The sequence below is a fragment of the Apium graveolens genome, chromosome 6, assembly GCF_009905375.1.
Source record: "Apium graveolens cultivar Ventura chromosome 6, ASM990537v1, whole genome shotgun sequence".
Lineage (NCBI taxonomy): Eukaryota > Viridiplantae > Streptophyta > Magnoliopsida > Apiales > Apiaceae > Apium > Apium graveolens.
Window position 1 is genome coordinate 125,756,917 of NC_133652.1, and position 72,089 is coordinate 125,829,005.

Genomic DNA, 72,089 nt, shown 5'->3' on the forward strand with positions numbered 1-72,089 from the left:
TTGCCAATTTCTGAACTCAACTTACCTATCTTCAACAAGCCAAAGAAAACAAAGACTAGAGCAATCAAGAAAGTGAAGACTGTGACTTTTAGATCCAAGACCCTAACCAAGTCTCAATCTATAGTCAACAAGGGAGATCTTTTATACATCTGTGATATCAAGGAGTTCTCTGAAATAAACCTGTAACACCCCCAAATCCGGGGTCGGGGATTCGGGTCGTCACGAGTTCCATTTCCCTTAATAACACCCAATCTTAATAAACAATCAACTACTCTGTACTGTGACCCCATAATAAACACACACACCACAAGTTATAGTCTCAGAGATGAATATCCAAAAATAACACGAGTCATTTTATTCCAAAATTCTATGCCATTACACCTTAAAAGGGTTTCTGAATAGATTTACATTTCTTTGCCATTATTACATTTAATAAAGATACATAAGTCTGGTACATCAAAAGTTCAAATCCTAGCCTATTGGCAGTTCCTACCTCAGCTACAGCGACATCAACGCCTATAGGAAACTGCGGAACGTTTCCTATCCGCTCGCGAATTTGGAGCTTGGTCCTGTTCATCTTTTCTATCTGTTGTTGTATGATGAAAGAAGAAAGCAAGGGTGAGCGACAAGCCCACCAAAATAATATGTATAATGATTAACAATATATGAGCATTCTCATAGTACTCATGAAAGTCTTGGTCAAGAAGAAATGAACCAAGCTGATATCTTAACGCGACCAAGTCGCAAAATATTCAGTATATGTACATATATACTTTTCATAATCTTTGAAATCCTCTGACATGTATAATATACACAGAGTTCCAGTTTATAACTGTATAAAAATATCGTTGCAAGGTGATCTCATATATCCAACCTTGTCTCAACATTTTTCTGAAAATCTTTGTCATGCATAAGATAATCATTAACTAGATATAAGTTTAAAAGATGAAGTTACAAGATACTCCAATATACTTATATCTTTTCCGAATACTACTTGAACTACCACCGTTCAAGTTATAATTAGTTTCAAAAGTTCATCACACTGATGAGACTACAAGATAAGACTTGAATAGATTCAATCTTTGAAATATCATTATAAATAATGAAGTTACGAGATACTTCATTAAGTCCTGATATATATATACACACCTATATATATATATACATTTCATACACTCCTTGAAAACCTCTGTTATAAAAATTATAAACAGAGTTGCAATATCCAATGAATTTGGAAAGGAGAAAACCTTGGCATAAACCTGATATCTTGCTGATCAGGCAAAGATACCAATAAGTAACCTTTTCTACTAGTAGATGGATGAATCCCCCACCGGTCATCTCCCTGGCCACATAAGGACCTTGTGCTGGACCGCCACCCGGCCTCTTACGCGTTGATGGACTGCCACCCAGCCACTTACACTTTGATAGACCGTACCCCGGCCTGTCGCTTATGCCGACTCAATTAGATGGACTTACTTCCCGAACGTTGGGCAAGTAATCAAATTGTTTTCTCAAAACAACAACCACGTTGCGAATGTAAAATACACCACAGAGCCGGATCCCCCAGGTTTTGAGCGAGTATTTAAATCCCCTTCGAAAGGAAGATCTTAAATTTGAAAATGAGTTTTGGGATCCGCCCTAACTTTTAAAAATCATTTTGAAGACTCGAAAACATTTTTAAGAAAGTTTGGAGTAATGCTGATTTAATAAAATAAGCGGAGTCATAAGTCCTCGAATGAATATTCCAAATAATATTCATTAAATAAAATAAGCGGAGTCATAAGTCCTCGAATGAATATTCCAAATAATATTCATTAATAAAGTTATCGAATAAAACTTATTCGATTAATAGTTTTGAAAACTATATATATATATATATATATATATATTATACTCGGGAACATCGACTCCTGGTTTAGAAAAATGTTCACCTTTGGGTCCCCTATGCTAAGGGTAAACGCCACTACTGCTTATCTCTAACATAGGTATTATGCAACTAATAAGCATTTGAACCAACAGATATATAAGTCAAGAATACGAAACATGCATGCATATACACCATATCATATTCTACAATATATCGCAAGAATTTGCTAATAACAAATATGCATTTATCACAAGATCATGCATATACACATATACATCACAACAACAGTTATACGGGTAGAAAACTTGCTTGAGTGCTCCCGGATAGACTTAAGCTTAGAGTGGGTCCGATAACCTATGAACAACAACATAAGTCAGAATTAAACCCCGGTCGCTTAAGAAACTAGACTTTAACCATTTAGAGTCCTAACGTTCGCTTTCGCGCTTAACGATTTACTTAAGTCGCTCGAGTACCCTCGGCTCCACCATTTTTAATAAATTAACCATTAAGGGTTTTAAGGCAATTCTTTCGCGAGTACCTTACCAACTGCCTAATCCACTTTAAATAATTGTTTATTACCCCAATTAGTCATTTAAGGTCCTTAACCAAGGTTTCAAAGTAAGGCGAGGGGTAATGGTTCGGTCGCAAAACGCCGTTACTTAAAACGGTCGTTTCTCCTAAACCGTACATCGGATTCAAACGAACCACATATCAAAACGAAGCTCGTAACATGAAATATCTAATAATGGCAATGGTCAAAACCTAACAGGGAGTTCTCGGGTCCTGATGTTAAGAGCAAAAATAGTCTAAAGTAAATCGGACATTACGACAGCTATGTTTACGCGATTTCCCAAATTTTTACCATTCCAAATCATATCAATCCAACTACCAATCAATAACAACTCAAGATACACATCAATGCTACTGATTTAAGTCATAATAAGCTCAAGGATCTCAATCCAATCATATATTATAACATCTCCAAATTCAACTAAAATACTTAACAATTAAGCTCGAATCATGCTTATCATTCAAATTACTACTCATCCATCCAAACCATCTCCAAACTTCAACATTCAAACTTATTACTAAAGGGTGTGAAGATTTATATCTTTCTTGGAGGGTGGAAAGTTACTAGGAAGCCTTATGGAGCCTCCTACAAGCTTGATCTTTCCAAAGAAATCAAGAATACAAAGTTAGGCTTTAAAGTTTCTAAAAGTCCGATTGAAAGAACTATAAAAATGAGGGTCTTACCATGATTATTTGGACGAGAATTGTGAAGAAGAGGTGTAGGCCATCTCAATACCTTTCCAACGAGCTATAGAACACAACATTTGAGTGAGTATTGAAGGAGATATGGCAGTTTGAAGTTGCTGTGTTTATTTTGGCCGAGAGCTTGATGAAGAAAAGGGAAGAGCTTTTGTGTTTTTTGTGATTTGTTTTGATTTGCCTTGGTTGGTTGACTTTTGTTTTGTTTTAATCATTTTTAACCATGAAAAATTGTGTGGTTATAAATCAACCACACTTCTTTCCCTTATGTCATGCTTTGGTCATCATGTGATGTCACCCTCCACACTTGTCCTCTTCTTGTTGGTCTGATGACATCATCATCCTTAACCTCCTTGATTAACTCTTAATTGCCTGCCTAATGACCGCTGATCTGTTATACGGTTCGCTTAACTTTCGTTTTTGTTTATCGTTTGAGGGATCATACCCGGGATCTTATTACTTAGGTTTCTTTAACCTTTCTCAATACATTATATTCCTTTCATGATCCTCTCTTTTAATCCTTGAATTTAAATCCTTTTTATTCTGTTACCTTATACTCAATTCTTTCTGTATCTGGTAGATTTTCGGGAAAAATCAAAGTGTTCGAATTTGGATTCTGACGATCTTTACATACACTTATTTATCATATAGAGTACTAATAATATCCCAGAAGATCAATAAAAGAGCCCCTACATAGTGTGACATTAAAAAGTTTTCTTATTCAGCATAATCAGCAAAACACTATTCATAAGGGTTTCAAAAATTCCAAAAATTGGGGTTATTACAAAACCTCTACTTGGATGAATTGGAAGAAGTAAGTTGGATTGATGCTCATAGACATCTTCCTGAAAGGCTAGTGTTCAAGTACAAGGGAGGGAGAGAAATCACATGGCCACTTCACAGGATTCTTCAAGAAAGCCAATCTGTTTTGATAAAATTCTTCTCATCCTTCAAGAAGAACTTTGGGTTCAATGTAACTGCAAGGAAACTGGTTCTAAAGAAGATAGAAGAACTGAGGAGTAATAAAGCCAAGAATGCACTTCCAAGAACTCTTACAATCCCCTTCAAAGGAAAAAGAGTGTATTTGAGGCCTTATTGGATGATGGATTTCATGGATGATAAGGGAGTAAGAAGATTCTTCAGACTGGATGATCAATTAAGTATCTCTAGCAATGAGACTCTATTGGAAATGCAAGAAATGATGGATCTATCTAAAGCTGATGAACTTGAATTCCACAGACAACTCCAGAATCAAATAAAAGAAAACAACAGGAAGCTTGGGAAGAAATCCCGACAATCAAGTAAATAGAATCATCTGCTCAGACTAAAGGAGCACCTTGAAAATGATTGTGAGAACTCTTTGTACACTTTGCTTTGTTCAATTTTTAATAAATTTTGTAGCACTTATCAGTATTATCTACTACTTTTTAACTTGTATTTTTAGTGTTTTTTTTTATCATCAAGTTTCTTTTAATTTATGGCTACAATTCTAGTAGACATAAATTGAGGGAGATTGTTAGGAATATGTTGTGAACTTGATGATAAGTTAAACAAAACACCTTAGTAGATTTAACTTAGTGAATTTTGTAGCTCTCGACGAATGATCTAATATAGTCCCGATGGATGAACTTAATAGTCTCGACGGATGACAATTTGACATCCATCGAGAGTGTAGCTTATGTAACAATAAAAACTGTAGCACATTTCTCCAAACAACATGTTTTAGTCAAGTAGATTGTGTAGGGTTCTGTAAGTCATATTGACTACTAGATTGATATGCAGAATAGGTTGACAATTTGTAAATATGAGATGTCTTTTAATTATGTATAAGTGAAATAGAGTCAAGTTGCAAATAGACTCCCGACGGATGATCTGCAAGAATCCCGATGGATGATCAACATAGATCCCGACGGATGACAAACATACTCCCGACGGATGATCAAATTCAAATAGCCGTTGACAGTGACAACACAGTCACATGCGTTGGGTGTTTGCAAAAGGAATGTGGCAGCCTGTTAAGCAGGATTTCGAGAACAAAGAAGCAATACCATTTCCATGCAATTGTGAAGATATTAAAAGATGCTGTAATAGAGTAGTGAAACAGCATGGAGTTAGACTAGATATGTTTTTTTATTATCTTGTCTTATTGTCATGTAAACTTGGTGATATATAAACCAAAGGCAACAAGTAGAATAATTAACTAAGCAAATACAATTTTTTAGAGAAACATATCAAGTTGTATTCTGTAAGTATTTCTCTGTAGTTTAGTTGTTCAAACTTGTAAACAGCTGTGAGCTATTCAAAGCTTCACAGAGTTCTCAATTTGATATATATATATATATATATATATATATATATATATATATATCTAGTGGATACATTCAAATCTACCAGAAAGTTTTAAAGCCTTGTATTTTATTACTTAGTATTTTGATTTTAACTATCTTTCCATTCCACACTTTAGCAAATCAAACATTGTTATATGTATTAAGTTAGAACATTTTTAAAATCTTGAAAAGTAGCCAGAATTATATTCAACCCCCTTCTGTAATTCTTGTTGTATTGTTAGGGAATAACAAGACTCAATCTTCCCATATTCATTTTCATGTAACTTATAAAATATAATCATATCATACTTGACAAGTTGTGGATAATATATTTTTAAATTCTTTTCGCATATCAAAACTTATACCACTTGCACTCTCTCAAGAGTTTCATCAGACATTTCAGAGTTATACTTTTCCGATCGTGCCATTTGTGATTTATTTGAATCCTTACACTTATGATTCATTGGTTTCCCTAGCCTATTCAAATTATCCAGCTTATCAAAAACTGAAATATGAGTTGGAGTATTCGACGATTGATTTACCTTATTTGAGGACAACTCCCTTGACTGAGAATCCATTTTACCAGCTTTATCAACCTTCCTAACCATCTCTGAAAGTAAATGATGCATCGCTTCCACTGCTCTATCTATTGCCTTAGACACCATCTATGAAATTGATTCCTCCATCGTCATCATCTTCTCTTCAACTAGATCTAGTAGTTGTTCAGTCGTCGGCGGTCCCATCGGAGCGAAGTGTTCTGATACCGGTTATAATACACTACCGGTGATTCTATAAAACCAAATGTAAGAACACAACAGACAAGTACCTAATCGAACACAACAGGGATGTAGCAGAAGTGTAATATTCACTAAATACTGAAATAAGATCATCTAAAACTCAATATGGTCTGCAATAACAACTCCTGGACATTTGAGATGCCAGTTCTCCCCCAAAACATATAAAATACGACTCACTATCTCGATACCTAATTAGAATTCTCTTTTCCCTTTTAGGTTTTCATATCTGCCTGCCCCTTGCTTTACTAATTTAATTACTTCTTTACCCTCTTGTCATGTATTGACTTCTTTGTCCAATTGTGTTTTTATCATGGAATACAAATTTAACTTCTTTACGTTGTCATTGTTCATTACAGCAGATAATCAAACTCGATCTCTAAATCCTTCTTCTTGCTTTGCTTAACTCAGCTCAAAGCTTCGGAATACCCATAGCTTCTGCTAACTCTGGAGAAATTCTACCTTGAACACACCTGGATTTCGTCAGTATGTTACGGATCACAATCACGTGGCTATAATAGTTAGAGTCTTCAAAAATGGCTAAATCTGTGTTAATATTAATCTTGTTAATCGTTGGTAATTTCCAATGCTCATAACCATCGTCCGGAGTCATAGGACACAAGAATCGATTGAAAGATTTATCCATTCTTAATTGTATAAAACTTTCGATCACGTTTGAAAATTCTGATTAATGCATCAATTTTAATTGAAAAAATTTGATTAGCACGATTATCAGTACACCCCTACTGTCATACAACATGAATTTGTAATTAATACCTATTATATGTCTGTTTTTGTAATTTTATTATTTATAAATTATTTTACTTTTTTTTGTAGGAAAATAAATAAAATCAGAATTTGAGAACGAAAAATGTGAAAAGGCGAGGAGGTGGAGAATACTTGAAGCTAAATAAATTTGAATACTTATTGGAGAAGAACAAGGAAAAAAATGAAATATATCTTAAGCAGGATTTGATATTCCAAGACCCAAGCCCTCATATTTTCTCTATATATGGGTCTCCCCTCTTGTATTTTATACACCCAACACCCAACACCTAGAACATCAATCTAGAGTTAGAATTTTGTTAGTTATTTATTTTTGCCCATCTTTTTATCATGTGTAGCTAAATTTTCTCCTTAGGATGAATATGAAGTTAATTTAATTACTTTGATATCTTCTCGTTTCTATTATTTGATTCTCATAATTTTTCTTTGTGCTTAATTGCTCAATTGACAAAGTGATTTTAATAAAATATTTTTACCGAATTTATTTTTTATAGCCTGTGCTTTCTCCATGAAGTTTTGATGGATATTGTTAGATAACAAGTTTCATAGTATATGCTTGTCTCGTTGATTGATATACGTTATTTTTTTGAAGAAAAGAGAATTGATTTTAGAGCGAGTTGATATTAATTGTGATTGATTAACGGATTCAGATTCCTAAGTTTTTCATATTATTTGTTATTTTCTAATTAGGTTAAACAAGTTTCATCTCAAATATATTTGTCTAGTTCACCTGATTTAAACTATTAGGATTTTAAGAATTCGTAGTCTCTGTGGATCGACTTGTAATTGCTACAACTAAACACTGCACGCTTGCAGTTATTATTATTTTTACACATAAATATGCATGTTCGTATCAAGGGCTAATACAAAATATCAACTCTGATACACATGACGAACATGTGTATCGCCTGTTTTTTTAAAACATACATGTACTTCACGATTTAACGCATTAAGTGGATAAGTTGGGTCAAACATCCTGAAAATATGGTATTTTGATGATTACGGGAGTAATAAATAAAGTCGAAAATACCATACCAAAATTAAAAATTTATTGGTAATCATTAGTACTAATACTTATAAGAGTAAATTGCAGCCGGGTAGATATACTATTAATTTTTTTGCAGGGTTATGGCCAATATTTTAAAATCAGCAACAAAATGGCTGGACTTATAAATTTTAAATACTTAAATGACTTCCATTAATTCTTGCCTAAATAGAGTTAAGTAGTTAGAGTTATTTATGTCTTTCTAGTTTTCAGACAGTTATTAGGATTAAACCTTCAGTTTAGACCAGGCTATATATACATACATATGTATATATATAATTCATATGCAACATTGTTTCTTTTTTCAGATCTAAACAAAATTATGAAGCTGGAGCTTGAGAGATGTTTTTGTGGCTTGAGTGGTGTGGAGAGGAATGCCTGGACCGTGAAGAATCCTGGTAGGAAATTTATGGGTTGTGCTCACGCAAGTAATGGATGCAACTACTTTCAATGTGTCGATGAAGATTATCAACATCGAAGCAGAATTATAACTGGTGTGATGCGAAGAAGGATTAAGATATATGAAGAACAACTCTTGCTTGATTTACTACGAATGAAGGATATTAAAGAGGATATGAGAAACCTAAAGGAAGAGGCAAAGAAATAGAAATATTGTTTTATAACCCTATTGATTTGCTTTATTGTGTTCATTGTAACTGGTGATGGACATGGTTCAACTGATTAACTTTTAGCATGTTTACTAAATTTTTACATGTAATGTCCTTATAATCCTTTATTTGTATCGATGATCACACTTAGATGTTTAAGCAATGAATAAGTACATGAAATTTGCTTTCGAAAACATCCAATATCTTGTTTTCCATGGGCAAGGAGGTTCACATATATATTTTACTTACTTCCCATAATTTCTAACATTTGTGATGGGCCTCCTCTCTAGTATGGAATGCTTTCTCACAACTTCCTTAAAAACTCCTGAAGTACTAAAGCACAAACAAAAGTCAAAAACTGGATTGGCTATATCAACATCTTCATTGAAAATAAGATATTGGATGTTTTCTTCATCATCAGTAGAATTAACACACATTCGTTTCTCATCACTGTTACAATATACAGTAGAGGCATCAATATCACGATCATCATCTAGATTCTTATCTATGTCTTCCCCACTGTCATCTAAAAGTTTATATATCACACCCTCATCCACATTGTAAAAACCCGAATTTTTGATATCGGTAAAAGACCTTTATGAATGGTAATCTTGCGGTTTAATAAAAACTTTTGCAACAACACCATATACAAGTATTTGATTAAATTTCCGAGTTGATATTATGGATGTACGTACCAAATGAGTGTATGTAAAAGTCGTTAGTTTTCGAAGAAAACCAATATTTTAAGACGACCATATTTTACGAGCGATTGAGGAATACGAGAATTGCACTATGGCCAAGGATTTAAAATCCTATAAATAAAACCCAAGTTCAAGTATGAGAAAGATAAGGATTACGATTAAAGGATTTGCACCGTGAACCACTTACGAGGATTTATTAAGATTACGAGGGAACCGTCAAGTGATTACATAAGTGAATGAATAAACAGCCAAAGGTCATGCAAATTCCATGCAAATACCATGAAAATTAATTAGAAATAAATTATCCAAGCTAGATAATTAAATTAATAATTAAGTAAAAGACAATATTCCTTAAACTAAGGAATCATGTTTTTATGATTAAAATGCCTAGTCAAGTGTGGTGTGCAAGCTAAGACCTAGGATTTGAATTGGAAACATCTTATTGAACACACCTTATACATACACAATAAATATCACAAATATTACCTAACACTTCTAAATAAATCCAAGTCAAGCTCTCATCTTCTCCCACTTTCCATGAAGCTTTCCATTCAACTTCATCTTCTTCATGAAGTATAAAATTCAAAACCCTAGCTCCCAAGATTCAAAAATTTCAAAATATAGCTCTTTATAAAGATCTTATATTGGTCAAGACTAGAAAAAAGTTTCATGACATTCATTAAGGTTAGCATGCTCAAATCCTTGCTAAAAGTTGAGGTGAATAATAACTCCGAAAATTACTAATGTGTTTTCTTGATTTTCATGGAAGATTAAACCTCCTAAAGATAGAACAAGCTCTCCCCAAGGATCTTAGCTACTTACTATATATTAAAAAGCTTCAATAAATTTATAAACATTATCCACCCTTTGTATTTCTTTAAGTTTTAAGCATAGTTACAAGACATGTTCATGTGTGACATGATTCTTAAAGAATGGAGTTTGGATTGTTAAATCTTGATGGTTAATTGTTATGGGTTGGTGTTGCTCATGTTTTCATAGAGTATATAAACTGATATTGAAATAAATATGGTGGAATTGATGATTGAGTTTTTGTTAAATGGATTTAACGTAGTTAAACCGGAAATCGTTACGCATATAGCCGTAATGATGTTCGTGTGCCTTTAGGACTGTTTTGAAGCATAATTACGAACTGTAAAACATATATTTTTGAATACCAATGGAAATGAATGTAAATATCTTTATTTCTAACTCGTAACCATATAAATATCGTATCAAGAAGATTTACGAATTAGGAGAAAAGTTTATTTTAGTGAACGTAGTCAAGAAAATCAAACTGTTACCTAGTGCTGACTTTGAGGGTATAATTGAGGCCTTTAAAATTGTTTAAAATTATGAAACTTGGACATTAGCTGAAGTATATAGTGAGGAATCCGTTTTTAAAATTTGATCTAAAGATGTTAATTTTTTGATTTTATTAAAATGTCAGAGCGAAGGTCGCGCAAGGAGAGAATATCAAAAAAGACCGCAGCTAGCCACTGCCTATAAACTGCTACTTCAGGATTTTTAACCTTCTGCCCAGATAAACCTTTTTTGAGTTATTTGTTCAAAATGTTGTCTATATCGTGCACGCAAAAATGGTGCATCAATTGAGTTAACGGTTTGAGAGAAATCAATATTTTAGTAAAAGCATATGAATCGTAAAATTTCGTAATTGACCGGACTTTTAATTTCACTTATTTAAATTCATATTTTAAAAGTGAAACATTTATGATAAATATTACAAACACTCAAGAAGCTCCTCGAGGTGGTTAATAGTAAAATTTGATAAAGTCAACGCTAGAAGACTACTTTGACCGTCCATTGCGACCAAGGGTCGAAAATTGAAAAATATTTCATTATTAGTAAAATAAGTCATTTATGGGATTAGGAATACTGATTAAGATTATGATATTTGTTTATTAGCAAACTCAGAACGAGTGGAAGTCAGAAACATATCTTGGACTCCAGACAAGTTTTCAAACCCTACTTTGTTAAAACTGTTGTGTTGTGTTTGTTTTCAAATAATTGCGATATATAAATGATGTTGTATTACGATGTTTTACGAATTGTGATATATAATACCATACGATATGTTAATTATTTTGGTGTATGAATATTATCGGATTTCAATCGATAACGCTAGAGAGTAGCGTTGTATATATGAGGTGTATATATTTTAGACCGAGGATCGATCAATATAATTTGATGAAAACTCGAAATTATTCCAGAGGTGTTTTATTTAAGAATATTAACGCTAGCGAGTAGCGTGGTATATATATTTTAAACCCAGAGTCGGTCTGTATAATATATTTAAAATCCCGGAAGTATTCCAGAGATGTTTGGGATATATAAAATCCGTATCTATTTTATTATTAAAGTAAATATTTCAGGGGACTCGATATCCTCTTGCGAATTATTAAATATCTCAAATTTATTTAAAATGATTTCCAAAGATCATATTCCCTTAACTATATTTAATTACTCGAACAATGAATATTATTTCAGATATTTATTTAAATAGGAGATGTATTCTACGACGATTATTTTATTTTAAATTTAATTATTTAATATTATTATAGATTAATTTAATTCCTTAAATATAAATTAGTTGAGGAATATTATTCCAAATATTCTTTTAAAATAGAATTATTCGAGGTTTATTTATTTAATAATTATTATTTATTTAGTAAATATTTATTAAATGATTTAATATGATTTAAAAATCATAAATCCTACTTTCGAATATTTTGTGATTTTTAGAAAATCTTTTATTATCATCCAATCTTCAAAAAATTTACTTCGGTCTATTTTAACTAATTTGACGATGATGTCAAAAGAAACTCCCCCTTGATTATTAATATGTTGACAACAGTCAACTCACATTATCTTAGTGCTTTCTCCGAAAATTCTTGGAAGTACATATATATATATATGAGATGAGCTGTGCCTATCAACAAGTAAAACGCTTGGAGGAATTTCGATATAGTTTGAGTTCTAGATATATGATAGGATTCTTAAAGGACTAGGGGTAGACTTGAGTACTTCGTGTGCTGGAGCGACTACTGGTGTGCCACATGAAAACATGTGAAGTATGTGGAAAGCCTGGATTTATGGGCACATATAATATGCCCGAATGCGGCAAGGGTGGCAACTGGATGTATGGGAGTCGTCCTTCTACTAGTAGAGAACAATGATAATATTCTGCTATACGACTGATCATCGTATAGTAGGGCTCCGGTGAATGTCCTCTTTTTCCAATTGGAAATGAGATGCAATACCGTAACCCAAGCTTAGGTGCTGGGTTTACCATTAAGGTATTTGCAGACTAAGTAAGTCAATCAGAAATATTATTTCGAAAAGAGGTGTGTAACACTCAGAAAACTACTTATGATTAAATGCATATCCTATATGAATTAATATAAATCCTTTAACGGTTTTTTCATACTGTTGATTATTATGGCTGAGCATTATTGCTCACTCTTGCTTTCTTTTAAATGTTACACCATAACATATTACCAGTTTGCCGGTGTGGGACTTAGTCACTTGCAATCGTGGGAAGAATCCCTTACAGCATTATCTCAGGTGGATCATAGTATTCAGATAGGTATAAGATGTTAGTAGTAATTATAATGAACTCATGTAGAGGTTACGAATAATTTATTGAGATCCTGTACAGTACATTTGAGTTGTAATAAAAGAATATTAGATTTTGTACATTATTTCTAAGGCTATAACTTGTCTGTGCGTGTGAGAGAGTGGGGTCTGTTTGTTTATTAAATCAATACAGGTTATACATGATTGAAGGATGGCGTGACGACCCAGATTCCTGACCATGGATTTGGGGGCGTTACACACATGTCTCTCAAAAAGTAGATCATCATCACTCTGATCTTTATTAGACTCAGCAGAATTGAAAGATTCCATACTAGAATCATCATCTTCAAAAACCTCACCTTCACCTTCATCATCATCCTCATGATCAGTAAAATTTTTATACAACCCCTCTTCAGCTCTTATTTATACTTTCATTTCCATCTCAACTTGTGTACTATCAGACCATTCAAAGTGAAAAATAAGCACACTCCCCTTACTAGTGTTTGTGTTTGAGTCTGACTGTTAAATCCACGAGTGAATTCCATATGGATTTCATCATGTTGCTCTTCAGTGTGGTTTGGACAGTCATGAGTCTCCATATTCTCAACTTTAATATCTCTCAAATGAAGGTCTTCAGTGTGGTTTGCATTGGCATATGTCTCCATTTTCTCAGTTTTAATTTCATTCAAATGAGGATCCTCGTTATTGTTTGCATTGGCATCCAATTGTTTAGCAATGACTATCTCTAATCCAGTGGCATTCAAGTTAGGATCTTTACTGTTCTTTGTTTATATCTCCACATACTCAAATTCAATGTTTTTAAAGTGGTCGGATCTCTCCCTTGACTTGTTTGACTTAATGGACGGATGACATGAACATATATCTTAACATATTTACTAGCAGGCAGTAGAGTACACATAGTTAATACTTCTTGATCATCAACCAACTCAAACAGACCCATTTCCATATATGTCTTAGGAAGCCTAAACCAAAGCACAGGCCGACCACCTTCTCACCGCTTTTTCTTAACATTGCTGCGATTTCTGTCAAACTCATACAATCTACATTGCAATTAGCAATATAGCCGGCAACTCCTCCAACATTTTTTCTTAGGTTTTCTTCTAATTGACCCATGAAACAACTTAATACTAAAAAAATCTAGATCTGCACATTATAGGTTAAGTGATTACAAATCCCTAAATTTGTAACCAAAACCCTAATTTCATCAATTACATTAATTCATTCCCTAATTTAGAATGTGTTTGATATTGTGACAGCCCGCAACTTCCGGACTATTAATTCTAAATCAAAACTAATACAAAATCCAATTATTAATCCAAAATTCTATTACATAGGTGACTACTAAAAAAGCGCAGCTAACAGAAGTCCAAAAATCAATCTACTTCAATACTAAGTCCTCGAACTTCAATGCTATCCAACTTGAACTCTTAGACGAGACCTGAAATTATAAGTAATGAGCTATACAGCCCAACAAGAAACCAATCGATCCAACTAGTTGGCCAAACATATACACATATAATAAAATACAATAATTTATACCATACGATATGTTATTCCCTAACAATACAACAATAATTACAGAAGGGGGGTTGAATGTAATTCTGGCCTCTTTTTGAGATTTATAAAAATGTTCTAACTCAGTATATATATAAGTGTTTGATTTGCAAAGTGCGGAATAAAGAATTAAGTAAATCAAACACAAAGTAATAAAAACACAAGTTTTTAAAACTATCTGGTGGATTTGAATGTATCCACCATATATATATATCAATTTGAGAACTATGTGAAGCTCAAATTGGCTCACAGCTGCTTTACACGTTGAACAAACAAACTACAGAGAAATTCTTGAAAAGTACAGCTTTTTCTATTTCTCTTCTAAATGTGTTTGCTTAGTTGTTTGTTCTATTAGGTACACTTGGTTTATATATCACCAATTTTACATGGTAATAAGATAGGATAATAAAACAAAACCTATCAAGTCTAACTCCATGTTGCTTCATTACTCTATTCCAGCATCTTTGAAAATCTTCATATCTTGCATAGAAATGGTAATGCTTCTTTGTTCTCAATTTCCTGCTAAACAGGCTGCCATATTCTTTTTACAAACACCCAATGCATATGACTGTGTTGTCACTGTCAACAGATATTTGAATTGATCATCCGTCGGGTACATGCTTATTATCCGTCAGGTAGCTTGTTTATCATCCGTCAGGTAGCTTTGTTGATCATCCGTCAGGTAGCTATTTGACACTTGACTCCATTTCATTTATGTAGAATTATAAGACATCTCATATTTACAATTAATCAACCTATTATGCATATCTACTAGTAGTCAACATGACTTATATGCTCCTACAGAATCTACACAAAGTTGATTACAGAATTATGCTACAATACTTATTATTATATAAGCTACTCACTCGATGGATGTCAAATCATCATCCATCAGGACTATATTGAATCATCCATCGGGACTATATTTGATCATCCATCGAGTGCTACAAAATTCACTAAGTTAAATCTACTAAGGTGTTGTGTATAATTTATCATCAAGTTCATAACATATTCCTAACAATCTCCCCCAATTTATGTCTACCGGAATTGTAGCCATAAATTAAGAGAAACTTGATGATAACAAAACACTCTAAGAATATAAATTGAAAATAGTAGATAAAACTGATAAGTGTTGCAATTTTTACTGAAAATTGAACAATGCAAAGTATACAATGAATTTGCTCACAATCATTATCAAGATGCTCCTCTAGTATGAGAAGATAAGTCTATTTTCTTGATTGTCTGGATTTCTTCCCAAGCCTCATGTTGTTCTCTTCTATCTGATTTTGGAGTTATTTGTGGAACTCAAGTTCATCATCTTCTGAGAGATTTAGCATTTCCTGCATTTCCAATAGAGTCTCATTGCTAGAGATACTCAACTGGTCCTCCAATATGAAGAATCTTCTTACTCCCTTTTCATCCCTAAATTCCGTCAGCCAATAGGGCCTCAAATACACTCTCTTTCCTGTGAAGGGAATTGAAATAGTTTTTGGTAGTGCATCTTTGGCTCTATTACTCCTCAGCTCCTCAATTTTCTTTAGAACTAATCTTCTTGCAGTCACATTGAATCCAAAGTTCTTTTTGAAGAATGAGTAGATCTTTATTAGAACAACTTTGTTATGTATATGTTGTGTACTTGATGATTTCATGAACAAAACACCTTGGTAGATTTTACTTAGTGAAATTGTAGCACTCGACGGATAAGGATTATAGTCTCGACGAATGACTCAATTTAGTCCCGACGGATGATGACTTATTATCCATCGAGTGAGTAGCTTATGTAACAATAAGTCTGTAGCACATTTCCGCATACACATTGTTTAGAATCTGTAGTAGTATTTGAGTCACGTTTGACTTTAACTAGATATACAGAATAGGTTGATTAAGTGTACATAGATGATGTCTTGTAATTCTGCATAAATGAAATGGAGTCAAGTGCCTGATTGCTACCCGACGGATAAACAACAATGAATTCGACGGATGATCAACAACCCGACGGATGATCAATAACTTGATGGATGATCATGAACCCAACGGATAAAGAATTCAAATATCTGTTGACAGTGACAACACAGTCACATGCGTCGAGTGGATGCAAATGGAATGTGGTAGCCTATTCAACTGGGTTTTCGAGAACAAAGAAGCATTGCCACTTCCATGCTATTATGAAGATATTCAAAGATGCTGGAATAGAGTAATGAAGTAGCATTGTAATAGACTAGATAGTTTTTGTTTTATTATCCTATCTCATTACTTTGTAATCTTGGTGATATATAAACCAAGAAGTAGCAACCAATGAATAATATGAGATACAAGCAGAGAAACATTTGTAAGTAGAATTCTTAGCATTTCTCTGCATTCTTAGTTGTTCAATATTTGTAAGCAGCTGTGAGCTTTTTGCACACAGAGTTCTCTCGATATATATTATACATCTCTGGTGGAATCATTCAAATCCACCAGAAAGTTTTTAAAGACTCTTGTTTTTAATTACTTGTGTTTTGATTCATTTAAGTAACTATTCCGCATTCTGCTAATCAATTCACACTTATACATATATTCGAGTTAGAACATTTTTATTCAAGAAAAAGTTTCAAGAATTCCATTCAACCCCCCTTCTGTAATTCTTGTTACATTATTAAGGGACTAACAATTGGTATCAGAGCAAGCTCTTAACAAACAAAGAGTTTAAAGATCAAAACAATACAGCAAGATGAACAAGAAGGATGTTGGAGTCAAGATTCCTTTTCTGGATAAAGATAATTACCATCATTGGAAGGTAAAGATGCATCTTCATTTGTTTTCTCAAGATGAGGCCTATGTGGACTGCATAGAAAGAGGCCCTCATGTTCCAATGAGAGCTGCAACTGGAAATGAGCCATCTGTCCCCAAGCCAAGGCATGAATGGTCTGATCCTGACATTGAACAAGTCAGGAAGGATAAAAAGGCCATGAATATCCTATTTAATAGAGTTGATGGTGATATGTTTGACAACATTATCAACTGCAAAACTGCCAAGGATGTTTGGGATACAATACAGATTATCTGTGATGGCACTGAGCAAGTCAGAGAAAACAAGATGCAATTACTGATTCAACAATATGAGCATTTTCATAGTGAAGAAAGTGAGTCTCTCACTGATAGGGATAAATAAATCCTGATTACATAATTAAATATTACAGTTTGGGCTGCAAGGCCCAATAAGAAGATGTATGACATTCAGACCAGAAGGGTTAACATATTGATCAGGCCTGATGGACCAGATCAGGCCTGATGGAACAAAGAAGGCCCAAAAACCCTGATTATTTATTAATTTCGTAATTAATAAATAAGGGAGAAAAACAGCTATTAAGATAAGTCCTAGTGAGGATATAAATCCTTGTAGATTGGCCTCCAAGGAACCTCATGGGATAAGGAATCAGCTTCCTACTCCCTAGGACTCCTAAGTCTATCCTAATTCAGAGACTTGACCACCAAGTCTCCTATACCAAGTCCAATTCAAGGACTCCCACATCTATATAAGGGGTCTCACCCCACAAATCAGAACGACATTTTTTGACTTGATCCTTGGCAATCAGCAAGGTACGTAGGCATCTTGTTAAGGCAGATTGAGTCACGAAACACAAGAGCAGTCAAAACGAGTCTTGAAGCTCACGTTCCTTAGTACTAAATACAACAATTATATATATTAGTTTTTAATCCATAACATTTGGCGCCGTCTGTGGGAAAGGCACAACAACAACCATGGCGAGAATACGGAGAACAATTAGAGCTCTGGAGGAAGGAACACCATCAGGGACAACCCAGGTGATTTCGTCAACCGTGGAGATTCCTCCCCACTCAACTTATGCATCTACTCAAGGGGAAGCCCAGATAGGGGCAACTCAACCTCAGCCACAAGGGACAACTCCCCCGACTATTCAAGGTACGAATCCTCAAGTTCAACAAGTACATGTACCTGTGACTTCTCGACCCGTCGGGTATGAATATTCAACTGTTGTTACTACTAACCCCCCTTATGGGACGCCCCTTTACCCCGAGGTTGGAGGAAATGGACATGCTGGGCGAAGTGAAGCACGAGGGCAATCGCCCCCTATATACGAGGTTTGGCTCCTGTCCTCGAGGATCGGGAATTTTCTGGTCCTTATACTGAGAGAGACTCCGAATCTTCGGATGATGAAGTGGCCCCAAGAAGGAGGCGTCCTGGTAAAGAGCCGATGGCCGATGGAAGGAAACGCCCTCAAAGCACCCAAGGGGCGAATCCCCAAGAAGTGCAGGAAAGGATCAGGGATCATGAGGCCGAGATCCAAAGGCTGAGGCATGACTTGGAGGCTCACCAGGCCACCAGACCCCAGATACCTCCTAGGGGGAGAAATCCTCCTCCTATCATAGACGTGGATGGTCCGGTACGGAGAAGGGCTATTGTCCCAAGAACTGATCCAAGTAATCTCCTTCCCCTTGGAGATCCTGATGATCCAACTCCGCCCTTCTCTGAAGAGATAATGAATGCCCATATCTCAAGGAAATTCAAGATGCCCACTATCAAAGCCTATGATGGCACGGGAGACCTCGCTAATCATGTTAGGACATTCTCTAATGCACTGCTGTTGCAACCCGTTAATGATGCTATAAAGTGTCGGGCCTTCCCTCAAACCCTGTCGGGTATGGCTCAAAGATGGTACAGTGCCCCTAAACTCTATTGGGTCGTTTAGAGAATTAAGCCAGGCTTTTATTAAACAATTCATCAGTGGAAGAGTTCATGAGAAACGTTCTGCATCTCTTATGAGCATTGTCCAGGGGGCAAAGGAATCCTTGAGAGATTACCTGAATCGTTTCACAAAGGAGGCTTTAAAAGTCCCAGACCTTGATGATAAGGTAGCCATGATAGTGCTGCAACAAGGAACTAGGGATGAGTTTTTTAAGATGTCCTTGGCCAAACGCCCCCTGAAAGCATGTTGCAGCTTCAGGAGAGGGCAGGGAAGTATATCAAAGTTGAAGAAAGCATGAGGAAGACCGTAGTAAGTAATGAGCCCACTGGAGGCAAGAAGCGAAAAATTGATCTGGAATATATCGCTAAGGACAAGTATCCTAGAACCGAGCAAAACCCTGATTCAACCCCCAAGAAGGGAGGACCTGGGCAAAAGTTCACCGAATACGCTAAGCTGAATGCTCCTAGAAGCCAGATCTTGATGGAAATCGAGAAAGATCAAGATATTCGTTGGCCTAAGCCCCTGAAGGTTGATCCTACCAAGCTAGAAAAAAGCAAATATTGCAGATTTCACAAAGATGTTGGTCACGACACCGATGAGTGTAGGCACCTGAAAGATGAAATTGAGTTCCTCATTTGAAAAGGAAGATTGAACAAATACACTGGAGAAGGAGGGGACAGGAATAATAATGGAAGGAAGAACTTTGAGGATCATAGGAGGGACCAAGACGATCAGGGGCGAAACCTCCGGCCTAGAGGCCCAGTTATAAATGCAATTTTTGGAGGGCCGCGACCTCGAGGGCCTGTGATAAACACGATCTTTGGAGGTCCAACTGCAGCTGGATTGTCCAAAAATTCCAAAAAGGCATATACTAGAGAGGTTATGCATATTGTTGGAGAAGCCCCGAAGAGGGCCAGGACAGAAGTAACATTGGCTTTTGATGATTCTGACCTAGAGGGTGTGAAGTTTCCTCATGACGACCCGCTGGTCATAACACCAGTAATATGAAATAGCCCGGTTAAGAGGGTCCTTGTGGATAATGGTGCTTCTGTGGATATCTTGCTCCACGACGCCTTTCTAAGGATGGGGTATAACGACTCCCAGTTGACACAAACCGACATGCCGATATATGGATTTGCTGGAGTAGAATGTCCTGTGGAAGGGATAATCAAATTGCCAACCACCATAGGTACGGAACCAAGGCAAGCAACGCAGATGTTGGATTTCGTGGTGGTAAAGGCTAGTTCAACTTATAATGCTATCATGGGGAGAACAGGGATACATGCCTTCAAGGCAGTCCCCTCTTCCTACCATTCAGTTATGAAGTTTCCCACCCGGAATGGGATTGGAGAGGAGAGAGGAGATCAAAATATGGCTAGAAGCTGTTACGTGGCCTCTTTGAGGGCATATGGAGTCGGGGGGCAGGTTCTTCCTATTGAAGATATGGATGTTCGAGAAAATGATGAGAAGAGAGGAAAGCCAGCAGAAGACTTGGTTTCGATTCCTTTAGACCCCAAGAATCCTGAGAGGATGACTTTCATTGGAGCCACATTAGAGGAGCCCCTTGGAGGGAAGTTGGTGAAATTTTTGCAAGAGAATAGTGATGTGTTCGCATGGTCAGCAGCTAATATGCCAGGCATAGACCCGGAGCTGATTACTCACAAGTTAAACGTGGATCCAAGTAGGAAGACAGTGAAACAAAAGAAAAGAAACTTTTCCCCAGAAAGACAAGAAGCTATAAATCAGGAAGTAGAGAAGCTCTTAGAGGCTGGTTTCATTGAGAAGATTCAATTTCCGGAATGGTTAGCAAACCCTGTAATGGTGAAGAAGGCTAATAAAAAGTGGATGATGTGTATAGACTTTACTGATATGAATGATGCATGCCCTAAAGACTATTTTCCGTTGCCAAGGATTGATACTTTGATTGATGCCACTGCTGGGCATGAGATGCTGAGTTTCATGGATGGATTTAGCGGATACAATCAGATCAAGATGCATAAAGATGACATTCCAAAGGTATCATTCGTCACTGACTTTGGTGTTTATTGTTATCTTGTTTTGGCATTTGGTCTTAAGAATGCAGGAGCCACCTATCAAAGGCTGGTAAATAAAATTTTTAAGGATCTTATTGGTAAGACTATGGAAGTCTATGTTGATGACATGTTAGTCAAGAGTCTAGGAAAGACTGATCATATAACCCATTTGAGGGAAGCTTTTGAGGTCCTGAGGTACCACAGGATGATGTTAAATCCTACAAAATGTGCTTTCGGAGTAGGATCTGGAAAATTTTTGGGATTGATGGTCTCCAAGAGAGGGATAGAGGCTAACCCCGACAAAATAAAGGCAATCCTAGACATGGAACCACCAAAAACCGTCAAGGATGTTCAGAAGCTCACAGGAAGGGTTGCTGCGCTAGGACGATTCATCTCCAAGTCAGGAGACAAGTGTTTATCATTCTTCAAGTCACTAAAGAACATCAAGGACTTTGTATGGAATGAGGAAAACCAGAAGGCATTCGAAGAGTTAAAGAATTTTATGGCCCAGGCCCCGTTGTTGGCCAAGCCAGTTCTGAGTGAAGTTTTATTCTTGTACTTGGCTGTTTCAGAAAGTGCCTTGAGCGCGGTGTTGGTTAAGGAGGAACTGAAAGTCCAGAAACCCGTATACTATATCAGCAAAATTCTGCATGGTGCTGAGCTGAATTATTTAACTATTGAGAAATTCGCTTTAGCCTTGGTAATGGCTTCGAGAAAGCTGCGTCCTTATTTTCAGGCTCATCAGATTGAGGTGCTAACAAATCAGCCCCTGAGAAATATCATTCACAGTCCCAAGGCAAGTGGGAGATTGATTAAGTGGGCAATAGAGCTGGGAGAGTTCGATCTCAAGTATAAGCCACGTACCCAGGCACTAGCTGACTTCGTGGTGGAATGTACCATACCCAACCAAGAAGTCGGGGGGCAGGAAGATACCATACCTCAGGACAAGGGAGTCGATAATGGGGACAAAAAGAAGGATGATAAGGAGAACAAATATTGGGTTCTCTATTTGGAAGATACCATACCTCAAGACAAGGGAATCGATAATGGGGACAAAAAGAAGGATGATAAGGAGAAAGAATATTGGGTTCTCTATTTTGATGGAGCATCAAAAACAAACTCCAGTGGAGCAGGATTGGTTTTACAAAGCCCTGATGGGTTCTTGATTGAGTATGCCATGAAGCTAGACTTCCCAACCACAAATAATGAGGCAGAATATGAAGCTCTGATAGCTGGTCTCGGCCTAGCTGGAACACTTAGAGTCAAAAACTGAAGGGTTCGTGGAGACTCGAAGCTGATCATATCCCAGGTAAAGGGAGAATTTGAGGCAAGGGATGATACAATGGCTAAGTATGTCCGCCTAGTAAGAGCTGTGATGACCCAATTTAATGAATGCCATGTTGAGCACATTCCAAGGGAGGCAAATGCTAAGGCAGATGCATTATCAAAGTTTGCTTCATCCGAGATAGAAGAAAGTTCAGGAAGTGTGTACTTCCAAGTTTTGAAGACACGAAGCAAAGATGTTAAGCTTGTGGCTCCTATAGGCCTGGGGACGTCATGGATTGATACCATTAAGGCTCACATTCAAACCGGTTGGTTGCCAAGTGATGCAACTGAAGCATGGAAGTTAACTGTTCGGGCACTAAGGTACTCTTTGATAGATGAGATTCTGTACAAAAGATCTTTCGTGGTTCCTAATTTAAGGTGTCTCAGGCCCGATGAGGCCCGCTTGGCTCTTGAAGAAGTGCATCAAGGTATTTGTGGACAACACTTGGGGGGCAGGGCTTTGGCTCATAAGATAACTCGTTTAGGCTTTTACTGGCCAGAAATGATGGCTGATGCCAAAGAATATGTGAAGAAGTGTGACCGCTGTCAGAAGCATGCACCTGTTGTTAGACAACCCCCCGAGATGCTGACATCTATCAACTCGCCCATTCCCTTTGCTATGTGGGGAATGGATATTTTAGGGCCTTTCCCCGTGGCCACGGCACAAAGGAAGTTTCTGATTGTAGCGATTGATTATTTCACAAAGTGGATTGAAGCCAAACCCTTGGCCAAGATCACAACTAAGCATAAAAGGTGATAAATAAAATAGATCGGATAAATATTATAAGAAGTTCGATAAATAAAGTCTCGAAAATAAGACAAGCCACGCAGGGCTGAAAAAGCTCTAAGGAGCTGAGGTACCCTCGACATCCATATCATCATCCTCTCCGCTCTCACTGGATGTCTCTGTCATCTCGGAGGAGGAGGAAGAGCTATCGTCCTCAGCAGGTCTGGAAGAAGACTCGGGAGGAGGAAGGAATGGATCCTGAGGAACATGATCCGAGACAACTACTCGGGTACGAAACCTCTGTAGCAAAGCCTCGTCATCAGGGCAGACATAGTCCGCCGGGTTAATATCAGGACAAGCCTCGTTCACGGTCCCAAGGGCCGTGTCCCAACCAGTCCTAAAAAACCCGGGAAAGACTGAATCATCCCTAATCCTCATGGATTGGGAAAACTCCTCCGAGCCCAGATAGTTGTCTATAGCTTTATCCTTCTCCGCCCGAAGTACCACCAGCTCGGCGTTAGACTCTCCGAGTTCTTCCTCCTTGCGCTTGAGCTTCTTCTCCAGGGTAGCATACTTCTTCTGTTGCCTCCTAAGGGCATTATCGGCCTTATCAGAAGCCCGCTTCCATGACTCGGCTTGCCTCACAGCGCCTTGAAAATAGGCGTTAGACTGAAACACAGCAATCAGCAAAGTATAAAGCAAGAAAATGCTACAAGAATGAAAGATAAGTTCAAAAAAGAAGAGGCATACCGAAGCCAGAGACTGAGCTCCAGGCAGATTGAGTCACGAAACACAAGAGCAGTCAAAATGAGCCTTGAAGCTCACGTTCCTTAGTACTAAATACAACAATTATATATATTAGTTTTTAATCCATAACATTTGGCGCCGACTGTGGGGATTCCGCCGAGGGGATACCGTGGTTGGTTCCATGAAGCATGCTTGGGATTGGTCCTACCATAGCGTGACTCTCAAGGACTTTACTGACATGGTGGCCACCCCTGACCTTGAGAGGATTAAGCTCATGGGAGCTCAGTCTCTGGCTTCGGTATGCCTCTTCTTTTTTGAACTTATCTTTCATTCTTGTTGCATTTTCTTGCCTTATACTTTGCTGATTGCTTTGTTTCAGTCTAACGCCTATTTTCAAGGCACTGTGAGGCAAGCCGAGTCATGAAAGCGGGCTTCTGATAAGGCCGATAATGCCCTTAGGAGGCAACAAAAGATGTATGCTACCCTGGAGAAGAAGCTCAAGCGCAAGGAGGAAGAACTCGGAGAGTCTAACGCCGAGCTTGTGGTACTTCGGGTGGAGAAGGATAAAGCTATAGACAACTATCTGGACTCGGAGGAGTTTGCCCAATCCATGAGGATTAGGGATGATTCAGTCTTTCCCGGGTTTTTTAGGACTGGTTGGGACACGGCCCTTGGGACCGTGAACGAGGCTTGTCCTGATATTAACCCGGCGGACTATGTCTGCCCTGATGACGAGGATTTGCTACAGAGGTTTCATACCCGAGTAGTTGTCTCGGATCATGTTCCTCAGGATCCACTCCTTCCTCCTCCCGAGTCTTCTTCCAGACCTGCTGAGGATGATAGCTCTTCCTCCTCCTCCGAGATGACAGAGACATACAGCGAGAGCGGAGAGGACGATGATATGGATGCCGAGGGTACCTCAGCTCCTTAAAGCTTTTTCAGCCCTGCGTGGCTTGTCTTATTTTTGAGACTTTATTTATCGAACTTCTTGTAATATTTATCCGATCTATTTTATTTATCACCTTTTATGCTTGCATCCATGCATTTGGTTTTTACTTGTTAGGCCATAAACATACTTTGAAGAACTAATGAATTTCCATACATTGTCTGGGATTCGTCCCTTACACAAGTCTTAATAAACTTCAAAATAAAACTAGAACATATAAATCCTAAGCAAGCAAAGCTTTAAGGTGCTTTTCAACGAACTCGCCATCTTGATAAGTGAGAATCGTATCCAACTGCCCTACACATAGTAAACCTTCAGGTTTTGTGCATGCCAAGTTCTCGGGACTTCAAAACCATCCATAGTCTCTAGCTTGTAGGTTCCTCTACCTTGAACACTCTTGACTCTGTACGACCCTTCCCAATTCGGGGCAAGCTTCCCTTTCTGTCCTACACCAGAAGCTTCTATCTTCCTCAAGACCAGGTCACCTTGTTTGAAAAATCTTTCTTTAACCCTTAGGTTGTAGTAGAATGAAGCCTTCTTCTGATACTCTAATATCTTTGCATGTGCCCCATCTCGCACTTCGTCGATTAAGTCCAGAGCTAACCTTTGTCCTTCCTCATTTTCCTCAGCATTGAAAGCCTGAATCCTTGGAGAGGAATGTGATATCTCCACGGGAACTACTGCCTCTGCCCCATATGCCAACATGAAGGGAGTTGCTCCGGCCGTGACCCTACAGGTAGTCCTATAGGCCCATAATATTGGAAGTATCTCATCCACCCAATTATTTCTTGACTTCTCGATCCACTTTTTTAGTCCATCCAGGATTATTCGATTTGCTACCTCAGCTTGCCCATTGGCTTGTGGGTGAGCCACAGAGGTGAACCGTAACTGAATCTCATTTTCTTCACAGTACTTCTTGAATTCCTCGTTGTTGAATTGTGTTCCATTGTCGGTGACTAGGATACGGGGAATTCCATATCGGCACATAATATTTTCCCACAGGAATTGTGCAACCTGCTTAGTTGTGATCTTGGCCAAGGGTTTGGCTTCAATCCACTTGGTGAAATAGTCAATCGCTACAATCAGAAACTTCCTTTGTGCCGTGGCCATGGGGAAAGGCCCTAAAATATCCATTCCCCACATAGCAAAGGGAATGGGCGAGTTAATAGAGGTCAGCATCTCGGGGGGTTGTCTAACAATAGGTGCATGCTTCTGACAGCGGTCACACTTCTTCACATATTCTTTGGCATCAGCCATCATTTCTGGCCAGTAAAAGCCTAAACGAGTTATCTTATGAGCCAAAGCCCTGCTCCCCAAGTGTTGTCCACAAATACCTTCATACACTTCTTCAAGAGCCAAGCGGGCCTCATCGGGCCTGAGACACCTTAAATAAGGAACCACGAAAGATCTTTTATACAGAATCCCATCTATCAAAGAGTACCTTAGTGCCCGAACAGTTAACTTCCGTGCTTCAATTGCATCGCTTGGCAACCAACCGGTTTGAATGTGAGCCTTAATGGGATCAATCCATGACGTCCCCAGGCCTATAGGAGCCACAAGCTTAACATTTATGCTTCGTGTCTTCAAAACACGGAAGTACACACTTCCTTAACTTTCTTCTATCTCGGATGAAGCAAACTTTGATAATGCATCTGCCTTAGTATTTTCCTCCCTTGGAATGTGGTCAACATGACATTCATTAAATTGGGTCATCACAGCTCTTACTAGGCGGACATACTTAGCCATTGTATCATCCCTTGCCTCAACTTCTCCCTTTACCTGGGATATGATCAGCTTCGAGTCTCCATGAACCCTTAAGTTTTTGACTCTAAGTGTTCCAGCTAGGCCGAGACCAGCTATCAGAGCTTCATATTCTGCCTCATTGTTTATGGTTGGGAAGTCTAGCTTCATGGCATACTAAATCAAGAACCCGTCAGGGCTTTGTAAAACCAATCCTGCTCCACTGGAGTTTGTTTTTGATGCTCCATCAAAATAGAGAACCCAATATTCTTTCTCCTTATCATCCTTCTTTTTGTCCCCATTATCGATTCCCTTGTCTTGAGGTATGGTATCTTCCTGCCCCCCGACTTCTTGGTTGGGTATGGTACATTCCACCACGAAGTCAGCTAGTTCCTGGGCTTTTATTGCCGTATGTGGCTTATACTTGAGATCGAACTCTCCCAGCTCTATTGCCCATTTAATCAATCTCCCATTTGCCTTGGGACTGTGAATGATATTTCTCAGGGGCTGATTTGTTAGCACCTCAATCTGATGAGCCTGAAAATAAGGACGCAGCTTTCTCGAAGCCATTACCAAGGCTAAAGCAAATTTCTCAATAGTTGAATAATTCAACTCAATACCATGCAGAATTTTGCTGACATAGTATACGTGTTTCTGGACTTTCAGTTCCTCCTTAACCAACACCGCGCTCAAGGCACTTTCTGAAACAGCCAATTACAAGAATAAAACTTCACTCAGAACTGGCTTGGCCAGCAATGGGGCCTGGGCCATATACTTCTTTAACTCTTCGAATGCCTTCTGGTTTTCCTCATTCCATACAAAGTCCTTGATGTTCTTTAGTGACTTGAAGAATGATAAACACTTGTCTCCTGACTTGGAGATGAATCGTCCTAGCGCAGCAACCCTTCATGTGAGCTTCTGAACATCCTTGACGGTTTTTGGTGGTTCCATGTCTAGGATTGCCTTTATTTTGTCGGGGTTAGCCTCTATCCCTCTCTTGGAGACCATCAATCCCAAATATTTTCCAGATCCTACTCCGAAAGCACATTTTGTAGGATTTAACATCATCTTGTGGTACCTCAGGACCTCGAAAGCTTCCCTCAAATGGGTTATATGATCAGTCTTTCCTAGAGTCTTGACTAACATGTCATCAACATAGACTTCCATAGTCTTACCAATAAGATCCTTAAAAATTTTATTTACCAGCCTTTGATAGGTGGCTCCTGCATTCTTAAGATCAAATGCCATAACAAGATAACAATAAACACCAAAGTTAGTGACGAATGATACCTTTGGAATATCATCTTTATGCATCTTGATCTGATTGTATCCGCTAAATCCATCCATGAAACTCAACATCTCATGCCCAGCAGTGGCATCAATCAAAGTATCAATCCTTGGCAACAGGAAACAGTCTGTAGGGCATGCATCATTCAGATCAGTAAAGTCTATACACATCCTCCACTTTCCATTAGCCTTTTTCACCATTATAGGGTTTGCTAACCATTCCAGAAATTGAATCTCCTCAATAAAACCAGCCTCTAAGAGCTTCTTTACTTCCTGCTTTATAGCTTCTTGTCTTTCTGGGGCAAAGTTTCTTTTCATTTGTTTCACTGTCTTCCTACTTGGATCCACGTTTAACTTGTGAATAATCAGCTCCAGGTCTATGGCTGGCATATCAGCTGCTGACCATGCGAACACATCACTATTTTCTTGCAAAAATTTCACCAACTTCCCTCTAAGGGGCTCCTCTAATGTGGCTCCAATGAAAGTCATCCTATCAGGATTCTTGGGGTCTAAAGGAATCGAAACCAAGTCTTCTGCTGGCTTTCCTCTCTTCTCATCATTTTCTCGGACATCCATATCTTCAATAGGAAGAACCTGCCCCCCGACTCTATCTGCCCTCAAAGAGGCCACGTAACAGCTTCTAGCCATTTTTTGATCTCCTATCTCCTCTCCAATCCCATTCCGGGTGGGAAACTTCATAACTGAATGGTAGGAAGAGGGGACTGCCTTGAAGGCATGTATCCCTGTTCTCCCCATGATAGCATTATAAGTTGAACTAGCCTTTACCACCACGAAATCCAACATCTGCGTTGCTTGCCTTGGTTCCGTACCTATGGTGGTTGGCAATCTGATTATCCCTTCCAAAGGACATTCTACTCCAGCAAATCCATATATTGGCATGTCGGTTGGTGTCAACTGGGAGTCATTATACCCCATCCTTAGAAAGGCGTAGTGGAGCAATATATCCACAGAAACACCATTATCCACAAGAACCCTCTTAACCAGGCTATTTCCTATTATTGGTGTTATGACCAGCGGGTCGTCATGAGGAAACTTCACACCCTCTAGGTCAGAAGCATCAAAAGCCAATGTTACATCTATCCTGGCCCTCTTCGGGGCTTCTCCAAAAATATGCATAACCTCTCTAGTATATGCCTTTCTGGAATTTTTGGATAATCCAGCAGCAGTTGGACCTCCAAAGATCGTGTTTATCACAGGCCCTCGTGGTCGCGGCCCTCCAAAAATTACATTTATAACCGGGCCTCTAGGCTGGGGGTTTTGCCCCTGATCGTCTTGGTCCCTCCTACGATCCTCAAAGTTCTTCCTTCCATTATTATTCCTGTCCCCTCCTCCAGTGTATTTGTTCAATCTTCCTTTTCGAATAAGGAACTCAATTTCATCTTTCAGCTGCCTACACTCATCGGTGTCGTGACCAACATCTTTGTGAAATCTGCAATATTTGCTTTTGTCTAGCTTGGTAGGATCAGACTTCAGGGGCTTAGGCCAATGAATATCTCGATCTTTCTCGATTTCCATCAAGATTTGGCTTCTAGGAGCATTCAGCTTAGCGTATTCGGTGAACTTTTGCCCAGGTGCTCCCTTCTTGGGGGTTGAATCAGGGTTTTGCTCGGTTCTAGGATCCTTGTCCTTAACGATATATTCCAGATCAGTTTTTCGCTTCTTGCCTCCATTGGGCTCATTACTTACTACGGTCTTCCTCATGCTTTCTTCAACTTTGATATACTTCCCTGCCCTCTCCTGAAGCTGCAACATGCTTTCAGGGGGGCGTTTGGCCAAGGACATCTTAAAAAACTCATCCCTAGTTCCTTGTTGCAGCGCTATCATGGCTACCTTATCATCTAGGTCTGGGACTTTTAAAGCCTCCTTTGTGAAACGATTCAGGTAATCTCTCAAGGATTCCTTTGCCCCTGGACAATGCTCATAAGAAATGCAAAACTTTTCTCATGAACTCTTCCACTTATGAATTGCTTAATAAAAGCCTGGCTTAATTCTCTAAACGACCCAATAGAGTTTGGGGGCAAGCGACTGTACCATCTTTGAGCCATACCCGACAGGGTTTGAGGGAAGGCCCGTCACTTTATAGCATCATTCACGGGTTGCAACAGCAGTGCATTAGAGAATATCCTAACATGATTAGCGGGGTCTCCCGTGCCATCATAGGCTTTGACAGTGGGCATCTTAAATTTCCTTGAGATATGGGCATTCATTATCTCTTCAGTGAAGGGCGGAGTTGGATCATCAGGATCTCCAAGGGGAAGGAGATTGCTTGGATCAGTTCTTGGGACAACAGCCCTTCTCCGTACCGGACCATCCAGGTCTATGATAGGAGGAATATTTCTCCCCCTAGGAGGTATCTGGGGTCTGGTGGCCTGGTGAGCCTCCAAGTCACGCCTCAGCCTTTGGATCTCGGCCTCATGAGCCCTGATCCTTTCCTGCACTTCTTGGGGATTCGCCCCTTGGGTGCTTTGAGGGCGTTGCCTTCCATCGGCCATCGGCTCTTTGCCAGGACACCTCCTTCTTGGGGCCACTTCATCATCCGAAGATTCGGAGTCTCTCTCAGTATAAGGACCAGAAAATTCCCGATCCTCGGGGATAGGAGCCAAACCTCATATATAGGGGGGCGATTGCCCTCGTGCTTCACTTCGCCCAGCATGTCCACTTCCTCCAACCTCGGGGTAAAGGGGCATCCCATAAGGGGGGTTGGTAGTAACAACAGTTGAATATTCATACCCGACGGGTCGAGAAGTCACAAGTACATGTACTTGTTGAACTTGAGGATTCGTACCTTGAATAGTCGGGGGAGTCGTCCCTTGTGGATGAGGTTGAGTTGCCCCTATCTGGGCTTCCCCTTGAGTAGATGCATAAGTTGAGTGGGGAGGAATCTCCACGGTTGACGAAATCACCTGGGTTGTCCCTGATGGTGTTCCTTCCTCCAGAGCTCTAATTGTTCTCCGGGTTAATATCAGGACAAGCCTCATTCACGGTCCCAAGGGCCGTGTCCCAACCAGTCCTAAAAAACCCGGGAAAGACTGAATCATCCCTAATCCTCATGGATTGGGCAAACTCCTCCGAGTCCAGATAGTTGTCTATAGCTTTATCCTTCTCCGCCCGAAGTACCACCAGCTCGGCGTTAGACTCTCAGAGTTCTTCCTCCTTGCGCTTGAGCTTCTTCTCCAGGGTAGCATACTTCTTCTGTTGCCTCCTAAGGGCATTATCGGCCTTATCAGAAGCTCGCTTCCATGACTCGGCTTGCCTCATATCGCCTTGAAAATAGGCGTTAGACTGAAACACAGCAATCAGCAAAGTATAAGGCAAGAAAATGCTACAAGAATGAAAGATAAGTTCAAAAAAGAAGAGGCATACCGAAGCCAGAGACTGAGCTCCCATGAGCTTAATCCTCTCAAGGTCAGGGGTGGCCACCACGTCAGTAAAGTCCTTGGGAGTCACGCTATGGTAGGACCAATCCCAAGCATGCTTCTTGGAACCAACCACGGTATCCCCTCGGCGGAATCCCCAGAGAGGCTGAAAGGCGCCTGTAGCAGCAGCAGCAGGGGCAACAGCAGTGATAGGAGCATTATGGCCCTCAGCTCCTTCAGTTGAAGCCTCCTCCATAGGCTCCTTGTGCTTTCTCAAGAAGATAGGCTCTGTCGCCTTTCCCCGGGTGTCTAGGCCTGCGAGCCGAGCTTTCTTCATCCTAGCAGTCTCTTCAACAGGAGGAACATTGTCCTCGTTAGTCTCCTTAGCAGCTGCAAAACAAGGCAAAAAACAACATAAGTGATGTTAATAATGCATGAAATGAAATAAAGATGATAAGGGAAGAAAAATACCCTGTTGAGAAACAGAGGATAGTCTCACGTGAATGAGGGGGAACTCCTCTAAGAGAGTCCAGCTGGTAGTAGTACCTTTGTCCTGAGTAAGCCCATTATAAATAATAGTTTCCTCAGGAGTTAAGTGAATTGATTTGAGGCTACCATCACTGACCTTCCCGAAGGAAGATCGGAAGAGTGTGCCCCAGTCACCATTCTCCCAACATAACCCAACGAAACTATTCCTCTAATTTTGGTTGTTGTCGGGAATGGAGGCGTTGTTAAAGATATGTTTACTTTTAGGCCTTTGCTTAACATAGACCCAACCACAAATACTGGAAGAGCTATTATAGCACTGAAAGACTTTCCTAAAAACAGCTACAGAAAGGGGAAAACCCTCCCTAAGGCAGCAAACCATAAAATATAAAATATTCCTCCAAGCGTTTGGAGGAAGCTGACACGGGTTGATTTGTAAATCAGCTAAAAGATGAGGAATAAAAGGGTGGAAAGGAAACCTAAGCCCAGCATTAAGGGCATCTGTGTAAATAAAGAGAGTGTCGGGTCTCCAATGGCAAGTACGGTCACCACCAGAGACTGGAACTAATCTAAGAGGAGGAAGGACATTATAACGTGCATTTAGTTTATCGAAATCTATGTTGTGCCAAGTATTACAATGATTAAAAGAATCGAGATGTGCAGTAGAGGGATATTCATCCCCCCTACTGTTAATCATATCGATTAAAGACATATACGAAGAACGGATCTCGATATCCTTAGCTCATTTTGAAGCCGAGGCTATCTTTGCTGCCCTCTCGGAACTCTTGTCAGCCATTAGTAAGCTGGAAAAAGCCTGAAGTTGGAAAACTAAAGGAGGGGATTTGAGAGATGAAAGGTTAGAAGGAAGGGGGAAGGATGAGGAGAAGTAATGAAATGAGTAGAGAGGTGAAATGAGAGGTGTGGAGAAATTAAACTCTCACCCCACCTTTATATAGCCAATGAAGGGGGATAATGGGCCTTAAAAAAGCCCATTTGGGACCAAAAACTAGAAGGTTCTGGAATTATCCAGAGAATTCCAGTAAAAAAAAAACAAAACAAAAAACTTAAGTTTTTAGGAGATTCTGGAAGAATCTGGAAGAATCCAAGAAGAGTTTGGAATTTGGGCTCAGAAATGAGGCCCAATTCTAGAAAAACCTTGAAAAAGTCAAGCCCAGTTAAGGGCCCAAGTATTTAAAAAGCCCAGGTAAAAAGGCCTCTGTATTAGGCCCAAGTGATTTTAGGGGTGAAAAAGAAAAACCCATTAGAAGGGTTGGCCCAAGAAAATTTAGCCCAGATTTAAGGGCCCAAATCTAAAGTATATGCAAAAATTCATTATGTAAATATTCCTGACCGATTCGACCAGAAAACATAATGAAATCCTGGTCGAATGGCTTGAGGTGGAAACCCTGTTGATCAAGGCTAAAAAACAGCCTTAATTCGACCAGAAAGAAGATCCATTCGACCAAGAAACACGAAGGAATCCTGATCGAAGCTCCTGAGGTCAAAGTTTTGTCGATCAAGGCTGAAAAATAAGCTTAATTCGACCAGAATTTAGACTCATTCGACTAGAAATCAAGAGAAAATCCTGGTCGAACCAATCCTGCTCGAAATAGCTTCGACCAAGGCAAGAAAGATGGTTAATTCGGTCAGAAACACAAGAATCCTGACCGAAAGGGACGAAAATCCTAGTCAAAAAATTCCTAGTCGACAAAAAAAAGAAGGGAAAAATCCTGGCCAAAATTCGACCACGATTCCTGATCGAATGCATCCTCCTCGAAAAGCCTTCGACCAAGGCACAGCAGAGGTTAATTCGACCAGGATCCTGGTCGAACAGGATTCCTGGTCGAACAGGATTCCTGGTCGAAATCTGTATAAAAAAAAAGAAAAAAGGAAAAAAAGGGAAGAAAAAGAAGGAAAAATTCCTGGAAAATTACAGAAAGATAAGGAAATTCCTTAAAATATTTTCTGAAAAATGCTAATATTTTCAGAAATAAGGAATAAATCCAGAAAAATAAGGTTCAATCCCAAAAATTAAGGGAAAAAATCCAGAATAATAAGGATAAATCCCAGAAATTAAGGGAAAAATCCAGAAAATAAGGATAAATCCCAGAAATTAAGGGAAAAATCCAGAAAAATAAGGATAAATCCCAAAAATTAAGGGAAAAATCTAGGAAATTAAGGATAAATCCTAGAAATTAAGGGAAAAATCCAGAAAATTAGGGAAAAATCCCGGAATTAAGGGAAAAATTCCTGGAAATTAAGATAATTCCTGAATAAAAGGAACAATCATTGTAAACGTGTAGGTCGCTCCACACTTTACGTAAAAATGAAATCCTGTAAGGGAATAAATAGACTTAACTTCTGCGAAACCTAATCAATGTTTCCCAAAAGTTGGGGGGCAAATGATAGGGATAAATAAATCCTGATTACATAATTAAATATTACAGTTTGGGCTGCAAGGCCCAATAAGAAGATGTATGACATTCAGACCAGAAGGGTTAACATGTTGATCAGGCTTGATGGACCAGATCAGGCCTGATGGAACAAAGAAGGCCCAAAAACCCTGATTATTTATCAATTTCGTAATTAATAAATAAGGGAGAAAAACAGCTATTAAGATAAGTCCTAGTGAGGATATAAATCCTTGTAGATTGGCCTCCAAGGAACCTCATGGGATAAGGAATCAGCTTCCTACTCCCTAGGACTCCTAAGTCTATCCTAATTCAGAGACTTGACCACCAAGTCTCCTATACCAAGTCCAATTCAAGGACTCCCACATCTATATAAGGGGTCTTGTAATAACCCCAATTTTTGGAAATTTTTGAAACCCTTATGAATAGTGTTTTTGCTGAATGAGAAAAAATTTCATGCCACGCTATGTAGGGGTTCTGTTATTGATCTTATGGAATATTATTAGTACTCTATGTGGTATATAAGTGTATGTAAAGATCGTTAGAATCCAACTCCGAACACTTTGATTTTTCCCGGAAATCCAATAGATACGGAAAGAATTGAGTATAAGGTAACAGGATAAAAGGATTTAAATTAAAGGATTATAATAGAGGATCATAAAAAGGAATTTAATGTATTGAGAAAGGTTAAGGGAACCTAAGTAATAAGATCCCGGGTATGATCCCTCGAACGATAAACGAAAACGAAAGTTAAGCGAACCGTATAACAGATCAGCGGTCATTAGGCAAACAATTAAAAGCTAATCAAAGGGATTAGTGGGGGTGATGTCATCCAACCAATAGAAAGAGGACAAAGGAGGGGTGATGACATCACAAAGTGATGTAGGAATGACATAGAAGGGAAGGAAGTGTGGTTGAATTATAACCACACAAAATCAAGGTTAATTAAGTCATTAACCAAAAACAACACAAAAAATCAACCAACCAAGCAAATCATTTCATTTTCATCAAACAAAACACAAAAACCTCTTTCTTCCCAAGCTAACTCTCGGCTTCTTTCTTAAAATTTGAAGATCCAAGCTCCACCACTTACTATTTAGCAAGGTAATTATCTAAGCTTCCCCATGGATAGTTACATACTTCCTATAAGTTTAAGCTTCTAATTCCAAGCCAATCTTTTTCTATAAATCAAGGAAGAAGATGGTGAATAGTAACCTTCAAGAAATAACTTTAGTTTTCTTGAATTTTTATGAAAGATTAAGGTGATACAAGCAAGGATCAAGGTTCTTTAGGCATTCAAAGCTCTTGTGTTGTGTTAAAAAGCTTCAAGGAAGGTATAATCTCTTAACCAAGCTTTGTTATTGAATGTTAAGAGCATAATATGAGTATTTTAGTTCGTGAGAGGCTTGATGGTTGTGTATGTAGAGATTAGTGAGTTTTGGGATGTTGTTGGATTGGTAAATGTTGTTGTTTTGATTAAAAGAACTTAAGTATGATTAAAGTTAAGCTTAGGCATAAGTATGAATGATTATATTGAATTGGTTGGGGTTGTTATGATGTGAAAAGGATGGATGTTGGTTGTATGTTGGATTTGAGGTTGATTTGGGATGGTTTTGAATGGTTTAAAATTGGGAAATCGCGTAAACATAGCCGTCGTAACGTCCGATTTTCTTTGGACTGTTTTTGTGCATAGCATTAGGACCCGAGAACCCCCTGCTAGATTATGACCACTGCCATGTTTAGATAACTCATGTTACGAGCTTCGTTTTGATATGTAGTTCGTTCGATTCCGATGCACGGTTTAGGAGAAACGACCGTTTCAAGTAACGGCGTTTCGCGAACGAAACTTTTCCCCTCGCCTTACTTTGAAACATAGGTTAAAGACCAAAAAGGGTTAATTAATGTATGAAACATTTATGGTAAGTGTTTTAGGCAGTTGGTAAGACACTCGCGAAGGAATCGCTTTAAAACTCGTAAAGGTTAAATTATTAAAAATGGTGGAGCCGAGGGTACCCGAGTGACTTAAGCGAATCAGTGAGCGCAAAACAAGCGTTAGAGTCTAAGTTAGTTAAAGTATAGATTTACAAGTGATTTTGGTTTAATTCCAACTTACTTGTTGTTTATAGGTTACCAGACTCGTCCCGAGCCTTTTATCACCCCAAGTCGCTCAGGCAAGTATTCTATCCGTTATACTGTTGTTGTGATGTATACATTTGTATATGCATGATCTTGCGATAAATGCATATTGGTTATTTAGCAAATTCTTGCGATATATTGTAGCATGTGATATGGTATATATGCATGCCTGTTTCATATTCTTGAAATATATATCTGTTGGTTCAGTTGATAATACCTATGCTAGAGAATAGCGGTAACTTGCATATACCCTTAGTATAGGGACCCAAAGGTGAAAATATTTTCTAAAACCGGGAGTCGAGGATCCCGAGTAGATTTTGTATATATGGATATGGATATATATATATATTTATATATATATATGGTTATAGTTTTCCAAACTATTAATCGAATAAGGTTTATTCGATAACTTTAACTTTATTTTATTATTGAATATTATTTCGAATATTATTCGAAGGCGTATGACTCCTTTTATTTATTTATTTGAATATTATTTGAATATTCATTCGAGGGCTTATGACTCTTTTATTTATTTATTTGAATATTATTTGAATATTCATTCGAAGGCTTATGACTCAGTTTATATTATTTAATGAATATTATTTGAATATTCATTTGAGGATCTATGACTTCGATTATTTGCTGAGGTATATTCTTTATTTTATTAAAGAATAAGGTGTCAATAATCAAACTTATTTTCGATTATTCAAATAAAGATAATACTTTCATATAAGTATATCTTTGGTTATTTAATACTCGTTTTAAGTATAAGTTTTAATACTTCTACTTCAATTATTTTTATAAAGATTATTCTTTATGGGAATATTATTTACATAATAATATTCAGTCATTTTCTAAATATTCTGGGGACTGATTTACTTCATTAAATCAACTTTACTCCAAACACTCTATAAAGTGTTTTCGAGTCTTCAAAATGATTTTTAAAGTCAGAGCGGATCCCAAAACTCATTTTTATATTTAAGATCTTCCTTTTTAAGGGGATTTAAATACTCGCTCAAAACCTGGGGAATCCGGCTCTGTGGTGTATTTTATATTCGCAACGAGGTTGCAGTTTTGGTAAATGAATTGATTACTTGCCCAATGTTCGGGAAGTAAGCCCATCTAATTGAGTCGGCATAAGCGACAGGCCGGGGTACGGTCTATGAAAGTGTAAGTGGCTGGGTGGCAGTCCATCAACACGTAAGAGGTCGGGTGGCGGTCCAGCACAAGGTCCTTATGTGGCCAGGGTGATGACCGGTGGGGGATTCATCCATCTACTAGTAGAAAAGGTTACTTATTGGTATCTTTGCCTGATCAACAAGATATCTGGTTTATGCCAAAATTCTTTCCTTTCCAAATTTATTGGATATTGCAATTCTGTTCATACTTTACATGACAGAGGTTTTCAGGAAATGTATATATATATATATATAGGTGTATATATATGTCGGGACTTAATGAAGTATCTCGTAACTTTATTATTTATAATGATATTCAAAGATTGAATCTATTCAAATCTTGTCTTGTAGTCTCATCTATGTGATGAACTTTTGAAACTAATTATAACTTGAACGGTGGTAGTTCAAGTAGTATTTGGGAAAGATATAAGTATATTGGGGTATCTTGTAACTTCATCTTTTAAACTTATATCTAATTAATAATTGTCTTATGAATGACAAAGATTTTCAGAAAAACGTTGAGACAAGGTTAGATATATGAGATCGCCTTACAACGATATTTTTTTATACAGTTATACACTGGGACTTTGTGTATATTATGCATGGAAGAGGACTTCCAATATTTTGAAAAGTATATATGTATATATACTGAATATTTTGCGACTTCATCGCATTAAGATATCAAACTTGGTTCATTTCTTTTGACCAAGACTTTCATGAGTATTATGAGTAGGCTCATATACTATTAATCATTATACATATTATTTTGGTGGGCTTGCTGCTCACCCTTGCTTTCTTCTTTCATCACACAACAACAGATAGAAAAGATGAACAGAACCAAGCTCCCGATTCACAAGCGATTAGGAGACGTTCCGCAGTTTTCTAGAAGCATTGATGCCGCCGTAGCTGAGGTAGGAACTACCAATAGGCTAGGCTTTCAACTTTTGATGGACCAGATTTATTTATATTTATGAATTGTAATAATGGCAAAGAAATGTAAATTTATTCAGAAAACCTTTTAAGGTGTATTGGCAGATAATTGTGGAATAAAATGACTTGTGGTTATTTTTGGATGTTCATCTCTGAGACTATAACGTGTGGTGTGTGTGTTTATTGTGGGGTCACAGTACAGAGTAGTTGAGTAATTATTAAGATTGGGTGTTATTAAGGGAAATGGAACTCGTGACGACCCGGATCCCCGACCCCGGATCTGGGGGTGTTACAGGTCTCACCCCACAAATCAGAATGACATTTTTTGACTTGATCCTTGGCAATCAGCAAGGTACGTAGGCATCTTGTTAAGGCAGATTGAGTTACGAAACACAAGAGCAGTCAAAACGAGCCTTGAAGCTCACGTTCCTTAGTACTAAATACAACAATTATATATATTAATTTTTAATCCATAACACTCACTGACATTTTTAGTAGGTTTCAAAAACTGCTAAATGCTCTAAAGTTGCATGGAAGGGTATATCAGACAAAAGACTCCAATCTGAAATTCCTTAGATCTCTTCCAAAGGAATGGAAACCAATGACAGTCTCATTAAGAAATTCACAAGATTATAAGGAGTTTACTTTGGAGAGACCGTATGGCATCCTGAAAACTTATGAGCTTGAAATAGAGCAAGATGAGAGGATGGAGAGAGGAAAGAAGAAAGGAGGGTCCATTACACTAGTTGCTGAGTTAGAGAAAGAGAAGGAGATGAAGATGGAAGCTTTTGAGTCAACTTCAAGGGTCTGTGAAAATAAGGGCAAGGGGCTTGCAGTAGAAAATGAAGATTCTTTGAGCCAAGATGACATGGAAGACATTGATGAACATTTAGCATTTCTTTCCAGGAGATTTTCCAAGCTCAAGTTCAAAAAGAACTTTGGAGCAGCCAAGCCAAATAGAAACATGGTGGATAAATCAAAATTCAAATGTTTCAAATATGGCTTGGAAGGGCACTTTGCTAGTGAGTGTAGCAAGTCAGATTCCAGCAAGAAAAAGTTTGAGCCTGTGGATTATAAGCAAAAATACTTTGAGCTGCTCAAACAAAAAGAAAGGGCTATCATTACACAAAAAAATGACTGGGCAGCAGATGGTCTGGATGAAGTTGAAGATGTCAGCTATGTTAATCTAGCCCTAATGGCCAAGTCTGATGAAACAAAAATAAGTTCTTCAAGTAATCAGGTAATTACTACAAACCTTGCTCATTTATTTAAAGCTGAGTGTAATGATACTATAAATGACATGTCTACAGAGTTATATCATTTGCGTGTTACACTTAAGTCTCTTACTAAAGAAAATGCTAAAAGTAAAGAAAATAATTTGTTTTAAGTGAGAGGAATAATGTGCTTGAGTCTTAGTTCATTGATTTGAAAAGTTAAGAATTGAGTGTAAGATTGCCAAGGAGGAATTAACTGAGTTCTTGAAGAAAGAAGAGATTTTGAAGAAGCAGCTCGAGCGTGAACAGGAGGTGATTAAGGCATGGAAAACATCTAGAGATTTCCATGCTCAAATCACCAAAGTTCAAGGAATCGAATCCTTTTGTGATGCAGCCTGGAAAAAGAACAAGGAGAAACTAGAACCAAATTTGGTAGATGGAGTGCTAACATATGTAGACTCGATGGATGATGAGGATCATCCGTCGGATAACAAAAAGGGTTATCCGTCGAATGATGAAAATCCTCATTCGTCGGCTGTGAGCAAGCCTATCAGTAAAGCCAAACTTGTTAAGCTGAATGAGAAGTATGGATCTGTTTCTAAGAACTTTGTTTCAGGAGAATCGAGTCAAGTTAAGAAAGGGAAAAAGGCTAATGTTGGTCATATGACTGTCAAACAGTTAAGTGACAGACTTGAAAAGATTGATGTAAAAATGAGGCTAAAAAGAAAAACAATAGAAATGGTAAAGTAGGGATTAACAAACACAATAACTACACACCTGATAAATATGCTCCTAGAAAAATCTGTTTCAAGTGTGGTAGTGTAAATCATTTGTCTATTAATTGCAAATCTGCCATGCCTACTTCCATGTCTGTGCCACTCACTTTCCTAACATGAATGCCATGCCTCCCATGCCTATGAATGCTATGTCTACACAGAATATGAATGCACAGTTTGCTAATATGTCATTTGCACCTAACCCTTATTATGCTGCATTTAGTATGCCACAAACACCATTTAACATGCCCTACTAGAATAACATGTTCACTAATAGCATGCCATTCCCTGTTGATTATAATATGCATACTAATTTTGTTGTAATGAATGGTTTCAAAGGCCCAACTCAAATGACTAAGGATGAATCTGATATCCCCAAGTCAAATGAGATAAAGCCTAAGAAACAGAAAAAGAAAGCTAACAAGGTAGGACCCAAGGAAACTTGGGTACCAAAATCAACTTGATTTGATTTTGATGTGTGCAGGGAAATAGAAAGAATCTCTGGTACTTGGATAGTGGTTGTTCAAGACACATGACTGGTGATTCTACCCTGCACACAGAGTTCGAGAGCTGGCCCAAGTATTACTTTTGGAGATGACATCAAGGGTTATACTGTGGGATATGGCTTGATTTCAAAAGACAATGTCATCATTGAGGAAGTTGCCTTAGTGGATGGTCTCAAACATAATTTGTTGAGTATCAGCCAGCTTTATGATAAAGGCAACTCAGTAACTTTCAACTCAGAAGCCTGTATTGTGACTAACAAAAGAAGCAACAAAGTGGTTCTTACTGGTGTGAGAAAAGGAAATGTGTACCTAGCTGATTTCAACTAATCTAATGCAGAATCCGTTATTTGTCTTCTCAGTAAAGCAAGTCAGGATGAAAGTTGGCTATGGCACAAGAAGCTATCCCATTTAAACTTCAAGACCATGAATGAGCTAGTAAAGAAGGAACTGGTTAGAGAAACTTGATTAAAGCATCATTAAGGAAGAAACTTGATTCAACAATTGAAGAACCTTTGCAGCTGCTACACATGGATTTGTTTGGACCAGTCAATGTGTTGTCTATCTCAAGGAAAAATTTTTGCCTAATAATTGTAGATGATTTCTCAAAGTTCTCTTGGACATATTTCCTAAAGTCTAAAGATGAGGCTAGTGAAATCATCATCAATCACATAAGGCAAGTCAATAATCATCCTGATTTCAAGGTTAGAAGAATCAGGAGTGACAATGGAACTGAGTTCAAGAATTCAGTCATGAGAGCATTCTATGAGGAAAATGGGATTCTGCATGAGTTTTTAGCAACAAGAACTCCACAACAGAATAGAGTAGTGGAAAGAAAGAATAAATCACTTATTGAAGCTGCTAGGACAATGCTTGAAGAATCTAAACTGCTAACATATTTCTGGGCTGAAGCTGTAAATACTGCATGCTATACTCAGAATATTTCCCTGGTTAATCAAGCAAGATGCATGACTCCCTATCAATTGTTCAAGAACAAGAAGCCAACTCTAAATTTTCTTCATGTTTTTGGCTGTAAGTACTATATTCAGAGAAATCAAACTGATCAAAATGGGAAGTTTGATGCTAAAGCAGATGAAGGAATTTTTGTTGGATATGTTGTTGGTAAAGCATATAGAGTCTACAATCTAAGAACCAATATTGTTGTGGAATCAATACATGTTGTGTTTGATGATAAAAAGATTGAAGGACTTCAAGATGGATATTACCATGAGAGCCTCAAATTCGACAATGTGGAGATGGTCAGTGATGACAGTGATGATGAAAGTGATCAAGAAACAGTATCAAAGGATAATGCAGAAAAATCTACTACCAATGAAGCATAAAACTCAACATTTGTCGAGTTGCATAAAGCTTCATCCTTCGGGAGGCAATCTGCGTTATCCGTCGGGAGACAACCAGCTTCATCCGTTGGTACTCAAAATTCACCATCCGTCAGGTTATCAAGAAAAGCTGGAAATCAAGATAGATCACCTATAGAAAGTTCCCCTTTCTCAAATCAAAGATCCACAAACTCAGGGGGAGTTTCTAACAGTCAAAACTCAATCACACATCAAGACAACAATGAGGCCTCTTCATCTAGAGCTAATCTACCTCAACAAAGAAAATGGACAAAAGATCACCCCTTTGAGCTAATAATTGGTGATGTTTCTTCTAGAGTTCAAACTAGGAGAGCAACTCAAGAAGAATGTCTATACAACAGCTTTCTTTCCAAGGAAGAACCAAAGAAGGTAGAAGAAGCTTTGTTGGATGTTGAGTGGATCTTAGCTATGCAGGAGGAGCTAAACCAATTTGAAAGGAATAATGTATGGAAGCTGGTGCCCAAGCCTAAAGGAAAGAATCTAATAAATACCAAATGGGTATTCAGAAACAAGATGGATGAAAATGGCATAGTAGTCAGGAACAAAGCTAGACTGGTTGCTAAGGGCTATTGTCAACAAGAAGGAATAGATTTTGATGAAACATTTGTTCCTGTTGCAAGCCTTGAAGCCATCAGAATCTTCTTAGCCTATGCAGCCCATGCCAATTTCAAGGTCTATCAAATGGATGTCAAAAGTGCCTTTCTGCATGAAGATTTGGAGGAGGAAGTCTATGTCAGTCAGCCCCTGGTTTTGAAGATCCAAATTTTCCAGATCATGTCTACTATCTTTTGAAAGCACTTTATGGACTAAAGCAAGCACCTAGAGTCTGGTATGACACTTTATCAAAGTTCCTTTTGGAAAATTACTTCACAAGAGGTACTGTAGATAAAACTTTATTCTTTAGAAATGTTAATGGCTCTAGTATACTTGTTCAAATTTTTGTAGATGATATTATTTTTGGCTCTATAGATGAGAAACTTTACAAAAAGTTTGCCAAACTGATGCAAAGTAAGTATGAAATGAGTATGATGGGAGAACTAACTTAATTTATTGATTTGCAAGTTAAGCAAGTTAGTGATGGAATATTCATTAGTCAAACTAAATACATTTTTGATCTTTTAAAGAAGTTTGATCTAATGGATTGCACATCTGCAAAAACTCCCATGGCTACTGCAACTAAGCTTGAATTAAACACTACTGAAAAGTCTGTGGATATTTCAAGTTATAGGGGCATGGTTGGCTCACTTCTGTACTTAACAGCTAGTAGGCCAGATATAATGTTTGTTACATGTTCATGTGCTAGATTTCAGGCTGATCCTAGAGATTCTCACTTAATAGCTATTAAGAGAATTTTCAGATATCTCAAGGGAACACCAAAACTTGGCATTTGGTACCCTAGAGATTCTGGTTTTAATCTAACTGGTTATTCAGATGCAGATTATGCAGGTTGTAGAATTGATAGAAAAAGTACAACAGGAACCTGTCAATTTCTAGGAATTAAGCTTGTGTCCTAGTTCAGTAAAAAGCAAAATTCAGTTTCTACTTTTATAGTTGAAGCTGAATATATTGCTGCTGGCAGTTGCTGTGCACAGATTTTATGGATGAAAAATCAATTGCTAGACTATGGTTTACAAGTTGAAAGGATTCCTATTTTCTGTGATAACACAAGTGCAATTGCCATCACTGAAAATCCAGTACAACATTCAAGGACAAAGCACATAGATATCAAGTACCTTTTCATAAGGGAACATGTAATGAATGGTACTGTAGAACTACATTTTGTTCCAAGTGAGAAGCAACTTGCAGATATCTTTTCCAAGCCACTGGATGAATCCACCTTTTCAAGGTTGGTAAGTGAGTTAGGTATGCTCAATTATTCCTAAATCTTTATGAGATAATTCGCAAGTTGGAATGCAGCCAGAAATTTAATTGATTTTTCAGTCTTGGGTGAAATTTTGGCTAAGTCAAAATTTACATCTCGACGGATGATCTTTATCCATCGAGTTTGATCATCCGCCGGTATACAATTTGCTAATAAAAATCAATTATTTTTCTGGAAAATTTTATGGCTCGACGGATAACAGTTTATCCTCATCCGTCGAATTGTCTTAATCTTAGCCGTTAATTTCCTGAACATTATCCATCGAGTATACTTACAGTTTGTAAGCATAACACGACGGATAATGGGTGGAATTTTTACAGTTTATTTTTAAACGGCTATTTTAGGCAATTTCTATTGGTTACTTTATTTTACTTTATTATTTTTAACAGTTATTTTTGAGATAGTATAAAAGCTCATTTTATTTCAATTGCTTTTCTTTTATCATTCTCAAATCAACTGCTCAAATTTTATTCTCTTTCAAAGCACTTACTCTTTCTCTTCAAGCTCCCATTCTCTAACAATGGCGCCCGTTGTCAAGATTATGTCTCAAACTGGGTTCATTTATGAGAACAACAATTTCACTACATCAGTAAACAAGGGTATTCAGCAGTCTGGTGATTATCACAAGATGATGGACTTTTTGAAGAATTGCAACCTTAGCTATGCCATGCTGGAATCACCCACAATCTTTTGTGAAGTTGTTGAAGAGATGTGGACCACTGCTACATACAACTCAACAGATAAGACAATCACACTCACCATTAAAGGTAAAGAATTCTGTATTAATAGTGATGTTATAAAAGCATGTTTTAAGATTACTGATAACACTATGACCTCTCCACACACTGACACTGATATAATCAATATGCTTAATTCCATGAACTATGCTCTGTCTACTTCTAAGTTAAGTGACATTAGGAGGTTGGGCCTCAGGAAAGAATGAAGTTTTACGTGTGATGTAGTAACAAAGGTCTTTTCAGGTAAAATCAGTAATTTTGATTCAGTCAATATATCCATGCTTAACATGCTCTACATGCTAGTTACAGATAAATTCTATAATTTCAGTGACCTTGTTTTGTTTGAGTTGGGTTTTAAACTAGGAGAGTTAAATAAAAGAGGTAAGAATGTGTATTATGCTAGATTTTTCACGATGTTAGCTATCTACCTCTATGAAGAGATTATGCTTGAGAATCCTAACAACAAATTAGATTGTTGGGTTCAAGAGAGAAGGCTCATTGCAGATTTGAACAGGGCCAATCATCACAAGGATGTGCCATTGTTCTATTTCCCTGTAATGGAAGCACCTCGGGTAAGTGAGGTAAGTTCATCTATTCCCACAACTACTCCAACCTCACTAATTTCTTTGAGTTCCAGTGTAGCTATGGCAACTGTGCCAATGACCAAACAGTTGCCTACCCAAGCTACCAAACCTGCAAATATTTCAAAATCCAAATCAAAGAAAGCCCCCTCTGGTATCTCTCAAAAGATGCCAGTTGCAAAATTTACCAAAACCAAATAGGGGAGTGTGCAGGTGGGTAAGAGAGGTGAGGTAAGGGGTGAACATAAAAGAAACCCTAAGGATAAGAATGGAGAGTTGAGTGGATCCCAGCCTAGCCACACTGCAGTTTTCCAACAAACTGCAGCGCTTAAAAAGGATAAAAGCTCATTTCTAGCTGCTAATTTATGCTCTCAACCTAGTTATTGAACAAAGCTCTCAACCAAGAGCACATGCCAAGAGGGTTAGGGACACAAGCTCACCCCAAATTTATGCCAGAAAGAAGAAATCTAAAACCCTTGGGGATGCACAGGGTACACACACTGTGGAAACTGGTGCAAAAGACACAATCACTGCACCTTTACAAATTCAGTTTGAAGTGGCTCCAATAAATGTGGAGTCACAGCCAAAATCTCTAGTCATTGAAGCACCTCAAACACCTAACTCACCCAAAAACTCACTGGATGTGGATATGATAAACACATAAATTCCTGATTCCCCTTCTTTAACTTTGTTGGGGAAGCCGAAATCTAGTGCAAGTGAGCATCATCTTTTAGATGATTTGTTGGCTCACTTGCCAATTCTTTCAGGAACTGTTGAATCATCTGTGCCCAAAATATCATCAATCAGCACAGATTCCACAATAGTTTCTCTTCCAAGTTAATTCATTTCTACTCTCTCGATGGATATTGCTCATCCGTCGAGTAGTGATTGTATCCTGATGGATAAACTTAACAGCAGTCATCCGTCGAATAGCAAAACCACTCACCCGATGGATATCACTCATCCGTCGAGTATCTCTGAATAACCTCAAACTTCATTTATTTCAAGTGCAGAAGATTTAGTGGTTGTACAGTCACTATTAGGATTGAGAGAGAAGAGTGTTTTGAGTGAGAGTCTGGGTTGCTCCTAGGAAAAAGGAGAGGAAATGAGTGAAACTATGCAATCCATTTCTTCAGGATTTGAAAAAAAAGTGAGAGGAGTCCCACCTTAGATGGTGAAGGTGAGGGTGTGAGGGTGGGGAGCCAGGGTGAGACCCTGATGCAACAAAAGAGAGAAAACGAGAGAAATGCAGGTACTGGAGCTATAAGGATGGATGTTATTGCTAGTGAGTCAATGAATGTCCAGGATGCAGACAGGGAGGGACTATCTCAGCAACCTCAAGCTGTTATAGATTCCACCTCCCTTGATGCTGAGACATTTACTCACCCTGTTCGAGCTTATCAACTTCTAGCTGAACAGGGCAATGACAATGTAGAAAGGATGCTCAATCTGGTGTATACCACTTAGTCTATGCTAAGAGCCAAGGATGCCATCACAACTTTGCCTTCTATAGCTGGTGATGTGGACTATGAGACTGGTGGTTCAGCTGATTTCTTTGGTGATGGGAGTGGGGATAGTGAAGATGAAGTAATGGACATAGGGGGAGAAGTAGGTTCAAGTTCAAGATCAAGTATGCCATCATGGGCATTTTCAAAGCACTGTGATGGGCACTACTTCAAGACAACCCTTATCCAGCTAATCAATCAGACAAATACTACTCTTCAAATCACTTCAAATGCCAGCACCAAGAAGCTCCTTTAGGCATATCTAGCCTCTCTGCAACTTCAACAAATTCAAGGCTTCCAATATGCTAGGGATGTAAACACCATCAAGGGTGATATTGAGGAGATGAAGAAGGCCATTTCAGACAAGATGGATTCTAAACTTCCAGAAGCTACAATGCTTGACATCAAGAGGCAATTAAGGAAAAATTCTGATCTTGCAACCAAGATACATGCCTTGGACACAAGAATGTCAGCCATGGAAGCATCTTTAACAGCCATTCATCTTCATCAAGCCCAACAGACAGATTCACTTCAAAAATTGGTGGCTGCTCAAACTTCCTCCTCTACTCAACTTGATGATAACAAAAAGGGGGAGAAAGGACCAAGTGAGGGGGATAGGCTTCAGATTCAAATCAGTAAAGTAATTGTGCCTTCAATTACTATCTCAAAGCCACCAGTTACAGACAGTATAGATATGATCAATGCAACAGCAGCCAACATAAGAGCAGCTGATAAGGAGAAGTTGAGTTTAGTCAACTGGGAGAAAATTGATGAGGATATACAAAAGAAGTTTGAACTAGTCAAGGAGCCTGTAAAGTCAGCCATCCATCACTCTCAAGTCAGGAAGATTTCTGTGAATGAGATGAGCATGAACTATCTGGAAAGGGGACAACCATCATGCATCAAATCTCCAAAGGATGAAATAATTCTGAAACCAAGGGTAAACTATTCAAAATCATCATTGAAGAACCCTTTGGATACTCTGTATGAGACACCTAAGCCTGATAAAAAGAAGTTTCTGTCAAGGTCAATTGCTTTCTACAAAGATCCAGCTGATTCAGCTTCAAAAAGGAGAATTGCTAAAATTTTCAGGAATGGGAAAGAAATTTGTGTGGTGGATGGACATCCTCAATTTGCCCAAGCAAAGAGAGAAGAAAAGGTTAGATTGAAGCAGGAAAAGAAGCAAGCTGCTCTAGATGCTAAAAAGGCTAAATAAAAGAAATAGCAAATTGCTATCTTGGCCGAGCTACATGCTTAAATTCATCACAACAAATTTCTGTTCAGCCATCTGAAATCATTGAATCAAAGAAGCAAGTTGAACAACAGAAGAAATCTCTAAGAATCAAGGAATTGGCTAAAAGAACTAAAAGGAAACTAGACATTGTTGATAAGGAATTGGAGAAACAGTTTCCAAAGGAATCCACCCCAACTATAACTCAAGCATCAAAACCCTCTATGGTATTTGAAGATATCAAAGTGGTGGATCCTTACAGGAACATTCATGGTGAACCTATTGTGCCTAAAGATGAGCCAATAGAATGGGAGAACATACCAATTCCTGACTTCTATTTGCCAATCCTTTACAAGCCAAAGAGAACAAAGTCAAGAGTAGTCAAGAAAGTGAAGCTGTCACCTCTCAAATCCAAATCTCTAGTCAAAGCTCAATCTAAAGTCAATAAGGGAGATTACATGTACTTGTGTGACATCAAAGAATTTTCTGATCTAAACCTCTATCTAGATGAACTAGATGAAGTGAGAGGAATTGATGCATACAGAAACCTACCTGAAAGGTTAGTGTTCAAGTACAAAGGAGGAAAGGAAATTCAGTGGCCACTTCACAGGATCCTTCAAGAAAGCCAAGCTGTACTGATTAAAGTTTATTCATCCTTCAAGAAGAACTTTGGGTTCAATGTTACTGCAAGAAGACTGGTACTGAAGATGATTGAAGAACTAAGGAGTGTTAGAGCTAAAGATGCACTCCCAAAGACTTTAATTATCCCTTATACAGGGAGAAGAGTGCTTCTAAGGCCCTACTGGCTTATGGAGTTCATGGATGACAAAGGAGTGAGAAGATTTTTCAGATTAGAAGACCAATTGAGCATCTTTAGCAATGAGACTCTTTTGGAAATGCAAGGAAAGCTAAATCTCTCAGAATCTGATGAATTGGAATTCCACAGGCAGCTCCAAAATCAGATTGAGGAAAATAACAGAAAGCTTGGAAAGAGATCCAGACCTTCAAGGAACTAGATAAATCTGCTCAGGCTAGAGGAGCATCTTGAAAATGACTGTGCGCAAAACTTTGTACATTTTGTTAAATGAAGCACTTTTCAGTATTATCTACTTTCCTTTTAAAGTTATATTTTTAGGGTGTTTTGTTATCATCAAGTATCTCTTAATTTATGCCTACAATTCCAGTAGACATAAATTGGGTGAGATTGTTGTGTATATGATGTGTACTTGATGATTTCATGAACAAAACACCTTGGTAGATTTTACTTAGTGAAATTGTAGCACTCGACGGATAAGGATTATAGTCTCGACGGATGACTCAATTTAGTCCCGACGGATGATGACTTATTATACATCGAGTGAGTAGCTTGTATAACAATAAGTCTGTAGCACATTTCCGCTTACACATTGTTTAGAATATGTAGTAGTATTTGAGTCATGTTTGACTTTAACTAGATATGCAGAATAAGTTGATTAAGTGTACATAGATGATGTCTTGTAATTCTGCATAAATGACATGGAGTCAAGTGCCTGCTACCCAACGGATAAACAACAATGAATTCAACGGATGATCAACAACTTGACGGATGATCAATAACTCGATGGATGATCATGAACCCGACGGATAAAGAATTCAAATATCTGTTGACAGTGACAACACATTCACATGCGTCGAGTGGATGCAAATGGAATGTGGTAGCCTATTCAACTGGGTTTTCGAGAACAAAGAAGCATTGCCACTTCCATGCTATTATGAAGATATTCAAAGATGCTGGAATAGAGTAATGAAGTAGCATTGTAATAGACTAGATAGTTTTTGTTTTATTATCCTGTCTCATTACTTTGTAATCTTGGTGATATATAAACCAAGAAGTAGCAACCAAGGAATAATCTGAGATACAAGCAGAGAAAAATTTATAAGCAGAATTCTTAGCATTTCTCTGCATTCTTAGTTGTTTAATATTTATAAGCAGCTGTGAGCTTTTTGCACACAGAGTTCTCTCGATATATATTATATATCTTTGGTGGAATCATTCAAATCCAATAGAAAGTTTTTAAAGACTCTTGTTTTTGATTACTTGTGTTTTGATTCATTTAAGTAACTATTCCGCATTCTGCTAATCAATTCACACTTATACATATATTCGAGTTAGAACATTTTTATTCAAGAAAAAGTTTCAAGAATTCCATTCAACCCCCCTTCTGTAATTCTTGTTACATTGTTAAGGGACTAACAAGCTTGGCTTTCTAGAAGAATCCTGTGAAGCGGCCATATGATCTCTTTTCCTCCCTTACATTTGAATACCATTCCTTCTGGGAGATGTCTGTGAACATCAATTCCTCTAACTTCTTCCAATTCATCTAAGTAGAGGTTAATGTCAGAAAACTCTTTGATGTCACAGATGTACAACATATCTCCTTTGTTGACTGTGGATCCAGATTTGACTAGGGTCTTGGATTTGAGAATCACTGGTTTCACTTTCTTGCTAGCTCTTATCTTTGTCTTCTTTGTCTTGAAGATAGGAAAGTTTAGCTCAAGAATAGGCAAACTATCCCAGTCCACTGGCTCATCCTTTCGAATTATGGGCTCACCATAAGTATTCTTAGTTGGATCCACCACCTTGATTGCTTCAAATTCCACTGAGGTTTTTGATATTTGAGTTGTAGTTATGGACTTTTTAGGAATATTGTCTTCTATTTCTTCATCATTAAAGTCCAATTTTCTCTTGGAATGGAGCTTGTATCTGAATCTTTTTTTCTGCTGTGGTTCTTCTTGCACTTTCTTATCCTTAGGTTCAGCAATTATAGTTAGTTGTACAGGAATTTCTGTTTTGGTTTTTACAGCTTGAAGCTTGGCCAAAGTAGCAACTTGCTTCTTCTTTTGTTTAAGCTTTTTAGCATCGAGAGCAACTTGCTTCTTTTCTTGCCTGATTCTTTATTTCTCTTCCTTCTTAGCTTCCACAAACATGGGGTGTCCAGCCACCACACAAATTTCCTTACCATTTCTGTAAATCTTGGCTAATCTTCTTTTGAGTGCTGAATCAGCTACATCTTTGTAGAATGAAATTGACCTAGCCAACAACTTCTTCTCATCTGGCCTAGGTGTCTCATACACAGTATCCATAGGATTCTTGTCTGAAAACTTTGAGTAATTTCGTTTAGGCTTCATGATGAAATCTGCTTTTGGAGATTTGATGCAAGATGTTTGGCCTTTTTCCAGATAATTCATACTTATTTCATTCACAGAAATGTTCTTGACTTGAGAGTGATGAATGAATATTTTGTCTGGCTTCTGAATTGGCCCAAACTTTTGTTGAATTTCTGCATCCATCTTTCTCCATTTTTCTCTCAACTCCTTCTCAGCTGCTGCTACATCAATCTTTAGGAGTTTGTCATCGGTGTTTTGTTTTTCCGCTGCCTGATTTATGATGTCAATGCTATCCATGACTGGTGGCTTTGTAAAAGCAATTGCTGGAACAATCACTTTGCTGACTTGTATGTTGAGCTGTTTCTCCCCCTCACTTGAGCCTTTCTCTCCCTTTTTGTTAGCATTAAGTTGTTGAGTGAGAGGGAGTTGAGCAGCCACCAATTGTTGAAGTAGATCAGTTTGAGTTTCTTCATTAGTGAATATCTTGGCCATTGACTTCTCTACATCAGATAATCTTGAGTCCATGGCCTCAACTTTTCTATTTAGATCAGCCTCCTTTCTTAGCTTGTGAGCTATTTCAGTCATGGTGGTTCCAGGAATTCTAGCATCCAACCTTGCTATGAAGTCTTGTTTTACTTCATAAATTTCTTGCTTGATTTCATCCAAACTCTGACTGTGTTGGAGAGCTTGAATTTTGTGCAGTTGGAGTGCTTCAAGGTGAGCTGTGAGTAGCTTCTTTGTGCTAGCATTAGTAGATGCTTGAATGGCTATTTGAGTGTCATGGATCAGCTTGAATAATGTTGATTGGAGATGTGAGTAGGAATATTCTTTTGTTAGCATCCAGGAAGGAACATCTGCATCTCCCCCTATGCTCATGCTGTTTTCCTTATCATCCCCCCCAGCATCCCCAAAAGAATCTTCAGCCAGTTCAAAATCACTGCCAGTATTGGAAGGCATAGCAGTGATTGCATCCTTTGCTCTTTGAAGAGATTGTGTAGTATGCACCAAATGTAGCATCCTTTCAGCCTCCTCATTACCCTGCATAGCTAGAGTTTGGTAAGCTACAATAGGGTGAGTAAATGTCTCAGCATCCAGGAAAATAGAATCTATAACAGCTTGATATTCTTGCTGAAATAGCCTTTTCCTTTCTGCATCATTGACACTCATTGACCCACTTGTAATGGATTCCATCCTTATCACCCCAGTACCTACTTTTCTCTCATGATCTCTCTCCTTTTGCATCAAGGGCTCCCCTTGGCTTTCCAACCACACACCCTCACCTTCACCATCTAAGGTGGGACTCCTCTCACTCACTTTTTCCAGTACTGAAGAAATGGACTGTATTTGTTCACTCTTTTTTCCTCCTTTTTCCCGAGAGCAACCCAAACTCTTACTCAATTCACTCCCTTCCCTCAGTCCCATGAGTGATTGTATTACTACAAAGTCTTCTGCACTTGTGAGAATTGAAGAAATTTTAAGTTGTGCAGAGACACCCGACGGATGAGGAATATCCATTGGGATAGTAGTTTGGCTATCCGACGGATGACTGCTATTAGGCTTATCCGTCGGGATACAATCACAACTCCACAGATGATGAATATCCATCGGGATAGAAGAAATGAATGAGTTTAGAGTGGAGACTATTGTAGACTATGTGCAAATTGATGAAAATTATGGCACAGATGTCTCAACAGACTCAGAAAGAAATGGCAAGTAAGCCAACAAATCATCTAAAAGATGATGCTCACTTGCTTGGATTTTTGGCTTCTCCAAGAGAGTTAAAGATGGAGAATTTGGAAGTGATGTATTTATCATGTCAACATCCAGTGAGTGTGTGGGAGAATTTGGTGTATCAGGTGCTTCAACTATGAGAGATTTTGGCTGTGACTCTATATTTATTGGAGCCACATCAATCTGACTTTGAGATGGTATAATGACTGGGTCTTTAGCACCAGTTTGTACTGTGTGTGTGCCCTGTGCATCCCCAAGGGTTTTTGATCTTTTCTTTCTAGCATAAGTTTGTGGTGAGCTAGTGTCCCTACCCCTCTTGGCTTGTGGTCTTGGTTGGGAGCTTGTGTCAATAGTAGCAATCCTTTTGGGAGGATGAAACTAGTAATGAGCTAATTTCCTTATTAACAACCATAGTTTGTTGGGAAACTGTGGTGTGGCTAGGTTTGGGTACACTCTTCTCACCATCCTTATCCTTAGGGTTTCTTTGACTTTCACCCTGTCCCTCACCCCTCACCTTGCTTACCCTCCTTCACACTCCCCTATTTGGTTTTAGTGGATTTTACAACTGGTTTCTTTTGAAAGAGACCAGAGGGGGCTATCTTAGACTTGGATTTTGAAACTTTTGGTTTAGTAGCTTGGGTAGGCATCTGTTGGGTCATTGACATAGATGTCATTTCTACATTTGAATGCAAAGAAGTGTATGAGGTTGGAAGAGTGGAGACAGTAAAAATTACCTCACTTACCTGAGGTCCCTCCATAACTGGGAAATAGAAGAGGGGCACCTCTTTGCGGTGGTCTTCTCTATTAAGATATGCAATTATTCTTCTTTCTTGAACCCAACAATTCAGCTTGTTGGTTGGGTTCTCAATCACAATGTTCTCAATGAGATGGTTAGCAAGCATCATGAAAAATCTAGCATAATTGACACTTAACTCTCTTATTGAGTTCTCCTAACTTAAAGCCTAACTCAAACAAGACCAAGTTACTGAAATTAAAGTACTTATCAGTAACTAGCATGTAAAGCATGGATATGTTAATGGAATCAAAGTTACTAATTTTACCAGAAAACACTTTAGTTACCATATCACACAGATAACTCTATTCTTTCCTAAGACCCAACCTTCTAATTTCACTTAATTTAGAGGTAGTGAGTGCATAGCCCATGGAATTTAGTATATCAACTATATCAGTATTTGTGTGTGGACTAGTAACAGGATTATCAGGAATTCTAAAGCATGCTTTGACAATATCACTATTAATGCAAAACTGCTTACCTTTAAGAGTGAAAGTAATGGTCTTGTCAGTTGAGTTGTACACTGCAGTTGTCCATATCTCCTCTACAACCTCACAGTAGATAGTGGGAGATTCCAGCATAGCATAGTTGAGTTTACAGCCTTTCACAAAATCCATCATTTTATGGTAACTTCCAGACTGTTGAACCTCCTTGTTCACTAGAGCTGTGAAGTTGTTCTTTTCATAGATGTACCCAGTTTGAGACATGATTTTGATGAATGGTGCCATTGTTTAGATATTGAAATTTGCAGAGAGAGTGATCCTTTTTGAGGAAGAAAGAAGTTAGAGCAATTGAATCTTGAGAATGATAAAAGAGTAGAACAAAAATGAATTTTGCTTCTATACTATCTCAGGAATAAACTGTCAAAAATAATAAAGTAAAATAAAGTGACCAATAAAAATTGCCCAAAATAGCCGTTTAAAAAAGAATAAACTGTAAAAATTCTGTCACTTATCCGTTGTGTCATGCTTACAAACTGTAAGTATACTCGATGGATAATGTTCAGAGATTTAACGGCTAGGATTGGGACAATTTGACGGATGAGGATAAATCAGTTATCCGTCGATTTATAAAATATTCCAGAAAAATAATTGATTTTTACTAACAATTAATATTCCGACGGATGATCAAACTCGATGGATAATGAGCATCCATCGGGATGTAAATTTTGACTTACCCAAAATTTCATCCAACACAGAAAAATCAATTAAATTTCTGGCTGCATAACAACTTGCAAAATATCTGAAATGATTCAAGAATAATTAAGCATACCTAACTCACTTACCAACCTTGAAAAGGTGGATTCATCAAGTGGCTTGGTAAATATGTCTACAAGCTGCTTTTCACTTCGAACAAAATGAAGTTCCACAGTACCATTCATCACATGTTCCCTTATGAAGTGGTACTTGATGTCTATGTGCTTTGTTCTTGAATGCTGCACTGGATTTTCAGTGATTACAATTGTATTTGTGTTATCATAGAAAATGGGAATTCTATCCACTTGTAGACCATAGTCCAACAATTGGTTTTTCATCCACAAAATCTGTGCACAGCAACTACCAGCAGCAATATATTCGGCTTCAGCTATAGAGACTGAATTTTGCTTTTTACTGAACCAGGACTCAAGATTATTTCCTAGAAATTGACAGGTTCCTGTTGTACTTTTTCTTTCTATTCTACAACCTGCATAATCTGCATCTGAATAACTAGTTAGATCAAAAATAGAATCTCTAGGGTACCAAATGCCAAGTTTTGGTGTTCCCTTGAGATATCTGAAAATTTTCTTAATAGCTATAGGTGAGATTCTCTAGGATCAACCTGAAATCTAGCACAAAGACAAGTAGCAAACATTATATCTGGCCTACTAGCTGTTAAGTACAGAAGTGAGCCAACCATGCCCCTATAGCTTGAAATGTCCACAGAATTTTCAGTAGTGTTTAATTCAAGTTTAGTTGCAGTGGCCATGGGAGTTTTTGCAGACGTGCAATCCATTAGATCAAACTTTTTTAGAAGATCATGAATGTATTTAGTTTGACTAATTAATATTCCATCTTTAACTTGCTTAACTTGCAGACCAAGAAAGTAAGTTAGTTCTCCCATCATGCTCATTTCATACTTACTTTGCATCAATTTGGCAAATTTTTTGCAAAGTTTTTCATCTGTTGAGAAAAATATAATATCATCTACATAAATTTGAACAAGTATACTAGAGCCATTAATATTTCTAAAGAATAAAGTTTTATCAACAGTACCTCTTGTGAAGTGATTTTCCAAAAAAAACTTTGATAAAGTGTCATACCAGGCTCTAGGTGTTTGCTTCAGTCCACAAAGTGCTTTCAAAAAATAGTACGCATGATTTGGAAAACTTGGATCTTCAAAACCAGGAGGCTAACTTACATAGACTTCCTCTTCCAAATCTATATTTAGAAATGCACTTTTGACATCCATTTGATAGAGTTTGAAATTGGCATGAGCTGCATAGGCTAAGAAAATTCTGATAGCTTTAAGTCTTGCAACAGGAGCAAAAGTTTCATCAAAATCTATTCCTTCTTGTTGACAGTATCCCTTAGCAACCAATCTAGCTTTATTCCTGACTACTATGCCATTTTCATCCATCTTGTTTCTGAATACCCATTTGGTGTCAATAGGATTCTTTCCTTTAGGCTTGGGGACCAGCTTCCATACTTTATTCCTTTCAAATTGGTTTAGCTCTTCCTGCATAGCTAAAATCTAATCAGGATCCAACAAATATTCTTTGGTTCTTCCTTAGGTAGGAAGCTGCTATATAGACATTCTTCTTGAGTTGCTCTCCTTATTTGAACTCTAGAAGGTGCATCACTAATGATGAGCTCAATAGGGTGATCTTTAGTCCATTTTCTTTTTTGAGGTAGATTAGCTCTAGATTAAGAGGCCTCATTGTTGTCTTGATGTGTGATTGAGTTTTGATTTTTAGAAACTCCCCCTGAGTTTGTGAATCTTTGATTTGAGAAAGGGGAACTTTCTGTAAGTGATCTATTCTGACTTTCAGCTTCTCTTAATGACCCGACGGATGATGCACTCTGTGTCCCGACGGATGAAGCTGATTGTCTCCCGACGGATAAGGTAGATTGTCTCCCGACGGATGAAGAATTTTACAACTCGACAGATGTTGAATTATGTGCTTCATTAGTTGTATATTTTTCTGCATTATCCTTATTCATTGTTTCTTGATCACTTTCATCATCACTGTCATCACTAACCATTTCCACATTATCAAACTTGAGGCTTTCATGAGAATCTTCATCTTGCAGTCCTTCAATCCTTTTATTATCAAACACAACATGTATTGATTCCATAACAATGTTGGTTCTAAGATTGTAGACTCTATATGATTTTCCCACAGCATATCCAACAAAAATTCCTTCATCTACTTTAGCATCAAACTTCCCATGTTGATCAGTTTGATTCCTCAAGATAAAACATTTGTAGCCAAAGATATGAAGAAAATTTAGGGTTGGTTTCTTGTTCTTGAACAATTGGTAGGGTGTCATACACTTTGCTTGATTAATCAAAAAAATATTCTGAGTGTAGCAGGCAGTATTCACAGCTTCAGCCCAAAAATATGTTGGTAACTTTGATTCTTCAAGCATTGTCCTTGTAGCTTCAATAAGAGATATGTTCTTTCTTTCCACTACTCCATTTTGTTGTGGAGTTCTTGCTGCAGAAAACTCATGCATTATCCCATTCTCTTAACAAAGTGATCTCATCACATAATTCTTGAACTCAGTTCCTTTGTCACTCCTGATTCTTCTTACTTTAAAATCAGGATGATTGTTGATTTACTTTATGTGATTGATAATGATTTCACTAGCTTCATCTTTAGACTTTAGGAAATATGTCCAAGAGAACTTTGAGAAATCATCTACAATTACAAGGAAAAATCTTTTTCTTGAAATGGACAACACATTGACTTGTCCAAATAGATCCATGTGTAGTAATTAAAAAGGTTCTTCAATTGTTGAATCAAGCTTCTTTCTGAATGATGCTTTAATCTACTTTCCCTTTTGGCAGGCATCATACAATCCATCCTTAGAAAACTCCACTTGAGGAATTCCTCTTACCAGTTCTTTCTTGACAAGCTCATTCATGGTCTTGAAGTTTAGATGGGACATCTTCTTGTGCCATAGCCAACTTTCATCTTGACTTGCTTTACTGAGAAGAAAAGTTACAGATTCTGCATTAGATGAGTTGAAGTCAGCTAGATACACAGTTCATTTTCTCACTCCAGTGAGAACAACTTTGTTGCTTCTTTTGTTTATCACAACACAGGCTTCTGTATTGAAGGTTACTGAATTGCCCTTATCATAAAGCTGGCTGATACTCAACAAATTATGCTTGAGACCATCCACTAGGGCAACCTCTTCAATGATGATACTATCTTTTGAAAATTAAGCCATATCCCACAGTATAACCCTTGTTGTCATCTCCAAAAGTAATACTTGGGCCAGCTCTTTCCTTGAACTCTGTGAGCAGGTAAAATCTCCAGTCATGTGCCTTGAACAACCACTATCCAGGTACCAAAGATTCTTTCTATTTCCCTGCACACATCAAAACCAAATCAAGTTGATTTTGGTATCCAAGTTTCCTTGGGTCCTGCCTTGTTAGCTTTCTTCTTTGGTTTCTTAGGTTTGATCTCATTTGACTTGGGAATTTCTGATTCATCCTTAGTCATTTGAGTTGGAAATTTGAAACCAGTCATTAAAATAAAATTATCATACACATTTTGATTAGCAGGAAAAGGCATGCTGTTTGCAAACATGTTATTCAAGCAAGGCATGCTAAATGGCATTTGTGGCATACTCAATACAGCATAATAAGGATTAGGTGCAAATGGCATATTAGCAAATTGTGCATTCATATTCTGAGCAGACATAGCATTCATAGGCATAGAATGCATGGCCTTCATGTTGGGAAAATAAGAGGGTACAAATATAGGAGTAGGCATGGCAAGTTTGCAATTAACAAACAAATGATTAACACTATCACACTTAACACAGATTTTTCTGGGAGCATACTTATCAGGTGTGTAGTTCTTATGTTTGTTAATCCCTAATTTCCCATTTCTATTAATTTTCTTTTTAGTTTCCGTTTTAACCTCAATCTTTTCTAATCTGTCATTCAATTGCTTGATGGGCAGATGACCAATATTCACTTTCTTCTCCTTCTTCATCTGACTTGATTCTCCTGAAACAAAGTTTTTGGAAACTGATCCATATTTTTCATTCAACTTGGCAAGCTTGGCTTTGCTCACAGGTTTGCTCACAGCCGACAGATGTGGCTCTTTGTCACTCGATGGATAATCCTTTTGATTATCCGACGGATGATTCTCATCATCCGTCGAGTCCACATCTGCTAGCAATCCTTCAACCAAATTGGATTCCATCTTCTCCTTACTCTTTTTCCAGGCTGCATCACAAAAGGACTCAATACCTTGAACTTTAGTGATTTGAGCATGGACATCTCTGGATGATTTCCATGCTTCAATCACCTCCTGTTCTTGTCCAAGCTGCTTCTTTAAAATCTCTTCTTTCTTCAAGGACTCAGTTAATTCATCCTTAGCAATCTTACACTCAATTCTCAATTTTTCAAATTCAAAAAACTGAGACTCTAGCACATTATTCCTCCCACTTAAAAATAAATTGTTTTCTTTAATTTTAGCGTTTTTCTTAGTGAGGGACTTAAGTGTAACACGCAAGTGATATAATTCTGTAGACATGTCATTGATTGCATCATTACACTCAGCTTTAGATAAATGTGCTAGGTTAGTGGTGATTACCTGATTACTTGAAGAATTTGTTTCTGTTTCATCAGACTTGGCCATCAGGGCTAGATTGACATAGCTTATATCCTCATCTTCATCCAATCCATCAGCTGTCCAGTCATTTTCCTGTGTAATGAAAGCCCTTTTCTTTTGCTTGAGAAACTCAAAATATTTCTGTTTATAATCAACATGCTCAAACTTCTTTTTGCTGGAATCTGACTTTTTACATTCACTGGCAAAATGGCCTGCCAAACCACATTTGAAACATTTGAATTTGGATTTATCCACCATGTTTCTACTTGGCTTGGCTGCTCCAAAGTTCTTTTTGAACTTGAGCTTAGAAAATCTTCTGGAAAGGAATGCTAAAGGCTCATCAATATCATCCATATCATCTTGGCTCAAATGATCTTCATTTTCAGCTACCAGCCCTTTGCCCTTGTTCTCACAGACCCTTGAAGTAGACTCAACAGCTTCTACCTTCATCTCTTTCTCTTTCTCTAACTCAGCAACCAGTGTTATGGACCCTCCTTTCTTCCTTCCATTCTCCATCCTCTCATCTTGCTCTATTTCAAGCTCATAAGTCTTAAGGATGACATACAGTCTCTCCAAGGTAAACTCCTTGTAATCCTGAGAATTTTTCAATGAGACTTTCATTGGTTTCCACTCCTCTTCAATGATGACACCGTCTTTTGAAATCAAGCAATATCCCACAGTATAACCCTTGATGTCATCTCCAAAAGTAATACTTGGGCCAACTCTTATCTTGAACTCTGTGAGCAGGGTAGAATCTCCAGTCATGTGCCTTGAACAACCACTATCCAGGTACCAAAAATTCTTTCTTTTTCCGTGCACACATCACAACCAAATCAAGTTGATTTTGGTGCCCAAGTTTCCTTGGGTCCTGCCTTGTTAGCTTTCTTCTTTGGTTTCATAGGTTTGATCTCATTTGACTTGGGAATTTCTGATTCATCCTTAGTCATTTGAGTTGGACATTTGAAACCAGTCATTAAAATAAAATTATCATGCACATTTTGATTAGCAGGAAAAGGCATGCTGTTTGCAAACATATTATTCCAGTAAGGCATGCTAAATGGCATTTGTGACATACTCAATGTAGCATAATAAGGATTAGGTGCAAATGGCATATTAGCAAATTGTGCATTCATATTCTGAGCAGACATAGCATTCATAGGCATAGAATGCATGGCCTTCATGCTGGGAAAATAAGAGGGTACATATATAGGAGTAGGCATGGCAAGTTTGCAATTAACAGACAAATGATTAATACTACCACACTTAACACAGATTTTTCTTGGAGCATACTTATCAGGTATGTAGTTCTTATGTTTATTAATCCCTACTTTCCCATTTCTATTGTTTTTCTTTTTAGTTTCTGTTTTAACCTCAATCTTTTCTAATCTGTCATTCAATTGCTTGATGGACAGATGACCAACATTCACTTTTTTGTCCTTCTTCACTTGACTTGATTCTCCTGAAATAATGTTTTTGGAAACTGATCCATATTTTTCATTCAACTTGGCAAGCTTGGATTTGCTCACAGCCGACGGATGTGACTCTTTGTCACTCGATGGATAATCCTTTTGATTATCCGACAGATGATTCTCATCATCTATCTAGTCCACATCTATTAGCAATCCTTCAACCAAATTGGATTCCAGCTTCTCCTTACTCTTTTTCCAGGCTGCATCACAAAAGGACTCAATACCTTGAACTTTAGTGATTTGAGCATGGACATCTCTGGATGATTTCCATGCTTCAATCATCTCCTGTTCTCATCCAAGCCGCTTCTTTAAAATCTCCTCTTTCTTCAAGGACTCAGTTAATTCATCCTTAGCAATCTTACAGTCAATTCTCAATTTTTCAAATTCAATAAACCGAGACTCTAGCACATTATTCCTCCCACTCAAAAATAAATTATTTTCTTTAATTTTAGCATTTTCCTTAGTGAGGGACTTAAGTGTAACACACAAGTGATATAATTCTGTAGACATGTCATTGATTGCATCATTACACTTAGCTTTAGATAAATGTGCTAGGTTAGTGGTGATTACCTAATTACTTGAAGAACTTGTTTCTGTTTCATCAGACTTGGCCATCAGGGCTAGATTGACATAACTTACATCCTCATCTTCATCCAATCCATCAGCTGCCCAGTCATTAGCCTGTGTAATGAAAGCCCTTTCCTTTTGCTTAAGAAACTCAAAATATTTTTGTTTGTAATCAACATGCTCAAACTTCTTTTTGCTGGAATCTGACTTTGTACATTCACTGGCAAAATGCCCTGCCAAGCCAAATTTGAAACATTTGGATTTGGATTTATCCACCATGTTTCTACTTGGCTTGGCTGCTCTAAAGTTCTTTTTGAACTTGAGCTTGGAAAATCTTCTGAAAAGGAATGCTAAATGCTCATCAATATCATCCATGTCATCTTGGCTCAAATGATCTTCATTTTCAGCTACCAGCCCTTTGCCCTTATTCTCACAGACCTTTGAAGTAGACTCAACAGCTTCTACCTTCATCTCTTTCTCTTTCTCTAACTCAGCAACCAGTATTATGGACCCTCCTTTCTTCCTTCCTTTCTCCATCCTCTCATCTTGCTCTATTTCAAGCTCATAAGTCTTCAGGATGCCATAAAGTCTCTCCAAGGTAAACTCCTTGAAATCCTGAGAATTTCTCAATGAGACTGTCATTGGTTTCCACTCCTTTGGAAGAGATATAAGGAACTTGAGGTTAGAGTCTTTTGTCCGATAGACTCTTCCATGCAACTTTAGAGCATTTAGTAGTTTTTGAAATCTACTAAAAATATCAACGAGAGACTCACTATCTTCATAATGGAAGTGCTCATATTGCTGAATTAGCAGTTGTATCTTATTCTCCCTTACTTGCTCAGTACCATCACAAATAATCTGGATAGTGTCCCAAACCTCCTTGGCTATTTTTCAGTTAATGATGTTATCAAACATGTCACCATCAACTCCATTGAACAATATATTCATGGCCTTCTTGTCTTTCCTGACTTGCTCAATATCGGGATCTGACCATTCATGGCTAGGCTTGGGAACAGATGGTTCATTGCCTGTTGCAGCTCTCATTGGTATATAAGGACCTCTCTATGCAATCCACATAGGCCTCATCTTGAGAAAGAAGATGTAGATGCATTTTCACCTTCCAGTGGTGATAATTGTCTTTATCCAGAAAAGGAGTTTTAACTCCAACATCCTTCTTGTTCATCTTGCTGTTTGTTGTGATCTTTACACTCTTTGTACTTCAAGAGCTTGCTCTGATACCAATTATTATTCCCTAACAATACAACAAGAATTACAGAAGGGGGGTTGGATATAATTCTAGCCTCTTTTTGAGATTTATAAAAAAGTTCTAACTCAATATATATATAAGTGTTTGATTTACAAAGTGCGGAATAAAGAATTAAGTAAATCAAACACAAAGTATAAAAACACAAGTCTTTAAAACTTTATGGTGGATTTAAATGTATCCACCATATATATATATATATATATATATATATATATATATCGATTTGAGAACTCTGTGAAGCTCAAATTGGCTCACAACTGCTTTACAAGTTGAATAAACAAACTACAAAGAAATTCTTGACAAGTACAGCTTTTTCTATTTATCTTCTAAATGTGTCTGCTTAGTTGTTTGTTCTACTAGCTACACTTGGTTTATATATCAGCAAGTTTACATGGTAATAAGATAGGATAATAAAACAAAATCTATCAAGTCTAACTCCATGCTGCTTCATTACTCTATTCCAGCATCTTTGAAAATTTTCATATCTTGCATAGAAATGGTAATGCTTCTTTGTTCTCAATTTCTTACTAAAAAGGCTGCCACATTCCTTTTGCAAACACCCAACGCAGGTGACTGTGTTATCACTGTCAACAGATATTTGAATTGATCATCCGTCGGGTACATGCTTGTTATCCGTCGGGTAGCTTGTTGATCATCCGCCGGGTAGCTTTGTTGATCATCCATCGGGTAGCTATTTGACACTTGACTCCATTTTATTTATGCAGAATTACAAGGCATCTCATATTTATAATTAATCAACCTATTCTGCATATCTACTAGTAGTCAACATGACTCATATCCTCCTACAGAATCTACACAAAGTTGTTTGCAGAAATGTGTTACAATACTTATTATTACATAAACTACTCATTCGATGGATGTCAAATCATCATCCGTCAGGACTATATTGAATCATCCATCGAGACTATATTTGATCATCCGTCGAGTGCTACAAAATTCACTAAGTTAAATCTACTAAGGTGTTTTGTATAATTTATCATCAAGTTCACAACATAATCCTAACACGATATACTAAACAAACACTTTCAAAATATATTCTTATTCTTATTCATATTCGCTACATATGATACACATAACACATAAATAATAATAATTCAAAACCCGTAATTCATGCTATGACCATTACAACCCAGTTATAACGGTCCTAAATTTTCAGAAAACTGTCACTATAATCCAGTGACTGCGGTCCTAAGTTCTTATTCGATATTTTCACAAACCATGGCATAAATCAGAGTTTAAGATCCAAAATTATCGTCTAGACACTACACATATAAATACAATAATACATATACTATAACACATAATACTTTCAAATATACCATCACTTAGACCATATTTTGATATTCAAATATACACGCATAACACACACTTTTGAAAACACTAGTAAGATCGATAAAAAACTTACCTCAAAACCTGACCTGTGACGCCCTCCAAACCCGGGTCAGAAGTTTGGGGTCTACAACACACACACCTTATTTATAACCTGCTTATAACAATAATAAAGATAATAATAATATGCAGTGACCCTACTTAGCAACTTCCACTGATCGCAATAGGTTAAAGTATGTACACAAGCCACACACACACACTTTATATTACAAACGTCCAAATCCCAACTATTCAAACTCAGAACTGAATGTTAAACATTATTACAAACTTTTACAACTTAAACTATCTCAAAAGATGCCATCTAACTTAACTCGATCAACCTGGACCCCTAGCTCTCGCACTGGATTGGGGATCCTCGCTACCAACTGGTTCCTTCTTAACTGGAAAAGAACATAAACAATATCGCACAAATAAGCTAACTAGCTCAACAAGTCACAATGACAAGACTGAGAATAATGATCATCAAGTGAAAAGGATTAAGGTATCAAGTGAACAAGGATTAATAATTTAGAATTTGATATTATCTTTTTATTTTTAAAAACTTAGGTTAGTCTGCTGATCAGTCACGCACTAACCCCGAGCAAGGCACACATCTCTGCTCTAATTATTGGATCCAAGGCATACATTGGCCTAACTTGACCACCAATCTAGTCCGACCACGAATCTGGTCCACAATTTTATAAAACAATCCAATTCTAACATAATAACAGAATAAACAATGTAAAGCAATAGCCAAAATCATAAGCAACATTGAATATTCAATCTTCACAAAGGATCAATATGTCAATTTCAAAGAATGGCTATTAGGTAATGAAAGAATTGGATAACAAAGGAATAGACATTTCAAGGTTACAAGGATTTGGTCTTTCAAAGCATAAGGTACAATGGTTTGAATATGTAAGCAATTTGATTCAGTGTTTGGTATTTAGTTTGTATGTATTTGTGGAGTAATATCGTATATCGGTGGTTCGTATTCGGGTATGCAATAATCAATGGTTCAGAAAGAATAAGGTTTACGGCTCAAAGATCGAAAACTAGAATCAAGGTTTAAGGTTTAGTGCTTCAAAGCACTTGCAATATAGAACATGATTATCAATCATCAATAATATATCTCGAGAAAGTTCAGATTACTTGCATGGTACTAGCTTGCTATACTTCACTAACTTCCAATTACCACCGTCTTACTCCTCGGCTATCTGTTTCCCTTTTCTACGCCTTGCCTCTTCTGCTCACATATCATAAACATCTATCATTACTCAACTCATACGATTCTATTCGATATACACTTCTATCTACCCTTCGTTACCCAAATCTGATTAACGGATTGAAAGTTATGCTATAAATAAGTAAACACCGAACATATAGACCTACAGGCAAACAACGAGTCACATATAACACATAACACGTCAAACGCTCAATGATATATCATTTATAAAGAAGTCTCGGGTCATAAACAGGCTTTCAGGTATTTAATATAATTTTTAAAACATTTTTCGAAATTAAAACGGTCGTTGGATCAATTTTTAAAGCAATAAACATTGTTCGGTTGGCCACATCTGGCTTCAAACTAATTTTCTAATGATTATCGAGCCTTGAAAACAATTTAAAGTAATATTTTAAAGCTCGAAACTATTTTTCGGAAACTTTAATTTATTTTTAAATAATTAAATCTAATTAAATAAGTAATTTAAATCAATTAATAAATTAAATCAATTAATCAATTAATTTTTGAATTAATTGATTAATTAATCAATCAATTATCAACTAAAATTAATTAACTAATTTAATTCAGATTTATTTTTGAATTAAAAATAATTTTTGGAATTAAAATAATAATTTTTGGAATTTTCAGAAATTAAAAATGAATTTTTATAATTAAAATAAATAGAAAATAATATTTTTAAATAATTTTAAAACAGGAAGGTTATATTTGCAAATTCTGGAAACTTAGGGACCAAACTGCATCGTCCCCAAAAGTTCAGGTACTAAACTGTAATTTTACGGGGGGTCGCCGAAAAATGTCCTGTCTCGCCGGAGAAGACGATTCCAGCATCTTCACCCCATCAACACCTCCAGATCACATCTACACAATACCAGGAACATAATCATATCATCAAATCGTCCTAACAATCCCTCAGTTGGCCGCAATCTGGCCGAGAAGTTCGCCAGTTTCCGGCGAACTCGACGAAAACTTTAAAACACAACTCCCTCCTCTACAGACCTCGTCGATTAGCAAGACTTATACGATTCGATTGCAAATTTTATAAGGAACACAACCCACTGCTCAAGAACATCTATTAATCCCGAAATAAGAAACCCCCAAATTCAATTAAGAACATTCAAACGAATTATAAACCCTAATTTCAAAATTCGAAAATCAAACTCAATTTTGAACATGTTATTGAACTCCAAATCAGTCATATGACATATGAAAATCATTAATAAAACAAGCTCTACAACATGCAATCATCAAATCATTCAAACAATCATCCGAACAAAAATTCATATTTTTAATCAAAATAATTCGAAAATAAATAAAAATATATAAAATCAACCTTTGATTCTGCAGTTCTGAAGCTTGTATAATCTGATAATACTCTTCAAAACCTCCATTTTGGTTACCGGAGCTTCCCGAACAGATTTCAATAACACCCCCAAATAGTAGTTTGATTCTTGACAGATTATATGAATATATAGATTTTCTCTCTAAAATTATATAATTACTGTTTGCAAATGATTTTTGGTACGAAATAAAATACGGTAAAGGCTATTTATAATTACGGAAAATTAGTATCCCGTTGGATCATTCCGGATATAAAATGGTACGTTTATTTATAAAAACAGATCCAAACGGTACCGGTTTTCAGGATAATTATCCTATTCAGTACAATTTGTACTGCGGTCTTGGTCTCAGCCCATAGTTACACGTAATACGAGGTGTTAATTGTAATAGTTTAATAAAAAGATCCCGTTTATCAAAAATACGAGTTTTATTGATTTACCGAAATGAATAATGTATCGCAAATATTGCACCGGGACCCGCGCAGGACAAACCGTACGCCGGATCGAAAAAGTCAAAACATGGAAAATGCTCGGAATATTGCAATTAGGTTTGGAAGGAGTTCTCGGAAGAGTTTCAGATTATAAAATTGTAAAAACGGATGACGTCGGTTGGTTCCCGATTATATAAAATAGTTTATAAATACTCGGAAAAAGAATTCATAAAATCCATAAATTTCCTATAAAATCATAAATCAACATAAAAATAAATAGGAAGATATGACAATTATCCATTTTTTATTTTGGACATATAAAAATTAAAATACTCAATTGATATTATTTTTAAACGTCCAAATACATATACCACTTAACAATTAATTCACAGAATAAATACTGGACATGCATAATATTTATTTATTAGCAAAAATAATTATACAATATTTCCCAGATATTACATCCTTCCCCCCTTAAAAGGATTCTATCCTCAGAATCTCCTAGGAAAATAAATGAGGGTAATTTTCTCTCATATCACTTTCTAACTCCCAGGTTGACTCTTCAATCTTTGGGTTTCTCCACAATACTCTTACTAACTTTACCACTTTATTCCTTAACACTTTTTCTCTTTTTTCTAGAATCTCTATCGGACTCTCTACATATGACAAATCTGCTTGAAACTCTATTGGCTCGTGCTCGATTACATGCCTGGAGTCTGGATTATATTTCGTAAGCATCGATACGTGAAAAACATTGTGAATGTGCTCCATGTGAGGAGGTAACGCTAACTCATAAGCTACTTTGCCAACGCGCTTTAAAATCTCAAAAGGTCCGACATATCTTGGGCTCAGTTTTCCTTTCTTTCCAAATCTTGTCAATCCCTTCCACTGTGATACTTTCAGCAATACCAAATTCCCTTACTCGAATTCCATATCTTTCCTTGATTGATCTGCATATTTCCTTTGACGGTCTTGTGCTGCTATCAATCTCTTCTGGATAACTTCAATAACTTCCTTCGTCTGTTGCACCAATTCAGGTCCAAGTATTTTGTGTTCTCCTACTTCGTCCTAATATACAGGAGATCGACATTTGCATCCATAAAGAGCTTCATAGGGTGGCATCCCAATACTGGCATGATAACTGTTGTTGTAAGCAAATTCTACCAAGGGTAAATGCTCGTCCTAACTTCCTTTGAAATTAATGGCACAAACACGTAACATGTCTTCGATCGTCTAGATTGTTCTTTCACTCTGGCCGTCCGTCTGTGGATGGTAAGCGGTACTCATATTCAGTCTCGTTCCCAAACATTCTTGAAAACTTTTCCAAAATCTCGAATTAAATCTCGGATCTCGATCAGATACGATAGACACAAGGACTCCGTGACGAACTACGATCTCTTTCAGGTATATATGGACTAACTTTTCTAGTCAAAATCTTTCATTTATAGGCAGAAAATGAGCTAACTTGGTAAGTCTATCCACTATAACCCAAATGGCATCATGATTAGCTTTCGTCCTTGGTAATCCAACTATGAAATCCATGGAAATATGCTCCCACTTCCACTCTGGAATCTCTAATGGCTGCAACAATCCACTTGGTCTCTGATGCTCTGCTTTAACTTTCTGACATGTATAACATCTACTAACCCATTCCGCAATTTCCCTCTTCATATCTGGCCACCAATAATTTTCCTTTAAATGTCTGTACATTTTGGTACTTCCTGGATGGATTGAATACCTTAATTTATGAGCTTCTGGTAAAATTTCATTCTTCAACTCCGTTACTGGTGGAATTCAAATTCTAGAAGAAAACCTAAGAATACCTTGATCGTCCTTTTGTGTGCACAATTCTTCACCTACCAAATGATTTATGTCCTGATCCATTACCTCTTCTTGACACTTCCTTATCTTCTCTAACAACTCTGGCTGGAAAGTCATACTATACACTTTCACTTCATTAGGTTTATAAACTCTAATTTCCAATTCCAGTTTTTGAAATTCCTTGTATATCTCTCCGGGTACTGATAACACATTCAACTTTTCTTTCCGACTTAACGCATCCGCCATAATGTTTGCTTTACCGGGATGATAGTTAATCATGCAGTCGTAATCCTTGATCAACTCTAACCATCTTCTCTGTCTCATGTTAAGCTCCTTCTGCGAGAATATGTACTTCAAGCTTTTGTGATCCGTATAAATCTCGCACTTTTCTCCATATAGATAATGTCTCCAAATCTTCAAAGCGAATACTATAGCTGCTATTTCCAAGTCATGAATAAGATACTTTTGCTCGTGTGGTTTTAAATGCCTTGACGTATATGCAATAACCTTATCGTGCTGCATTAGAACACATCCGAGTCCTTTATGAGAAGCATCGCTATAGATTACAAAATTCCCTTGATCATCTGGAAGTGACAAAACAGGTGCCGTAATTAATCTTCGCTTCAATTCCTGAAAACTTTCTTCACATTTATCATTCCATACGAACTTTTCATTCTTCCGTGTAAGCTTCGTCAATGGTGTTGTAATCCTTGAGAAATTCTGAACAAATCGGCGATAATATCCCGCTAATCCCAAGAAACTTCTTACCTCTGTTGGTGTTCTCAGTCTTTCCCAATTTGTAATTGCTTCAATCTTTGCTGGGTCCACTTTGATCCCTTCATTACTGACTATGTGTCCTAAGAACTGAACTTCCTGTAACCAAAACTCACACTTTGAAAATTTAGCGTACAACTTTTTCTTTCTCAAAATCTCCAAAGTTGTTCTCAAATGTCCTGCATGATCCTCTTCTATCTTTGAATAAATCAAAATATCGTCTATGAACACAATAACAAACTTATCCAAATATTCCTTGAAAATTCTGTTCATCAGGTCCATGAATGCTTCTGGGGCATTGGTTAATCCAAAAGACATCACTAAAAATTCATAATGTCCATACCTTGTTCTGAAAGTTATCTTTGGTATTTACTCTGGCTTAATCTTTAGTTGATGATATCCCGATCTCATTCTATCTTGGAGAAGTACTTAGCTCCCTTCAATTGGTCAAACAAATCATCAATTCTGGGTAACGGATACTTGTTCTTGATTGTAAGCTTGTTGAGCTCCTGAAAGTCGATGCACAGTCTCATGCTCCCATCCTTCTTCTTGACAAATAATACCGGTGCACCCCACGGGGATACACTGGGTCTGATTACTCCTTTCTCTAACAATTCTTATAATTGCTTTGCTAGTTCCTTCATCTCAACTGGCGCCATTCTGTACGGGGCCTTGGATACCGGTTCCGTTCCAGGTGCTAAGTCGATCGCAAACTCAATTTCTCTGTCTAGAGGAAGTCCTGGTAACTCATCGGGAAACACGTCTGGAAATTCATTGACTACTGGAATATTTTCAAATTTTGTTGGCACTTCTATCAATCACATAAGAAACGTAATGCTCGCATCCTTGCCGTAGTAACCTTTTAGCTTGAATCATTGTTAAAAACTTCTTTGCTTATTTCTGGCCTTTAAACGTTACTATCCTTTCGTCTGGCATCTACACCATTACCTTCTTATTTCGACAATCTATCTGGGCATCGTGCTTAGATAACCAATCCATTCCTAAGATAATGTCAAACTCTCCTAACTTAAATGGTATCAAATCTCCACAAAACTTATTACCAGAAATCTCAATCTCACAATTCCCACAAACTTGATTAACAGATATACGTTCTTGATTTGCTAATTCCACAGTCATTATTTCATTTAAATACTCAACTGAACAGTTTAACTTACTAACAAAATCTTGAGAAATAAACGATCGAGTTGCTCCTGAATCTATTAATACTTTGGCACATAAAGAATTAACATTATGCGTACCTGCCACGACATCAGTATCCTGGATATCGTCCTTCACAGACATATCAAAAACTCTAGCCCTTGGAGTCTCATTCACTGCTAGGGTAGATCCCATAATTCTCAATGCATTACTGACTGGGGCTGGTGTCTTGCAATCCCTGGCTATGTGTCCTGGCTTCCCATATTTAAAGCATGTAAATCCAATAGCTGGAACCTTAACCGCTGGATTCCGGATAGGCTGATCCTTGTTTGCTGGCTGATTGTGGCACTCCCTCGAATAGTGCCCTTTCTGATTACACTTGAAACAAACCACGTTTAACTTATTACAAACTCCTCCGTGCTTCTTCCCACATACCTGACAATCTGGAAAAGTTAACCTTAACTGATTCGGCTGATTCACATTGACTGGACGGTTGCTTTGACCTCCGTCGCCTGCATTCTGCTTCTTGAAATTAAAATTTCTCCCTGGCTGAAACTTACCCTTCTTAAAGTTTGGAAACTTCCCTGGTTGTGACTGTCCTTCATTTCCTTCAAACTTCCTCTTCTTACTTTGCTTTTCCTTCTGTGATATCTCGCTCTTTGTCTCTGCAATCATGGCCTTCTGTACAACTCCTGCATAAGTATCTAATTCAAAGATAGCTA